We start from the raw sequence: 72,089 nt of genomic DNA, 5'->3' as shown, positions 1-72,089 counted from the left end.
GTCACATAGGCTTTTGAGGGGAGATCTCTGTCTTGCTTACTATTCCATTAGAGACATGAATGTCTTCAATCTCCTGTTTCGCTGAAAGTCCAATATCTCTGCCAGAACTAGAAGCAAGTACCTAAATCTTTCAACAGATAAAACAACATGGTAGAAGAGCAGGTTTATGGTTTATTACCTAATGCATCCAAAACCTCTGGAATAAACTTCTCCTGTATGTTAAATAGTATGACTATATTCCTTTAAACATAAACTAGATGAGTGGATATCCACAAATTAACCTCAGGATTGACTGGTATTTCCCTTCAGAAGAAGTGAGCCACAGAGGGAGGGTAATGGCAGGGCAAGAATGTTTATGAGACTTTTTGTAACCCCATCAAAGGAAGGCTATGGTGGCAGCACTGGCTCTGACAGAGAGGGGCCTAATCTGACCTGGGAAAGGTTTGCCATGGTACAAGTAACAGAAATGTATGAACCAACCATTTAGGTACAATCTGGTTGTTAACAAGTCTGTTTGATTTCCTTTTTTGGAAAAGAGACAAATAATTTATCAGAATTTCTGAATCCCTTGGTTCTAAGGAGAGCCACACTTGTCTATGCATATCAGGGAAATGCAGGGTTATTTCTCCTGAATTTTGTGGCTTTGGGAAAAAAATCTAGTAAGTGAATAGTGTGTTTCAAGGTCATTTCAGGTACCACCTTATGCATAAAAGTGGGGATGGCATGCAGGGATACTATGTCATGGTAAAATACCAGGAAAAGTTTTTTGCACATCAGAGCCTGAAGTTCAAAAATCCTTCTAGCAGAGGTAATAGTCACCAAAAACATTACCTTCCAAGATGAATAATAATATGGAGATGACATAACTGGTTCAAAAGGAGTCAGGGTCAGTTTTTATATCACTTAGTTAAGATCTCATGGTGGCCAATTTTCTTTCTTCGTGATCTAAAGTGAATGACCCCCTTGATTAACTGTTTTTAGGGTTTTGAGTACAATGTGGGTATAGGAAGGCAGGCTGAAATAGTTAAATCATGCAGTTCTTTAAATATATAAGCTAAACCTGATTTGTAATTGTTAGATATTCCGCAACCATAGCCACTTTAAGCTCCCTGTAGCTCAAGGTACCCAGACTGGCAGTAGCAGGAGAATATTTGCCACTTAGTTAGGTATTATTTTCTTGTGTTACACTTTTGAGCCTCCTTCATAGTACTTAACACATCCTCAGAATATGTGTGCCTAACCTGGACTCAGACTAAGGTCATCCAAACTTACAGTGTTATGGACAGGTCTTGGTGTAGCACAGAAACCCCTATTTAAGTCAAGAGGTCTGCATGTTGAGGGAACACTTGGCACTTTACTGTGGCCATGCTACTGAGTAGAGCAGAACTAGTGTTGCCATGGCCAAAAGGATGCTACTAGGATTACTTTTGGTCTTTCCTCCTTAAATTTGATCAGTACCTTGAGGATCAAGGAAACTGAAGGAAAAGCATAAAAGTACAGACCCTGTATAAGTCAGAGCTAAGGCATCATCATTTTCTGTGCCTCTGAGGTTGCTGTCCTGCTGTAGAACTTTCTCAGTTACTTTTTCATCCATTAGTTTGTGGGACAGTGTAACGATACCTGCTTTCAAAAATATATCCTAGTCTTGCATGGCCAGCCTACAAAGCAAGTATGAATGTATTCTTCCTCATATCACATCACATTTGCACAGCATGCCTTCATTTGGAGAAAGTACAGCTGAGTATCAGTTTACCACAAATGTACATGTTTGAGTGACTTCTCTGCTGTAGTAATGACCTTTGGGATTTCCTGTCTTGAAAGTCCAAGATTGTCCTGAGTATCAGAGACATCATCCCTTCCCCCCAGACCTAGTGGACACTCTACTATCTGACATCAGGATGTCGCAATACATAGGGTCATTGTCCAGTGCCTTATCCTCTCGTCCTTCCTACCACCAAGCCAGAGTCACACTCTTTCTTGCTGCTGTTGGTGGGCAGTATGACCTGCCTGGCATTGGTCCTTGGGAAGAAAGACAAGAAGCAAGGATAAACTAACTGGGGTTGGCAGAAAGGACATAAAAGCAAAGTAGGAAGGTTGTTGTTGTGCCTTTCGGCTTTTCCGGTTAGGGGTCGCCACAGTGGAACTCCGGTCTGCTAATGATTAGCAGTAGATTTCTATGTGCCGAGTTGCCGGCCCTGACGCACAACCTTCAATGAAGGTATGCCCATTCACGCATGTCTCCACACAGAAGACGCTTTAGCTGAGAATCGAACAGGACAACATCTTACTGTGAGGCGACAACGCTAACGCAGCACCACCACCGCAGTCAAAAGCAAGGTAGGAAGTTATTAACCCCAAACCAAAGAGAATAAGCATGCAGACAGGTGATGCAGGGAGGGAATAGTTGCTGTAAAAATGAAGACATTCTAACAACTGCATTTATGGTAAGTAGATACATAACTCTACAATGTCCCGTTGCAGTAATGACCTTTGCACAGATTGCAAGAGCTATAGGGAAATAGGTCATTGGATAGAAGACTGTGCGGGGGGGGGTATAACCCCCTGCAGAACTGCATTGTAAAATCCTGTCCTAGCCGTAGAAGCTGCACCTAAATCATAATGTTTGGAAAATGTGTACACTGAGGGCCAGGTGATTGCCTCTAGGATGGAGTGGGTAGTCAATCCTCTCAGGAAGGCAGTAGTTGGTGCTCTGACCCTGGTGGAATGTGTCCTAATGTTATCAGACACTTGTTTTGCATAATATTTGTGTCAGTGGGCACTACAATTTGAAATCAACAAATAATTACTCTATTTACTGACAGGTTTTCCTTCCTTATTATTAGCAAATTCCACAAACAGCTGCTTAGACTTTGTATGGTTCTTTGCTTTGTGCAAATAAAATCCAAGTTGTCTGTGTACATCCAGGGAATGCAAGGTTCATTTTTCCTTTGTTCTAGCAGTTGTGAAAGAACACAGGGAAGTGAAAGGCTTGATCTAGAGATATTTCAGAAACTACTTTTGACATAAAGGAAGGGTTCATGCATAAGAAAATTGTCGCTGTGGAAGATAAGAAAGGGTTCCCTTACACAAGAGGGCTTGGAATTCAGAAATTCTTTTAGCTGATGTGATGACCACTAGCAGGATAACTTTTTAGGTGCTGAACTTAAGGTAATCAGTCAGCAAGCTCAAAGGGGTGAGTATGTTTCTCTAGTACAAGGTTTAGATGCCAAGAGGGTACAGGGGTCCTCCTTTGGGGCCTCAGATGAATGATACTCTTGCTGAATTGTTTCATGGAAGAATTTGAAAACAATGGTGGGTGCACAGACAGAAAGAAAGGGTAGAGGCATATATCTTAGTGGAAGCAGGACAGCATTTTTTTATAGTTATGTATGGCAGAAGATCTCAGTTGCTTGTTCAGAAGGGAGGCAAACAGATTTATGTCTGGTACACCCCGACAACCTGCTCAGATCGAACATCCATTTGTTCACCACACACCAATGAGAGAACATTACTCATTCTGAGATGTATGATTTCCAGGTTCTGGGCATCCTTGCTTCCTTGAGGATTTGTAAGTTGTCCTTGTAAAGTTTCTTGGAGGGTAATAGAAACATATCATCCACCCTGCCAGTTTCAGGCAACCATGTGGAGGTATATGGGTGTTCCACTGTTCTGTTAGGAAGTCCACCTCTAGTGGCAGCACCCAGAATTTCTGCTTGGTCTTGTACATGGACAGTCAGTGCTGTCTGGGCCAAAATAGTGCTCTCAGGACCACCCTAGAGCTATCCTGCCTGATCTTCTAAAGTACCCTGAGGATAAGAGATAGTTGAGGGAAGGCATGCAGAAATAGACCCGTCCAAGGAAGGAGAAGGCATCTGTTCTACAGGCCTCTTCTACCAACCTGGGTTGTTGGGACCCTTGAGCAAAGTTTTCTGATTCCTTGGTTTCTTCTAGGGTAAACGGGTCTACCTCTGGCACATCCCACTGGTGTGTTGGCAGAATATTGACAAGTTTAGCATCCATTCATGTGGTCTATCATAGACCTGCTTAAAATATCTTCTAAGATGTTTTCAGCCTCTTCTATGTACTGAGGCAGGAGATATAGTGTCATTCCTTGTGCTGTCTCCCAAAGCTGCAAGATCATCCGGCACAGAAGGTAGGACTGAGTACTCCCCTGTTTGTAGATATGGCACAATATTGCAGTATTGTCATTCCTCAATTGCAGGGTTCCCAGGATCCATTTTCTTTGAACACCATAAGGACTATGTGCACTGCCATCATCTTCTTCAAAGTGATGTTTCTGTAAGAATGTGTTGTACCACCTGCCTTGCTCCGTCATCTCCCCTGAATAACAGCCTGAGGTGTGATCTGTGGCATCTAGAGTGAGTACCTGATGTCCACTCTGATCTCTGAGGGGGACTTCTGGGTTTAGGTCGCAGGTGTCTATCCACTGTAGGAGCTGCTTCTTGATACAGCGAAGGGGGACCTGGACCTATAAGGGCTGTTTTTATTGGCACCACACATTTTTTAGTTTTAGGTACGACTGGATTTTTCTCATATGCAGTTTGACCAAGAGAATCATTGGGATGTAGTACGGCATGTACCCGGGGTCCTGAGAAGCACTGTGGCTGGTACAGCTTTGTGTTGCAAGACAGTCTGATAAAACTGGATAACAAAGTGAATCTCTTCCTGTGGAATGAAGGCTTTCTGGATCCTGGAGTCTAACTCTTCCTCAGATGGGCTACTCTGGTGGAGGATTTGAGGCTGGATTGTTTTTTAGACTGAGTGTAAATCTTAGATTTGACAGACAATCCTGTTCATTTGGAATGAAGCAGCCAGTTCCCCACAGAGTTTGCCTGAATGGGTCAGTTGTCTATTACTGGTACATGTGGACACTCTTAGTCCTGAAAAAAAAGAACAAAAAGACAATTACTAGAGTAAGATATTTGATTAAAAAACTCTGTAGACAAGCCAAAAGACAAGACACAAAACTGTTAATGAGACCCCCTGCTTTGAAGCAAAAGTACATTCTGTGTTCCTTTGCTATAGGGATGTGGAGGTAGGCATCCTTCAGGTCTAGAGTGACCATGACTGCTTAGTGGAGAATTTTGGTAGTAATTTCTGTAAGGTGAGAATTTTGAATTTTTGGGACAATGAGAAACTTACTTAACTTTGAGAAGTCTGAGATGGGCAACCAGAATCCTTCTTTTCTTGGGACCAGAAGTAATGTAGACTAAAATCCTGTACCTATTTCCTTTGTAGAGACCAGTTCCATGGATCCCTGACATAAGAAATTTTTTTTTCTCGAACCTGAGTCTGTGCCTCCTGGAGTTGTCCTTTTGGGACTGTTGGGATACCTGTAAATATCTGAGGAGAATTGAATTTTCTATCCTGAGCTTATGAATTTCAGAACCCACTTTTCTTGTGTGGTCTACCAAGAGCTGAGGAAGAGGGAGAGTTTTCCCCAAGCCTTGTGGGTGGACGGCAGGGATCTTCAGTTGGGGTGAGATTATCTAAAGAGGAGGCAGGGAGGTGTTTCTCTGAGTCAAGCAACTCCCTGCTGAGTTCCTATGATAGAGACTCACCAGGTATCAAATTTTGGATTAGTTTGCCACCTGCTGGGGTGTTTACCTTTTCAGGTCATTCTGCTCTTGAATTTGGACTGAGGCAGGAAAGGACATTTTAGAAGGATAGTTTCTACTGAATCTAGGCAAGGGGACCTGCAGGACATCTTTGACCATCTCCATAGTCTTCACCTTCTATGCTAGTCTACTGAATACTCTTGGAGAGTGGGCTCCAAAGAGGCAATCCTTGTCCAAGATGGCATCAAGGACATTTGATTTGACATGGTAGGAAAGTGGCTACTCCCTAAGCTAGGTATGCCTGGATCAAGGTACTCAGGCATAAAAGGATTAGTTCTTAACAAACCCTTTCCCTATGGAAAATGAGATAAGGTTGACTTGCCATAAGAGCTTGCAACTCAGATACCCTTCTTGCAGAGGTCAGGGCAATCAGTAAAACTGTCTTCCATATTTAGAACCTCAAGCCAGCCAGGTTAGTTGGTTCAAATGGAATAAATGTTAGCTTCTGTAACACAAGATTAAGATCCCATGGACAGACCACCAGTTTTCTGGAGGCCTCTTGTGCAAAACCCATTTCAAAAACATTTTCATGCTAAAATGTCTGATAAATAAATCTTGATAGAGGAATAAGAAAGGCCATAGGATAATAACTCACACAAATATTGTAAAATCAGAGAACAACTAGCCAAGAATGGGTGCTGGTTATGTTGTTGACACCAACTAGAAAACCTTTTTATATTTGCTAATATTTGATTTTCTAGTAGCAGGCTTTCTTGCCTCCATTAGTACCTGCTGCATGCCCTCAGTAAACAGGAATTAATAGCCTATCATCCAGGCAGTCAACTGAAGTTGATTAATGTTGGAGCGTATCAAATACCCCTGTTCCTGTGTGAGTAGATCCAGTCTGTGAGGAAGCTTGTGGTAATTGCCCCAGGTCATTTCCAAAAGAAGGAAGAACCACGGTTGCCTGGGCCAGAAGGGAGTCTCCACAGTGATCTTGGCAGAATCCTTTTGAATCTTCAGAAGTACCCTGGATATTAGTGGAAAGGGTAGAAAAGCAGTTTTGTCCAAGGAAATGAAAAGGCATCTGTCTTCAAGGCCTTCTTGCATGGAGATCCTGAAATAGAATCTTACCAGTTCCAGTTGATTGTTCAGAGAGAGAAGGCAATGAGGTCTACTTGAGGAACTCCCTACAGATGGATCAAATCTTGGAAGACTCCTTGATCTAGTTTCCATTCATGAGGATCTACCTTAGTCCTGCTCATCTTTTCTGCCACACAGTTTGCTGTAATGGAATGTAGGATGGCTGTACAGTGAGTGCCCTGTGAAGCTATATCCCAATATAACATGGCATGTCTGCAAAGGTGATATGACCTTGTTCCCCACTGCTTGTTGATGTACATGACTGGTATTGTCTGTAACCACTTAAGGAGGTCCTGGGGACCAAAGATGGTTCAAAAAGATGAGTACCTTGATCAGGGCAAGCATCTGCTTGAAATTTATGTGCTTGCATATGTCCTTCGTGTCCAATTCCTCATGCACTTTTATCCTTCCTGAAACTGCTCCCCAAGCAAAGTCTGAGGAATCTGTGACGACTGACTGTTTTGGAGCAGGGAGGGTGAAGGCAAGCTGGGATTTAAGGATATTTGCTGTTTCCACTAAATAATTTCTCTTTTGACAAACTCCAGCACTGGGATTTGAAAAGATAAAGGGTGTCAGTGCTGGAACCAAAGAGATTTCAGATAATGCTGTATCTTTCTCATGTGGAATCTTGACAGGGTATCATGAGAATCACAGATATCATGAAGCCCAAATTCTGAAGGTATTTTCTTGCCCTAACTAAAGTCTGAGTAGAAAACCTTAGAGATAGCTCTAGATAAAGATTTTTTTTTTTTTGCTGTGGCAGGAAGAGCTCTTTCAACTTAGCTGCCTAGCTGCCATGGTAGGAACACAGTCCTGTGTGGAATCAAGAAAGACTTTTGAATGTTCTCTTGGAATGCCAGCCTGTGTAAGAGATCTCTCACCCAAGACAGTAATTCCTGACACTTTGAAAAAGACTCTGCAAAGATGACCAAGTCATCTAGATAAGGAAAGTTGTGGATACCCTGTAGCCTGCAATGAGCTATAAATGAAGCTAGACACTTTGTGAACACTCTTGGTGCAGTGGATAGTCCAAAGGGTAAGGCAGAGAACTGATAATGTGATCCAGACAAACAAAAGCTTAAGAAACACCTGAAGTCTGGATGAGTAGGGATGTGATGCTAAGCATCTTTTAAGTCTACTATCACCAGGAAACTTGAAAGAGGAAGAGGTAACAGGTTATGAAGTGATATCATTTTGAACGTTGGCACTATCACAAACAGGTTTAGGAAAGAAAGATTCAGAACTTGTCTCCAAGCATTTTCTTTCTTTGTCACTAGAGATTTGTGAGATGAGTACCAGTAAGAGTGAAAGGGAAGGTCTACAAGAGGGTAGTGAGACCAGCTATGTTGTATGGGTTGGAGACGATGGCATTGACAAAAAGGCGAGAGTCAGAGCTGGAAGTGGCAGAGTTAAAGATGTTAAGATTTGCACTGGGTGTGACAAGGCTGGACAGGATTAGGAATCAGTATATTAGAGGGTCAGCTCGGGTTGGACGATTTGGGGACAAAGTCAGAAAGGTGAGATTGCATTGGTTTGGACATGTGCTGAGGAGGGATGTTGGGTATATTGGGAAAAGGATGCTAAGTATGGAGCTGCCAGGTAAGAGGAAAAGAGGAAGGCCTAAGATAAGGTTTATGGATGTGGTGAGAGAGGACATGCAGGTGGTTGGTGTGACAGAGCAATACGCAGAGGACAGGAAGAAATTAAAACAGATGATCCGCTGTGGCAACCCCTAACGGGAACAGCCAAAAGAGAAGAAGAACATCCTTGAATAAAAACCCTTCCCCGCCTGGGAAGAAGGAACTGATTCTATCACTCTTTGGAACAGCATGTGATGAAGAACCAGTGGAAACAAAAATAGTCTGATCCAGAGGGTGAAGAATGACCCCCTGGAAAGGAGGAATTTCCTCCCACTGCCATCTGTAACCTTGATGAATGATTTTCAGAATTCACTTGTCTGAACCTATCTGTTGACAAACAAAAAAATGGAGGTTAAGATTTTCTGAAAAAAAGGGGACCAGGGTATGGGGGTTTACAAGGTCTTTTGAACAGTCATTCATGCTTGTTGGACTGTCTTTGTTTTTGGATGGTTCAAGACTTCTTTTTTGGAACACCCTTGCTATTTTTTTCTTAAACGTCTGTTAACCTGTAATTTGCTAAAACTATTTATCCTGCTTTTTACCAAAATTGGATGAGGAGATAGAAAATCCCTTGGAAAATTTGGAAGAGGAGGGCTGAAAAATCTTTGGATCAGCCTGCCCCTTTCATCACACTTTTTGATCACATCTGCAGCAGAAGGACTAAACACTATACTTGAATCCAAGGGTGAATTTAAAATCTCATTTTTAACATCATCTGGGAGATTCTGAGAGTGCAGCCTTGCAAACCTCCTAAAATAGTACCAGTGGCCATAGTCCCCGGAAATAGTATTAGCAGAGTAGTGGCTTGCGCAAAAGAAGAAACTAAGTTATTTAAAACAGATTTTTACTCAAAAGAGGAAACTGCAGATAAAACATTCCCCATCCTTTCACAATTATAACAAACTTTAACATATGATCCTGACAATTCAACATTTTGAAAATCAAAGTTGCAGAAGTACACTTCTTTCTATACTTATCAATTTTCCCATCCTTATAAGAAAGAATATGATTGGAAATGACTAGGTGTTTAGCAATAGTGGAATCAAGTAGAGCTATAGCTGCTGGGTTAGTTTTTGGGAATAGTATATATAATTTTAAAAGACTGAGGAACTTCATACACTCTACCTGGCTTTTTAGAGACAGCCACCTATCAGGAAAACTGCAGACAGTAATACACACGCATCCTATAAAGCAGACAGAACAGGAGGAAATGAGTGCAGGATCTGGAAAAGCCTACTGTAACAACTCATAGTATTTTTCTGAGGGACTGAGAAACCTCATTCTTCTCCCACCAAAAACACTGGTATATTCTAGTAATAGTCTCAGAGAAACAGAAGCCCTCACAGGAAGAATCAGAAACTGAGCTCTCTTCCAAGTCTGAATCAGAAATCTGAGGGGGGGGGGATACTGCATCCATCCCTACATTATCCTGTTCAGATTAAAAATCTTGAATTTCTTCAGGAAAGAGGTATCCCCCTTTCTTTTACCAGAAATTACTTGGAACAATAACCTGAATTAAACCCTGAGCCAGACCCAGTAAAACAAAAGGTATACTTACTGCAACAATAATAATGTTGTCTATTTTCATGAGATTCAACACCTTTTGGAGGAGAACTAAGACGCTCTCCTCCAAAAAAAGAAAGCCAATCTGTTGGTTCCCCACCATAAACAAACTCTACAACAGAAGTAAAAAAAATGTTGCAGAAAAGAGGGAAATCCCAAGAATGGAAAAACTTCTTTGTTAGCCTCAGCAAAAAACTGAGATCCATCATCAAATCCTCTAAAGCTAGCTATGAAAACAAAATTGCTGCAGATTCTAAAGACAACCACAAGGCACTCATGTCAAGAATCTACATGGCAATACTCAGATCTGCTCTGAGTTACAGCACAATGGCAATACATATACAGAATCAACTGATATTGCTAACATATTGGCTGACAGGTTCAGTGTGAACTTTACACCCTTTTCACCCCTGAAGCGCCTTTCACAATACCTGAGGAATGCTGAGTCCCTATTATCATGGCTACACAGGTAAAAACCGCACTGTCCAAAGCCAAGAATACAACTTCCATGGGACCTGATAATATCCTTGGCTGTGTTCTACATGAATTACAAAGTGAACTGGCACCACACCTGAGTACCCTGTTCAGTCATACCCTCATTTCAGGCTTTGTTCCTACCAAATGGCGCACTGCTATGGTCATCCCACTCCACAAAGGGTGAATGACTTCAGACCCTGGGAACTACCACCCCATTAGCCTGATGAGTCTGATATGTAAGGCTATGGAGCGCATCCTCATGAACCTCCAAACTCTGGACCCCACGCAGTATGGGTTTGTGAAAGGTAGATTATTCCTACTCAACCTGATAGACTTCTTCGAGTCTGTCACCAGAGCTGTGGATGAGGGCAAGGTAGTTCACCCAGCCTACCTAGATCTTGCCAAGGCCTTAGACACCATCCCTCACTCAGGAATCATAGATAGACTCACTAAACTAGGCATAAACCCCTATGTAATAAGATGGATTGCCAACTGTCTTACTGATAGAACCCACACTGTGAAATTAGCGGACTCCAAATCTGACTACCGACCAGTTACAACTGGTGTTTCACAGGGATCAGTCCTAGGTCCTCTCCTGTTTGGTATCTACTTCTCTGAAGTTCAAGCTAACACAAAGGGACTCTGGCTGATCAAGTTTGCAGATGATTGCAAACTGGGAGCCATTATTGATTCTCCAACTGATGTAAACATTCTACAAAAGGCCTCACTGACACCAGTGACTGGTGCCAGAACCATGGCCTTAAGCTCAATGCCAAAAAGTGCATTGTCATTCCCTTTGGGAAAAATTTGGTGCCCATGAACTACCACATAGGCAGTAGTCCACTAAACACTGAAGGTGTGATAAGAGACCTGGGGACAGAGGTTTGCAGCAACCTCTCCTTTGATAACCACATTGCCACTGTAGTCAGAAAGTCCTTCGATGTGGCACATCTCATTACAAAAGGTTTCTCATCCAGAAAGAAAGAGGTCATAATCCCTCTCTACTCATCCCTCATTAGACCTATTATAGAATACAATGTCCCATTTGGTATGTACCTCACTAGAAACCTACAACTGGAAAGGCCACAAAAATACCTCACTAAGAGGATCTTAGGCCTTAGACACATACCCTATACGGACAGACTCAAAAAAACTCCAGCTATACTCTTTCTCTCATTGCCTACTTAGAGGCGATCTCTGCTTGACCTACAAAGCCATGTCTGACACAGAGCTGCTAGATATGCTACACCTAAAGAAATTCCAATCCCTCCGTGCCACACGCTCCAGGGACCTTAACCTCATTACCACAATAAACAGAACATGCTGGAGGAATAGGTTCCTAACCCAGAAACTTCCCATACTCTGGAACAAACTTCCCATTCATGTCAAGCAGAGCACTTCACTGGCCTTCTTTAAGAGAAATCTTGACGAGTGAGTGGGCAATAGGAAGTTCACCCCAGGGATCACTTCAGTGGCCTTGCTTGACAGGGGAACTGGGAACTAACTTTGGGTAGCATGATGCCAGGGAATCTTCTTGGGCTAGACTTATATAGGCTCAAGGGCCATTAGCCTAGTACACGCCTATGAACCTATGAATAGATCTAGGTGGTCTAATTTCCATCTGGTTCAAAAAGTGGACTGTCGGCACTGATTTTGAAGTTTCTCAGAACCAGGGGTCTGACTCCTCTCCTACTCATAATTCCCTCCACTCCCTCATATTAACTTAGATTTGAGTTTGCCCCAGTAAAGATAATTTATAAAAATGATACTACATTTAAAGCTAAATGCTAGGAGACAGACAACAAGCCAGGGTACACTGGAAGGCAGTCTTTTAGGGCTGCTCACACACAGGTTGTAATTGAGAACTACTGTGTCAATTTGGAAGGGTACTAGAGGAAGGGAAATTGAACCTGATGAAAATCAGACAACATGGACCTATTATTATTTTATATCCAATGTTGTCTATTTTCATGAGATTCAACACCTGGGACAGACTCCCAAGCTGTTATACCTGGGTGGTATCAAGGAAGGACAATAACCAAAGGCGAATGTGATCTTGACTGTACATCCAGTTTTTAATGAGATGCTTGTGTGTGAACTGTTGACAAAGTTGGTGAAATAAAAATATCTTCAATAGGGGGTTTACTCATAAAAGCTGTTGATGTGGTTATTGCCCTTGTGGAGTGAGCTTTAAATTAATTTCATTACATTCATGGATGTTTTTGTTTGGTGAATGCACAACAGGACCTTGGATATTTGTTTATTCTGGTTTACGTATATTAGCTGATGTTTGATACATGAATAAATGAAAACATAAAAAAAATGACTGGACATCTGATGCACATATGGTGGAAGTTTTCTGCTATGTCTGTCATGTTTTCAGCATTTATTTTGAAAGTGAGTTATCGAGGATATGATTCAAAGTTCTGCACACATTTTATTTCAAACGTCCAGCATTATATTCGAGTTTCAAACCAGAAATTCAACTGTTTTTCGACATTTTGATAGTAAACCTGCTGAAGTATGGTGATGCCAGTGTCTGCCATCATAGCAGTGCTATCAGCTGCATTGGAAAGCAGTAGTATAACTACTTTGGAAGCAGACTGGTGGGTAGAACACTGGAAGCCCACTGTCTTCTGAACATCTGCCGACAGATTACCTGAGAGAGACTCAGAAAGCTCTTTGGTCAAGCCTCTCTGGACGCTAATAACATGGGCCAGATAATTCAGTGCTCTGAGTACAAAAGTCTTTGAGGCGTATGCCCTTTTCTCAAATCTTTCTATAGCACTAGATTCCCTGTTAGGGGATGGACTGAAGAACTTTCTTCAGACAATTGCTTTTTAGTGACTGCTGCCACCACCATAGCATCCACTGGTGATTCTTTGCTAAAATGCTTTTATTTTTTGGGGCTACCAATATCCTGCTGAGTTTTTTGGGAATTGGTTCCACCATGTCAGGGTCCTTCCATGCCCATTAAGCCATGAGGTCAATAAGGGGATCAATGGGTGGTGCTACCCAGGACAATATTGATCCAGACCCAAAGGCTTCCAAGAACACAGACTCATTAGGTGAAGGGTTCTCAGTGGACTACCCCCTCTCATTTTCATCACTTCAAGAATCTCACCAAAGGTGATGTCTTCTGAGGGAGATCTAGGGGAACCTTCACCTTCATCCAAATCCATGTTTTCAGTGAAAGACTCTTCAGATGAGTCTAGGTACTTCTGCTTGCATGTCTGTTTCTTATGAATTAGTTCTGGTTGGAGACAGGAAGGTTCTGAATCATACTGGGAGCTGATATAGCAAGCAGTCTTAGAAACTTCTGGTAGTGACTGCCCATGTCTAACAGATCATCATCATCTTTCGGCTTTTCCCATTAGGGGTCACCACAGCAGATCATCTCTTTCCATTTCTTCCTATCCTCTGCATCTTGCTCTGTCACACCAACCGCCTGCATGTCCTCTCTCACTACGTCCATAAACCTTATCTTAGGCCTTCCTCTTTTCCTCTTACCTGGCAGCTCTATCCTTAGCATCTTTTTCCCAATATACCCATCATCCCTCCTCATCACATGTCCAAACCAACGCAATCTCATCTCTCTTGCTTTGTCTCCAAACTGTCCAACATGAGCTGACCCTCTAATATACTGATTCCTAATCCTATCCATCCTAGTCGCACCGAGTGCAAATCTTAACATCTTTAACTCTGCCACATCCAGCTCTGACTCCTGCCTTTTTGTCAATGCCACTGTCTCCAACCCATATAACATAGCTGGTCTCACTACCCTCTTGTAGACCTTCCCTTTCACTCTTACTGGTACCCGTCTGTCACAAATCACTCCTGACACTCTTCTCCGCCCATTCCACCCTGCCTGTACTCTCTCCTTCACCTCTCTTCCACATTGACCATTACTCTGAACTGTTGATCCCAAGTACTTAAACTCGTCCACCTTAACCAACTCTACTCCCTGCATCCTCACCATTCCTCTACCCTCCCTCTCATTTACATACATATATTCTGTCTTAGCCCTGCTGACCTTCATTCCTCTGCTCTCTAGAGCATATCTCCACCTCTCCAGAGTCTCCTCAACTTGATTCCTACTCTCACTACAGATCAAATTGTCATCTGCAAACCTCATAGTCCACGGGGTCCCCTGCCTGATCTCATCTGTCAACCTGTCCATCACCACTGCAAATAAGAAAGGACTCAGAGCTGATCCTTGATGTAATCCCTCCTCCACCTTAAACGGATCTGTCACTCCCACTGCAGTCCTCACCACTGTCACACTACCCTCGTACATATCCTATACCACTCTTACATACTTCTCTGGCATTCCCGACTTCCTCATACAATACCACAACTCTTCTCTAGGCACCCTGTCATATGCTTTCTCCAAGTCTACAAAGACACAATGCAACTCCTTCTGACCTTCTCTGTACTTCTCCATCAACACTCTTAGAGCAAAAATCTCATCTGTAGTGCTCTTTCCTGGCATGAAACCATACTGCTGATCACTAATCATCACCTCCCTTCTTAACCTAGCTTCTACTACTCTTTCTCATAACTTCAAGCTGTGACTGATCAATTTTATCCCTCTGTAGTTACTGCAGCTCTGCACATCACCCTTATTCTTAAAGATAGGTACCAAAACACTTTTTCTCCACTCCTCAGGCATCCTCCGACTTTCCAAAATTTCATTAAACAATCTAGTTAAAAATTCCACTGCCATTTCTCCTAAGCACCTCCATGCTTCCACTGGTATGTCATCTGGGCCAACAGACTTTCCATTCTTCATCCTCTTCATAGCTGTCCTTACTTCCTCCTTGCTAATCTGTTTCACTTCCTGATTCACTATCCACACATCATCCAACCTTCTCTCTCTCTCATTCTCTTCATTCATCAGCCTCTTAAAATACTCTTTCCAGCTACTCAACACACTCTCCACTCTTGTGAGTACCTTTCCCTCACTATCCTTTATCACCCTTACTTGCTGCACATCTTTCCCAGCTCTGTCCCTCTGTCTAGCCAATCGTTACACGTCCTTTTCTCCCTCTTTAGTGTCCAATCTCTCATACAACTTTCCATATGCCTTATCCTTAGCTTTCACCACCTCTCTCTTTGCCATACGCCTTATCACCTTATACTCATGTCTACTTTCTTCATCTCTTTGACAATCCCACTTCTTCTTCGCCAGCCTCTTCCTCTGTATACTCTCTTGTACTTCCTCATTCCACCACCAGATCTCCTTGTCCTCCTTCCTCTGTTCAGATGTCACACCAAGCACCTTTCTAGCAGTCTACCTTACTAGTTCTGCTGTAGTTACCCAGCTATTCAGTAACTCTCCACTTCCTCCCAGTGCCTGTCTTAACTCTTCCCTAAACTCCACTTCACAATCACCCTTTTTTAACTTCCACCATTTAATCCTTGGCACTGCTTTCACACTCCTCCTCCTCTTCTTGATCACCAACGTCATCCTACAGACCACCATTCTATGCTGGTTAACTGCACTTTCCCCTGCCACCACTTTACAGTCTCCAGTCTCCTTCAGACTGGCCCTCCTACATAGGATATAATCCACCTGTGTGCATCTTCCTCCACTCTTGTACATCACCCTATGCTCCTCCCTCTTCTTAAAATACATATTCACCACAGCCATGTCCATCCTTTTTGCAAAATCCACAATCATCTGATTTTCTGCATTTCTCTCCTTAACGCCATACCTACCCATCACTTCCTCATCCCCTCTGTTCACTTCACCAACATGCCCATCGAAGTCCGCTCCAATCACTAGTCTCCCACCCTTGGGTGCACTCACCACAACTTCGTCCAACTCACTCCAAAATTTCTTTCTCATCCATCGCACACCCAACTTGTGAAGCATATGTACTAACAACATTCATCATTACACCATCAATTTCAAGCTTCATAAACATCACTCTATCAGACACTCTCTTCACGTCTAAAATACTCTAGGCATACTGTTCCTTTAGGATAACCCCAACCCAATTTCTCCGGCCATCCACACCATGATAGAACAATTTGAACCCATTTCCTAAACACCTGGCTATACTTCCCTTCCATCTGGTCTCTTGCACACACAATATATCAACCTTCCTTCTCTCCATCATATCAGCTAGCTCTCTCCCTATACCAGTCATACTGCCAACATTCAAAGTTCCTATCCTCAGTACTACACTCCTAACCTTCCTCCTCTCTTCCTGCCTTTGGGCATGCCTTTGCCCTCCTCTTCTCCTTCAGCCAACAGTAGCCCAGTTTCCATGTCTGACAGAACGATAGGAAGAAGAAGCAGAATCCCATTGGGGTTTGGATGGAACTGATGTGGATGTAAGGCCCTTGTCCTTTTACATCACCAACACCCTCTCGAAAACTCAAGCCACAATAGGCTCTGGAGGCCTCTTCCTATCTAAAGTTGAAAGAGATACTTTGGTGCTGATGGGCCTCAACCCCTAAGCTGATCTTGGATCCAGGCTATTGAGTGCAGAGGCCCTGGGGGGGGGGTTACTCCAAGAATTTTGTCAACCCATCCCCTCAAACCCAGAAACGAGGCTTCAACTCTTGATTCTTTTCTGGGTTTGAATGTATCGTAATCAAAAGAGAAAGTGATGCTGTCAGAGTTGAAGTAGCTTGGACTGTCAGCTCTGACAAAGGTATCCCAGAGCAGGTCAGATCCAGGGTAGTCAGGTCAAAGGATGGACTGGGACTAGAAAAATGAGAGGAGGAGGAGTTAGACCAATATTCATTACTTATCCAGAGAATAGCACCAGGAGAACCCCAAGTTGGATTTGCATTCTGAGCAACTTTGGCATCATCCTGTAGATGTCTTATTCAGTTAGGCTTCTGGATGACCAAGCAGAAGAAGGCAAAGAGGCCACCAAAGGTGGTCTCGAATATCTCCACCATTGAAGTATACAGGAATGCAACCTCGGACTCACCAGATCCAGACAGAAATAGCACTGAGGAAAAGAGGGATGGATCCAGGAAACTATTGTCTATGTCCTTCTACGAGTTTATGGATCTGGCCCAATTGACAGTCAGATCTGGAGAATGTTTCCTGGACCTTTCTGTTTTGTCTGTCTTTTCTGACATAGGGCTGGATTCACGAAGGCTTACACGGAGTTTAAGAGTAGTGTAAGCCTCTGTGTAAGCCTCCCGATCCAGGAACAGCCCAAACCTCTGTGTAAGAGACAGCTAAAACGTCTCTTACACGGACTGGGCGTGGAAATGCTCAATACCTCATTTGCAGCTCAAATATATGCAAATTAGGTATTTGAGCGATCCAGGAAGCCCAAACCAGTCCGTGTAATGGACGTTTTATAGGTTCATAGGTTCGTACTAGGCTATCTGCCCAAGGGCATTTATAAGCCTAGCCCATAGTTATTTGGCTTTCGCCACCCCTTTAGTTTGAATAAAACTATGCCTATTATTTTGCTGTGCCTCTGTCAAGCAGTGACACTGAAGTAATCCCTGGGGTATATCTGCGATCTCCCATCCATTGGTCAAGATTCCTCTTGAACAAGGCCAGCGAGGTGCTCTGCCTCACATGTACCGGGATTTTGTTCCACAGCATAGGGAGTCTCTGGGTGATGAATCTGTCCCTCCAGCACGTTCTATTAATAACCATGTCAAGGTTTAAGTCTCCCGCCCTTGTGGTTCTGAGGGATCTAGATTTTTTGAGGTGAAGCATATTCATCAAATCAGGGTTTGACATGGCCTTATATGTCAGGCACAGGTCTCCTCTGAGCAAGCGGTATGAGACTGAATAGAGTTGCTGCAGAAATGTACTCAGCTGACAACTGAGTACATTTCTGCAAAATTGCCAACGGAGCTATGTCAGCTCCAAATAAAGGGTGCATATGTGTCATCTAGCATGCCAATGGCCAAATATGTAGCCACTGGCATTAAAAAGTGATGCAAAATTATTTAAAATAACTTTTCTTTTTTTCGTGGGATTTTGATGTTTAACTGCAGCCCACACCCGTGCAAACGGGGTGCGCTGCTCAAAAGTAAAAAATAAAGCTTATAAGCTCACAATTGTGGGTTTTATGTATGACATGGAATGACAATGCAGGAACTAGCAGACCAAAAACAATATGGCCACCGTGTAGTGGTTGCCAAGGGGGGGAAGCTCAGTGTAAGAGATGTAACTAAACATTACTAGGCAATCCTATGTAAATGTGGGTTTCAATACTGAATCACACTGCCACATAGGTAATGAGCACTTTCCGAGTAGTGTAAGAGTTACAGAAGGGGGAGGAATAGAGTAAGAGGTAGGTGACATCACGGGGGGGAATGACAGAAATAAATGTATCACATTGGAGGGCAGTGCAACGTGACAGATGACAGACAGCCATCAGGGAGAGAGGTGTGTCCCAACAGAACACCAGGAAAGTCAAGAAATAGAGGGTGCACACTATCCCTACACTCAAACTTTCTTGATATACGTGCATGCGTGCGTGTGCGCGCGTGTAAGGCAGGTTCAACATGTGGGAGCGTGTTGCAAACCATTTACAACGGTTTGCGCGGGCGTGCACGTGTGTAAGGCAATGTGCGCACGTTTTACCATGAATCAGCCAAGTTCAAACCGTGTAAGGATGTGTGCGCGCGTTTAAGTTACTGTGAGCGTGCTTATGCTGGTGTGCACATTGCTCCCCCTGAGGAAACAGAGAGGAAAAAGGAAACAACCAGATTACAAGGAAGCTGCCAGAGGGTACTGCTGGAGTTAATTGATGATAACAATTAGAAGCAGGCAATTACACAGGGAGACTAGAAGCCCAACCCAGCACTTAAAACACTGCAAACAGCAGTGCAGGGTGTTTCTCTCAAGAGATACTGCAAGAAAGGAGTAAGCTATCAGAATTGAAAACTGAAAAAGCTGAACTCAGAGCAGAAATGCTAGGGGCTGCCATAGCTGTTATAATCAGGCATAGGCGAATTGCTGAGGGTGGTGACAATGCAGATGCTGACAGACAACCCAGAGTGAGGAGAAGGAGAAGAGTATACAGGCCCAGGGTCACCTACCATGGGTTACATGAGCTGGAGATAGTAGAGCGCTACAGAATGGACAGAGACCTTCTGCAGCAAATTGTTGAGCTGTGCATGTCACGTCTCACACACAGAACTAACAGAGGGGAACCCATCCCAGTGGAAACCAAGGTATGTGTTGGCCTAAGAATACTAGCAACAGGTACCTTCCAGAGACCAACTGGTGATATGATGGGGATATCACAGGCATCAGCCTCCAGGGTACTGCACCAGTTCCTGGATGCCATGTCAGCACATGTCAGTGATCATGTATATTTCCCGAATGCCCGTGAGGTATTGGCCAGCAATATGCGTCTCTTCCAGCAAATAGCGGGATACCCTGAGGTACTGGGTGCAATAGACTGCACACACATACGCATCAAAGCACCAGCCGGTGAGCGGGGTAGAGCCTATATTAACAGCAAGGGATTCCCCTCCATCAACTGCCAGGTCGTGTGTGATGCCCAGGGCATAATAATGAACTTGTGTGCTGGCTGCCCTGGGAGCTACCACGATTCCCACATCTGGCATCTGACGCAGCTGTACCAATCATTTGCCAGTGGGGACTTCCCACACAGACACCTAGTGGGGGATGCAGGTTATGCACTTGAGCCGTGGCTGATGACACCCATCAGAAATGCATACACACCTGAACAGGAACACCATAATGAGGCACACGCACAAACACGTAATGTCATAGAGCGTGTGTTTGGGCTGCTCAAGTCACGGTTCCGGTGTCTGGACACATCTGGTGGAGCCTTGCAGTACACACCAACTACATGTACCCAAATGATCATGATATGTGCTATGGTACATAATATGATCCTGCGGAAACAGCTGCAGCAGGACCAGCATAGGGTTGGGCCAAACATACCCCCACCATTGCCAAGGCCACCACAGGCAGTGGCTGACTTGGAGGAGGAACAACCTGACCTTGCCCCAGTAGGCAGAAGGAGGCGTGCCCAGTATGCCCTGGCCTTGGCAAAGAGACAACGTATAGCACATACACTGGCTCAGTAGGAACACTGGGACTGATACCCCCTCCGACTCACTCATATAGTAACAGGGACGCCTAACATGACACAACCTGCTTCCAAACATGTACAGGGAGTGTAATATGTGCATCCGACAGAGGCAGTCCTGCAGCACCACCTGAGGCATGAATGCCATGTGTTAAGTAATGTAACACCATGTACCATATGCACACCTGAGGACCCTGACTAACATCCACCCTCACCAATCATGAACCACAAAAACACAAACCCACCTTCATAGGTACCACAAGGGATAGGAACCTAGATGTAATGCTACCCAATGCCAGAAGTATAAACAGCAAGATGCATGCAGTGTAAATGCACACAGTATAGAGAATGTAGATATCAGTGCTGTAATAGAAAACTGGGTCAAAGCCCACATCAGCACCCTAACACTACCAGGTCACACCTCATACAGTGATGTACAGCTGCAAAACATGGAACAAGCTACAAAACGAGGGTGACTAGCAATAAATGTCATGGATAGCCACACCCCCATGTTGGTACCACAACAAGAAGCAGCATGGATTAGCCATGGTCAAATACCAATGGCTAAAACTGTCTACTACTATATAGCTTGCTGCAGACCACTGTCCTAATAGCAGGAACTGCACCAGGCCTATGTTGGAATACATGAAGATATCAAGCCCCCCAAACCACATTATATTGCTTGACTGAAAATACCTACACATACACCATAGTTTCATAGTTTCATAGTTTACTAGGCTATCTGCCCTAGTGCATTTATAAGCCTAGCCATAGTGATGTGGCTATTGCCACCCCTTATAGTGGTAATAAGTGTACAGAATAGATTCTGAATATTGTGCCTCTGACTTAGTAGTGACACATTATGACCCCCTTACTTAATCGAATAAGTTGACTGTCCCTCTGTCTAGTAGTGACACAGGGAGGACCCCTGGGGTAAACCTACGATCTCACATCCACTTGTCCAGATTTCTCTTGAAGAGAGTCAGTGAGGGACTCTGTCTAACATGAACTGGGATTCTGTGCTAGAGTGTGAGAAGCCTCTGAGTTATGACTCTGTCCCTCCAGCATGTCCTATACATGTATGTGCTGAGGTTCAAATCTTTAGCTCTCATGGTTCTGGTGGATTTGGATTGCTTGCAGTGGAGCATGTCCACCAAATCCTGATTGGACATGGTCTTGTATGTCAGGCATAGGTCACCTGTAAGTAGGCGGTATGCTACTGAATAAAGCTGGATTTTCTTTAGTCTGGAAGCATATGACGTGTTGTAGACCCTTGATCCTCTTGGTAAGGTACTTTTGGGGTCTCTCCAGCTGTTGCAAGTGCTGGGTGAGGTACATACCAAATGGGGCTTTGTATTCAATCATGGGCCTGATAAGGGAGAAGTATAGGGGTACAATGACCTCCTTTGATCTGGATGGAAAACCCTTCATGATAAGGTGGGCAAGATAGAAAGTCTTTCTAACCACTTTGGCAACATGGGTGTCAAATGAGAGGTCATTATCTACATGGGTCCCCAGGTGTCTGATTTGTTTTCTGTGCTCAGTGGGTTGCTGTCTATGTGTTAATTTGTGGGTACTTTGTTCCTCCCAAAGGGGATGACTACACATCAGTTGCATTCAGTTTCAGGCCATGATTCTGGCACCAGCTATCTGTTTTTGTGAGGGCATTCTGTAGGATGTGTGTGCCGGCTGATGTATTCACTATGGTGCCTAGGTTGCAGTCATCTGCAAACTTTGTCAGCCACAACCCTCCTATGTTTGCTTTCACATCTGAAAAGTAAATGCCAAATAAGAGGGGTCCCAGGACAGATCCTTGTGGGACACCACTTGTGACTGGCTTTGAATCTGACAAGGCACCTGCAATGTCGACTTTATGGGTTCTGTTTCTTAGCCATTTTGCAACCTATCCTGTGACATATGGTTTTATATTTCAGCTGTTGAGCTTGTCTATGATGCCTGAGTGGGGTATTGTGTCAAAGGCCTTAGCCAAGTGCAGGTAGGCTGTGTGGACCGCTTAGCCCTCATCAATGGCCCTACTGACAGTTTCAAAATAGTCAACTAGGTGCAAAAGGCAGGATCTGCCCTGTACAAAGCTGAACTGGGTGGGATCAAGGGTCTGTAGGTCACCAATGTCTCTGTTTAAGAGCTCCATAATGACTCTTTCCATAGCTTTGCAGACAAGGCTGGTTAAGCTTGTGTGGTGGTAGTTCCCAGGGTCTGTGGAGGCATCTCCTTTGTGGAGTGGGACCACTGTTGCTGTACGCCAGTGTTCAGGAACATATCCTGTAGCAAGGCTAAGGTTAAATAGCATTTGTATATACGGGTTTAGCTCCTTCTGGAGTTCACACAACTGGGGATACCATCAGGTCCCATCGATGCTGTGTTTTTGTCTTTGCTGAGTGCGGCTCTCACATGGACATCTGAGATGACAGTGAGGTTACATTCAGATGTGATAACTATCTTCTTTTGGGGGTGAGGGAGGGGGAAAATTGCACTGAACCTGTCTGCCAGAATGTTGCCAATATCTGTCAGGTCACTGAAATTTATGTTGTTGTGTACCAACTCTGAGCATATCTGAGGGTTCCCACCCAGGTTTCTGACATAACTGAAGAAGGCATTGTGGTTACCTTTATTGTCTTTGGTGATTTTTGTCTCAAAGTTGACCTTGGATGTCTTTATGAGAGAATGTAGCTTTTTACTAGTGCTGATCACAGCTGCCTTCCCTTTAGGAGATTTAGCTCTGTCTTGCATTAGTATCCTTCATTTGTTATACAGTTTGTTTATGGCTGGGGTCCACCAGACAGGCCACTTTCCTTGGTGGAGAGGGTCTTGGTTTTATTTGTGATTGCATGGTCCATGCTTTCTTGGAGATGTCCGTAGAAAGCGTCTGTGAAGGAGTCACCATTGTGTGTTGTGGTTTCCACTGGCCCAGTGGGCTTAAAGGATACCATCTCAGTCTGAAGAAGTGTGAAGTCAGCTTTTGAGATGTTTGTCACTATACTCTTTGTATTATACTAGCACCGACACATTTGTAGACAATTTCCCAGAATCCATCAAACAAAATGGACATGCAAAATGTAACACTTCCACAAGAGGGGTAAGCATACTGGATGTGATAATCAGAAATATGTGTACTGGATGTCAAGATGAGAAGTGTATCCCTCACTGGTAAGACCAGACCATAGAGTAATCACACTGTAGTTACACATCCCGACCCCAGTCCCTGGCCAGAATACCACAGTGAAACACATGTATAAAGCATAGCTTGCACCCCTACAAACCAATGTGGAATCCATGAAAGGCCCTGTGCAAGTCCAGAATATGGGACACACTGCAGAACATGTTATACAGGCATACCATGAACACAGCCAAGAGTGCTTGGAGTCTGCAATCACAAATAACAACAAGACACAATGCCATACACCCAGGCATCTGGCATGCTGGACTCCAGCAATTACTAAACCATTGAAGAGAATGAGGAAGCTACCACATGATAGATCAAACATAAAAGTGAAGTAATCAGTGATCACTAGTATGGCAATAAAATGTGTCCACACATACAATCCACTAAGGCCAGGCAAAACAAGTAGAATCTGTGAATCCAGAGGCAATGTGACACCTGTCCCAAGTACACACACAATAACAACTCACCCCAATAAATACAAATATATGTGATAGACGTAACCAGGTAGCCAAACCGGAGCCTGAGCACCCCCAAATCAGTACTGTCAAAACTAGTCAGGAGGACAAGGTAACCACATACACCACAAACCCAGTCCCACATAGACCTACAACGACTGTAAACCAAACACATAAACAGAGGCCCTAATTACAAACACACAACACCAACACAAGCCTCCAAAGCAGACACCCAATAAAACAACCTCCAGACATAGCACATGTAACACATAGTACACAAAGCTGGTGTGCCAAACAGTCACAGGACAGAAGGAGAAACAACATGCCTGATACAGTTGTAATAGGTGACTCCATAGTGAGACATGCTGCTGTTCCAGGGATGGCTTGCACCTGTTACCCATGGGCATCTGGATATTGCCTAAGGCTTTTGCAACCTACAGAGATCCTTTTGTAGGCAAGGCCATAAAGACTAACCCACCACCATAGAAAACAAAACTGGAAAGAAACAGAAGGGTAATGCTGATCAATGCCAGACGTGTAAACCTCAATATGCATGCTCCTGAGGCCCTCCCCAGTATGGAGAACATCGATGTCTGTCCAGTGATAGAAACCTGCTGCAAGCCTCGTGACAGCACACCAGCACTACCAGGTAATACCACATATCATGTGTTATGGCCACAAAACCTGGAACAAAACATAAAAGGAGGGTGAGTATCCATATTCAGCACAGACACCTATATGTCCAGTTAACTGACAATGCTTACGTCATTGCAGTCCACCCATGTGCAACTAACCATAGGCAAGACTGCTGTACAGTCTGTAGCATGCTACAGACCACACTCTCACACACAGGAACCCCACCTCGCTGACCTGAAGACAGTGGACAGTATGAATGTACCACCAAATACAAAACAAGGTACACACAAATTACCACATAGGTAGTAAACCATTATGTATGGAAGGAGTAATCAGGGACCTAGTGACACAAGTGGACAGTAACCTGTTATGTGACAGTCACATTGCCAATTTGGCTAGGAAGACTGTCTATATTGGACACTGTATCATGAAAGGATTCACATCTACGTCAACAAAGGTCATTGTGCCCCTATACTGTTCCCTTATCAGACCCATAATGTAGTACAATGCCTCATTTGGGATGTACATTACCTGGCACCTGCAGCAGTTAGAAAGACCTCAAAGGTACCTCACCAAGAGTTAGAAAGGGTCTCAAATATATGTCATATGCTGCCTGGCTGTAGACACCACAGCTGAATGCAGTCACATACTGCCTACACAGAGGCATTGTATGTCTGTTGTACAAGTCCATGTCCAACACAGAAGTAATGGACATGCTCCACCCCAGAAAACTCAAAGCCATCAGAGCTGTGTGAGTCAGAGATGTCAACCTCAACACATAATCAAATAGGATGTGCTGGAGGGACAGATACCTAACCCTGAGGCTCTCCACACCCTGGAACAGAATACCACTACATGTTAGGCAGAGCCCCTCACTGACACTCTTCAACAGGACGTTGGCAAAATGGATGGATGATTGTAGATTGTAGATGTACACTGGGGATCTTTACTGTGTCATGTCCAGACAGAGGCACAGCTAAGTAAATCATAAATGGCCATAATATTCAGATAGCAATGGGTGGCAAAAGCCACACACACTGTGGCTAGGCTTACAAATGCCCTAGAGTGGATAGCCTAGTATGAACCTATGAACCTATTATGATACAAATTGTGCAGGACACTAAGGATAATCCCAAGGCTGCTGCAACTGATGGTAGGAAGCGTGTTGTGAATTCCCAGATATGCTCTGGATCACACAAATATTACAAACAACATACCAAACACACACACGTATTGGCAACATACATCCTGACAGGTGCAGTGCAACCCCCCCCACCATAATGCAAAATATCTTTCCCAGCAGACTGCTGCCTCCCTGACATTATGTCAGCCTTACCACAGGATATGTACCCAAAGAGCAGTGTACAACAACAGTGGTCGTTCTCAAGAAAGGTGTCACCTGAATGGATACTAAAACAACCACCACAGAATCCTGAGAAGCTTGGTCTGCACAGCTATGGAAAGGATCAGCATGTACCGCAGACATAAAGATATTGGGGATCTATTGACACCCGACCCTACCCAGTGTGGGTTTATTAAGTGCAGACCCTGCCCCTAAACATGTGTGACTCAGTTGAAACAGTAATTGAGGTCACTGATGAGGGCAATGTGGTCCACATAGCGTAGCTGGACCTTGCAAAGCCTTCCATACAATACCCTACGTGTTCAATATAGATATGCTCACCAGCTTATATATACACCCATATGTCACTAGAGGGGTTGCAAACCAGACCAATGACAGAACTGACATGGTCAGACATGCTGCAGCCATGTCAGACTACAAACCACATATAACAGGTATCCCACAAAGCTTGGTCCTGGGACCTTCCCGTCTGGTATATATGCCCCATAGGTACAGGCCAACATGTAAGGACTGTGCCTGAACATGTTTGCAGAGGACTACAAACTGCCCAACATATCTGACACTCCAGCTGACACAAGCATCCCACAAAAGGGCCACATAGAAACAGACAACTGGTGCCATAGCCATGTCAGCAAGTTAAATGGAGAAAACTGTATAGTCAACCTCTGTGGATATACAGTAAGTGACCACCAATTACCACATAGGTGTTAACCCATTACATACTTAACATGTAATGACAGACCTGGGTACACAAGGTGATAGATATCCTGCATTGGACAAACATGTGGCTGTAGTGTTAACAGAAACAATCCATATACCAACCTAATCATGAAGGTTATGACATCTAGATAAGGGAGGTCATTGTGGTTCTGCAGTTATCCTTCATCAGCATTACAATTGACTACAACAGCCCCTGTGGGGTGTACCTCAGCAGACACCTCCATCAACTGTAAAGTCCACAACAGTACCCCACCAGGAGTATCACAGAGCTTGAACAGATGTAATGTGTTGCCTGATTAAACAAGAGTGCAACTCCACACACTGCCATGCTGGCCACCCAGACGCAAGCTGTGCCTGATGTAGAAAGCCATGTCCAAGCTGGAATCAAGGAACATGCTGCACCTTGTACAATCTGAATGGCAGTGAGCTATGCACATGAGGGACCTGAACCCCAGCACTGACATACATAGAACAAGCTGTACTGCATTATCCATAACACAGAAGCCACCCCACGCATGAGTAAACTACCAGTACAGGTTATCCATAGAGTCACTCGTTGATTCTCCTCAACAGGAATCTTAATGAGTGGATGGGAGATGGTAGGTCTACCCTGGGTATCACTGTTATGTCACGGTAGACAGAGGCACAGTATACTAAACATGACATATGTCATGGCAAACTACACTTACAATGTGTTGAAGGACAAACACACTCTCTGACTAGCATTAGAAATGGCCTAGGGCACATCGGTAGTGTTTGCCAATGTACACCTATGTTGTGGAATACACTACTGATGTTGGACGAGGCTGTTGTAAGTAGTTAATATCTGAACATAATGCAACATGGTCAGATGTGCACAACTGGACCCTAACCAGGCTGTTGTGCTCACTATGGAAATGTAAAGCAGTGATAGGACTAAAGCCCAGGATACTGTCCACCACAGTGAAAGTACTGAACCACTACACTATACAGTACTACCGTGTTAGGTCAGTATGAACGGATGTTGACAATTGTATGCAAAGTATCCCATGCAAACCCTGCAGGCACAGTATAATCCCTGTTGTGTTCACACAAAAGCATTTGTACAGTAACTACACAACATGACACAGAACACACAACCATAAACAGGAGATATTTGTTGAAGTTCACACTCATCCACAAATGTGATGGGCTGCAGAGTTCAACATATGGAAAGCTCACACTGGGCATGCTCACACACTTTGATAAATGAGACATCTTTTACACAACATGCCATGGGAAGGCTGAACTGGGCATGCTCACACACTTAGTCCAAATATCAGTTTAGCATTTTGCCACATATATCTGGTATATGTACGTGTTATTCCAGTAACCAACAACATTATAGCAATCTGAACAGTGCTCACACTTAAATGACTACAGAGACATACATGATATAGTGGATTTCCCCCATATGCAAACATCTTCCACAGATACACAAGTTGTTCATACAAACAGGAAATGTTATGGCAATAAAGACCTGCAAACACTGCTATCAGCACCAAATAATGTGCATCTGACAGTTAAACATATGGGTGTAGAGGCCAACACTAGGCTGTTTGCCCTAGGGAATGACAGCTTATCCAGAGTGTGTGTGTGTGGGTGATTGTGGTTGGTCTGTGTGCAAGTCTGTGTGAGGGAAATGTTCCTTTTAGCAACTGGGAAAACACACCACAGGATGCTCATTCCCCTTTCTAAACACTGATGATGTGAGCACCCTATAAGTATATCAGGAGAAAGGAAATCTCCCAGTAATCCGAATAGCGCTCTGCTAATGCGTCCGTCTCCAGTGTCATAACATAGTTAGGTAGGGGTTTGAATCCAGCAAGTGTGTGTGAAGGGGGGTTAGTGTGTGTGTAAGCTTGTATGAAAGTAACATCCCTTTTGGCAACTGTGAAAACACACCACAGGATGCCCATTCCCCTTTCTAAACACCGATGATGTCAGCACCCTATAAGTATATCAGGAGAAAAGAAATCTCCCAGTAATGCGAATAGCGCACTCTGCTAATGCATCTGTCTCTAGTGTCATAACATAGTTAGGTAGGGGTTTGAATCCAGCAAGTGTGTGTGAAGGGGGGTTAGTGTGTGTGTAAGTTTGTATGAAAGGAACATCCCTTTTGGCAACTGGGAAAACACACTACAGGATGCACATACCCCTTTCTAAACAATAGCACAATTATATATGGCTTTTGATTCCAGACATGTCACGTGTGTTTTGCTCACACAGAATGCCCATGTGTGCGGTTTGTTTCTCACAATAATGCATGACATCGATTAAACCAGTTATGGCAATGCACACATGATGTATGTGTGTGCCAAATACACAGATGTACCTGTGACCTTCAATAGTTACCATGTGTGATGCCTGCCACATGTGAATACATGGTATTTGCACTGGGTAACATTATGACTGTGGTCTTCTGTGCAGGTGCTGCATGTGGGATGTGTATATACAGTGTGAGATGTAGATGCTATCAACCTAGTAGTGAGGGATACACACCTGGTCTGGGGCATATAGTCTACATGTTGTTGATGAACAGGTGCTGCATGTTTTCACCTGTTGTGGGAGTGGTAAGAAGTTGTTCCATAGCAATGCAGTGACTGCATGCTAAGAACCTTTCAGCTAGGGTGTTGTAGCTACAGTAATTCATTAGCATTCAGTAATATGTCAGCATTCCTGGTGAGGGTATGATGCCAACCAAGGTCAGGGTTCTACCAGCCTGTGCCACTTGCTCAGTGAGCCCTTCCATGTTCCCTATCATGTATTCCAGTGAGGGACATCACACGTCAGCTGTAGTGGCATGGACAATGACTGAGTCATATGTGTCCATGCATCTGACTGACCTGTATGCTTGTGTTATGTGGTGGACCATAGTGCCCCATGAGCATATCACTGTGACCTTCACCTTGTCCAGCCTGGTGAGCATGACCTCACTGTACCGGACAATAAATTACCTAACACAACTGCAGCAGGAGTGTTGTATAGCTGTACAGATTGTGCTTGTTTGGCACACAGGATTTGTGTGCTATGTGTTATGCGTGCTGTGTTCAGGCCTAACGTATGCCTGTGTGCCAGCTGCAGAGGTGTCTGCCACTCAGGCAGGATGCCATTCTTAGGCTCCACGAATGGCCCGGTGTGTTCTGTGCTTGTATTGCTGTCAGTGTAGGTCTACATCAGACTGGTATTGCAGTCACTGTAGTATTTCATGCCACCTGACAGGTTATGCCAGTACTGGGTTCAGAGTGCTTAGTCCACAGTTTGGCTATGTGTTTCCATCTCATACATGTGTTGTACATCCATGGGTAGGGGATAGGGTTGACTGTGTACATGTGGCAGCTGTGACATTACTACATGACTCACATATTCCACAACTGTACCATAGAGGTGACTGACAACTGACCTTTGCACATGCTACCATAGTATTGAGATTGCATTGGTGATTAACAGCACATAGGGCCAATGGTGAACAAGATACATAGGTTCATAGGTTCATACTAGGCTATCTGCCCTAGGGCATTTATAAACCTAGCCAGAATGTGTGTGGCTTTCACCATGCATTGTAAATCTATCTTGCTATGCCCTTTTCCAAGGTTAGTATACTGTGCCTCTGTCTAACAGTGACACATAAGTGATACCCAGGGTAAACCTACAATGTCCCATCCAGTCATTAATATTCCTCTTGAAGACAGTCACTGAGTGACTCTGCCTAACCTGTATTGGGATACTATTCCAGAGTGAAGGGAGCCTCTGAGTTATGAATGTGTCCCTCCAGCATGTCCTATGTATATCACTCCTGAGGTTCAAGTCTGTCCAGTGTGTAGCTTGATGGGATTTGGATATTCTGAGGTGCAGCATGACCATTAAGTCAGGGTTTGACATGGCTTTATATGTCAGGCACAGATTGCCTATGAAGAGGCAGTATGCCACTGAGTAGAGCTGCTGTTTCTTTAACCAGTCAGTATGTGGCATATGTTTGAGCCCTTTGATCCTCTTGTTGAGGTACTTTTGTGGTCTTTCCAGTTACTGCAGGTGTCTGGTAAGGTGCATGCCAACAGGGGCATTGTAGTCAATCATGGGCATGATGAGGGATGAGTAAAGAGGTACAATGTTCCCCCCTGATCTACATGTGAATCCCTCCATGATGAGGTGGCCTATATAAACTGTTTTTCTAACCACTTTGGCCATGTGGTTGTCAAATGAGAGAATGGTATCAACTTGTGTGCCCCAAGGTCCATAATTCCTTCTTCTGTACTTAATGGATTAACACATATGTGGTACTTTGTGGTCACTTTGTTTTTGCTAAAGGGGATGACTATACACTTTTTGGCATTCAGCTTGAGGCCATGGCTGTGGCACAAGTCATCTGTTTCTAAGAGGCCCTTTTGGAGGATGCGTGTGTTGGCTGGAGAGTTGATTATGGCATCCAGTTTGCAGTCATCTGCGACTTGCTCAGCCACAGTCCTTCCATGTTGGCCTGTACCTCTGATAAATATATACTGAACAAGACAGATCCCAGGGCTGAGCCTTGTGGGACACCACTTGTAACTGGTTTTGAGGCTGACATGGCTCCAGCAATTCTAACCATGTGTGTTCTGCCCTTGAGCCACTGTGCAATATCTGTAGTGACATAGGGGTTAATATGTACACTGGTGAGCTTCCTAGAATGCACAAGTGGGGTATTGTATCAAGGGCTTATGCTAGGTCCAGGTAGGCTGTGTAGACCACCTTCCCTTGACAGTGGCCTTGGTGACTGTTTCAAAGAAATCAAACAGGTTTGAGAGGCAGGATCTGCCATTGACAAAGCCAAACTGTGTATGATGCAGTGTCTGTAGGTCCCCAATATCTATATTTATGAGGTTCATGATGATCCTTGCCATAGCTTTGCAGACCAAGCTATTCAGACTTATGGGGCGATAGTGTCCTGGATCCGTTAAGGCACCACCTAAATGTAGAGGGACCACTGTTGCTGTACGCCACTCTTTGGCCACATATCATGTAGTAAGGCTGGGATTGAACAGTAGTGTTATGTCTGGGTGTAGCTCTTCTTGGAGTTCATGTAGGACACAGCCTGGGACACTGTCTGGTCCCATTGATGCAGTGTTTATTGCTTTGGAGAGGGCAGCTCTTACCTGAGCATCTGAGATGTCAGGGGGCAGCACTCTGCTGGGAGAAATATTTGCCCTTTTGGTGTGGGGGGGAGAAGTTAGCAGTGAACCTGTCCACTAGGATGTTGGCAATGTCTGTGTGTTTGGTGTTTCTTTTGACATCTTGGACTACCTCTGAGCATATCTGGGAATTACCACCCAGGTTCCTAACATAACTAAAGAAAGCCTTGTGATTATCCTCAGTGTCTTGTGGAATCTTCTCTCAAAGATGGCCTTAGACAATCTTATGAGTGCCTGTAGTTTTCTTCTAATACTCATCACTGATGCCTTCACATTTTGGGAGTTTGTTGTATCATTTAGTAGCTTCATCCTTCTATTGTATAGTTTGTTTATGGCTGGTGTCCACCACACAGGACGTCTGCCTTTGGAGGATTGGGTCTTGCTTTTATTTGGGATTGCATGATCCATGCATTCCTGAAGGTGTCCATAGAATGCCTTTATACAGGTATCTGCAGTCTGGTCCATATTTTCAACAGGCCTGGGGGCTTTGAAGGTTTCCACATCATTTATGAGGAGTGTGAACATGCTTTACATGAGTTGTTGACTGTATTCTTCTGTGCAGGGGTGGCCTTGGGATGTGAATATCCAGTGAGATTAGTTTATGGTCTGATCTTACCAGTGAGGGATACACTTCTGGTCTGGAGCATAGAGTCCCCATGTTGGTGATGATCAGGTTCAGTATGTTTTCCCCTCTTGTGTGAGTGGTAACAAGTTGTTCCATAGCATTTTGGTATATAAATTCCAGTAATCTTTGGGCTAGGGTGTTGGAGCTACAGTCATGCTCCCAGTCTATGTTTGGGTAGTTTAACTCACCCAATATAATGGTGTATGGACAGACCTACATATTTCCAACTGTTTTCAGGAAGGCCAAGTGTGGTTCTTGTGTTTGTGAGGGTGGTCTGTAGCAGGCTATAACCTGGAAGGCAGTTTTACCCATTGTTACTTGCATATGGATAGTCTCTGATGTTTGGTGCTTTGCCACCAACCTGGAGGTGTGGGTATCTTGGATGAATATCAATACACCCTCCTTTTGTGGTTTTCTGCAAGTTTTGGGCCTGAAAAGCATGGTATGAGGTATAACTTGGTAGTGCTGGGGTGCTGTTGGTAGCCCTGAATCCGGTATCTGTTACTGCACAGATAGCGATGTTCTCCATGCTGAGGAATGTTTGAGTGTGTGCATCATCAGGTTTAGAGTCCTGCAGTGGCATATATGACTGCTCACGTGGACAGATGCCAGGTAAGTCATATGCAAAGTGTCACAGGCAACATACATGTGCACAGGAGAAACAGTGACATTCTGTCAAGTGAGACATGAACATACATATAGTAAGCTATGCAGATGTCACTAGGAGTCCACAGAAGCTGTGTAACTCTGCATGGCAGGTCGGATCAGTATTCCAGGGTAACTGCAAGGAAACATGCATGCAAACATAGCTACTGTAAGCAGGGCTGCATGTAGTCCATTGTACAACAAACAAGCTGTACCACTTTCAGTAGGTAACACTGCAAATGCTCACCAGCTGACATATGAATACCTATGTCACCAAAGGTGATACTTACCAGACCACGGACAGAAATGACATGGCCAGACATGCTGCATCCCACATGAACACATATCTCAAGCAACACAGACCTCACAAAGTCAGTGTTCTTAACAGGCACAGCCCATAAGGCCAAACACAATGTGTGACACACCTATAATAGGTGATGCCATAGTCAGACACACTGACGTCCCGCTCTCCAGACTGAGCAAGGTGAGGGTCACATTTAGCTACCTGTCGGGTGATAGAATGTGCCACATAACACAAGCACTCAGGTCACTCCACAGCAAGTACAAGTATGAGGCAGTCATTGTCCATGCTGGTGTGAACAACCTGAGACATACCTCCCTGGACCACATGGAAAGAGACACAGAGGAGCTCTTACATCACCCTCTCAAACTCAGGAATCCCACACAGCCTGCATGACGACACAGGAGAGTATAGATTTCTCTGCAAACACCATCATACTGGGTGACTTCAACTACCCAAACATAGACTGTGAACATTACTCAAGCCACAATACCCAAGCTCTAGGGTTCCCATAGTTCAGAAACTCTTTAGCTATGGAACAAGTAGTCAACATTCCTATAAGAGGGGAAAATATACTAGACCTGATCATCACAAACATGAGTACAAAATGCTCACCACTTGAAGTATATCCCTCATTGTTGCAATCGAACCATATACTAATCACACTGGAGTACTGGATCCCCCTCATATGCAAACCTCAAACACATCTATGTGTGTGTGGGAAATGCCCCTATTAGCAACTGTGACAGTACACTACAGGATGCAGATTCCCCTTTTGAAACACTGATGATGTCAGCACTCTATAACTATATTACCTGAATTAAAGCTCCCCAGTAATTCATATAGCACGCTCTGCTAATGCGTCTGTCTCTAGTGTCATAACATAGTTAGATAGGGGTTTGAATCCTGCAAAGGGAATGTATGTGAGTTAGTGTGAGTGGGATTTGTGTGTGTGCATAATGCTGTGAGGAAAAAGTGCCTTTTGCCAACTGGGAGAACACACTACAGGGTGCACATCCCTCTTCCTAAACACAGATGATGTCAGCACCCTCTAAGTACAGCATTAGAAAGAATTTCTCCCACTAATGCAAATAGCGCACTCTGCTAATGTGTCTGTCTCTAGTGTCATGGGGCTACGCACTGCAGGGTGCACATTTCCCTTAACAAACAGTGATGTTGACAGCACCCTATACAAACAACATGACAACAGACAACTGCCAGTACTCAGTATAGTGCTACATGCTACTGTAACATGCACATGTACCAGAACATACCTAGATAGTGTTTTGAAACCTGAATGTGGCAAGTGTGTGGATGTGGGATGTTTCTGTGTGTGCATTTCCATATGGAAAACATGTTGGATGTGGCAATCAGGGAACCACAGTACCTGATGCACATTACACTTTTAAACTAATGAGGTTGCCTGCACCCTGTGAGTACAGGTAGAGAGGAGGAAATCGGTAGTAATCCAAATAGTGCACTTTTCAAATGTGTACCTGTCATGTGTTGACAGCTACTCATGTAGGGTAATAAATAATGGAAATGGCAGGTGAGCGTGTGCATGTGTGGGGTAGCAGGGTGTGTGTAAATGCATGTGTGACAGAACAGATACATATAGCTGAATCTACAATACAGCACATGATGCACATTCCCATAGTCAATGGTAGCATGTGATGGTGTGCAGCTGGTACACTTTGGTAAGTAGTATGGGTGCAGATAACAATTCAGGACATTCATACAGTTACTGCAGCAGGAATGCTGGGATATACACACAATCATAGTGGAACAGTGAACAGTTACCAACATGTTACTACTTATACACATCTATGTAGTCACCCTGTGCATCAGCAACGTGTTTACCTTTTCCTGCACTGATGTTGTAGTATGCAGGAGGTGGCACAGTGTCATCATATGCACAGGGTGTGGGTTAGGTATGCCCAAGCCAGCCACTGCTACCACCAATTGACATGTGTGTGTATGTGTGTTTGTGAGGGGCAGCAGTACAGGGTGGACCAGTGTTGGTGCAGTGTGTGTGTGTATGTGTTTGCCCTAGGTGTTAAATTTCTGCATGTGTGTAAGCACGCACACAGTCCCACATAATGGCTGCCATGTACAGGGTTTTGTGGCCAGCCACAGACTGCACCTGTCAGGTCATCCAGATCAGTGTCTGTGGGCACGGACACGGTACCTGTGCCTGGCAGGGGTGCTATGGACCATATCTAGTACTAACCCAGACTAGGTACTGTCATCGGAAGTGGGTGTGTGTTGACTGGACACAGTTCCCTGTTGGGACTGTCCAGAGCCACGTGCACGTGGTCTCCTGGGGCGTCCTGATGACAGCACTAACCCAGCATTGCTGGGGCTGCTGCTGGCACTTGAGGTGCATGAGTGGGCCTGTTGTCATCGGTGGTGACTGCCAGCTGGTGCTGTTGCCGGCATACGGCCAAGTTGACGCCGCAAACGCACACCATCGCTTTGGCCCATTGACATCTGGTTGTGGAGCAGCTGTTGTATGTCCCCACAACGTCTGTCAACGACATCTGTGAAATTACGAATAGCATTCGCAATGTCACACATGCCATCTGTCATGGCTGTGCAACATGCTGTCAGCTCCCTCAGACCCTGTCTGGTGTACCTTTCCATACGCACCTGTGCCTGCATAACAGTCCAAAACATAGTGGAGGTTGACATACCTCCTTGGGCACGTCGGCCAGAGGCAGTACGGCCACGGATGCCCCCACGAGAACCCATGGGCGACTGTCTGCATAACCAGACACCTACAGCAACTGGAAAAACCCCAACAGTACCTCATCAAGAGGATCAAAGGGCTCAAACAGATGCCATATGCTGCCCGGTTAAAGAAAATCCAGCTGGACTCAGTGGCATACTGCCTGTTCAGAGGCAATCTGTGCCTGACGTATACAGCCATGTCCAACCCAGAAGTAATGGACATGCTGCACCTCAGGAAATCAAAATCCCATACGGCCACACGCTCAAGAGACCTGAACCTTAGCACTGAAATAAATAGGACATGCTGGAGGGACAGATTCATAACCCAGAGGCTCCCTTCACTCTGTAATGAACTCACAGTACAGGTTAGGCAGAGTCCCTCATTGACTCTCTTCCATAGGAATCTGGATGAGTGGATGGGAGATCATAGTTGTACACCGGGTATCACTTCTATGTCACTGTTAGACAGAGGCACAGTATACTAACCTCGGAAAAGGGCATAGCAAAATAAATTTTAATTGGGTGGCAAAAGACAAACACATTCTGGCTAGGCTTATCAATGCCCTAGGGCAAATAGCCTAGTATGAACCTATGAACCTATGTGTACTGCTATACTACTTCTGCCATATGTTGCATGTGTGTGTGTTGTGGGGGATGTGCAGGTAATGGCCAGATATTTCTGCACAGGCAACACTTCTGGAACACTCTGGGTGTTCATCCCAACATACTGTATGTGTGTTGCCATCCAACACTGTGATGTGGACACACATTACTCAGCCTGGATATACATATCCCAACAACACCACAAGCACAGTACACTACCTTGCTATGTATGTATGTAATTACACAGTTATTCACTAGTTAGGACTGTGATGCTATCCATGCAGCCCACTGGGCCAGTGGAAGCCACAACACACACTGCTGGCCCCTTTGCAAAAGCTTACCACAGACATCCCACATAGTGCATGTAATGTGCACACACATATCTAACCCAGACCATATGCACACCACTTATTTATCCTGTCCAGTGGACTACAGATACAGGCACATTGTATAACAATAGCAGGAGGCTACTGCAGCACAGAGCAGATTCACATGAAGGCAAGGCATCTGTGGTCAGCAGTGGTAAGATGCTTCACATTCACCAAATGCACAGATATTGGCAACATTGTTGCAGACAGTTTAGGTGCAGGTATAAACCCCAATTCTCCTACACAAGTGGAATTAGTTATCACAGATGAATGTAACCTCCCTATCATCTCACATGTCCAGGTGAGGGCCACCCTCAACATTGCAGAACACACAGCATCACTGTTACAAAATGGTATCCCTGGATGTGTGATACGTTCACCCTAGAGGACATAGCACCACATTACAGACTGATATTAAACCCTGGCCATACTACAGGATATGTACCTGAACAGTGCCATACATACACAGTGGTCCCACACCAATGAGGAGGAACCTCTACTGACCCTGGGAACTACTGCATCATATGCATAACTGGCCTTGTGTTCTAAGCTATGGAAGTTTTAAGTATGGAAGACATGTATAGCAATATTACATATGTATATATATCAGGACTATGTACACACAACCTATCTCATGGACATACCTATAGATAGTGAACTATGATACATTTGGAGGTTTCACAGTAAACACAGTATTAACCTGCTACTTTGCATTACCTGTGTTTGTGTCAGCTGTTGCTGTGTCACTGGTGCTAATTGCTGTTTGCTGCTGCTGCTGCTGGTTTTGTTGCTGTGATGATGCAGTTTTTTTATCACTGCCTTTATTGCTTTATTTATTTCTTTCTTTCTTTTTCTCTCTCTCTCTCTTTCTCCGTCAGTTTGGTGCAATGAATGTATTGCATGTGTGGAGTGTTAGTACTGGATGCTTTTGTAGGTATCTGCATAGGTCCATGTGATGGCCTCTGCACCAATTGTAAGGCAGCATTTGCTAATTGCATGCAGCCAGTTGTGTACTGATTGCATGTCTCACTGTGATTTCAGGACAGTGCTATAAAAGGGTATGTGAGATAGGCATTGCCCTTTCAGATTGTAAGGGCGTGGACCATGCTGGTATGCTGTCGACAGTGTTCTGTGAGTGTGAAGGTTAGTAAGTCTCTCATGATTCATGCTCTGTTGTAAATTCAGGTTGCTGCATTTCTCTCACCTGTTCCCTGTAGTGAGTGTGTATGCATACTGACACCTACAACTATATTTCCATATGTATTAATATATATATATATATATATATATATATATATATATATATATGTGTGTGTGTGTGTGTACATATACATACTTTCATATATGTACATTAGCTTACATTATTAAGTACAAGCTAACAATTAGCAGGGCTGTTTCTGTTAACACTAAACTAGTATGGGAATCCAGTAATTAGGACAGTAAAAGTCTACCTGACCTGCTTTGGGTAGTACACATCCTATATTGCCTTTATCTTCATTCCTACTATTACATGTTCTACTTATTTTAGCACTATATTCCTGTATGAGAGTCATGGCTTAGTGGTAGGTCATACAGACTAGTGTTACAATGGTCTTGTGGTAGGGCCTAATAGTATGCTTTTATTTTGCTTTCAAATTGAGTACAGGGCCTGTCAATCAAAGTGCTGAAGGCACCTTTAAGCAGTTAAAAGGGTTAGTAAGTCTCACAGGAGTCAGGCTGTGTTGTAGATTCTGGTTGCTGCATTTATCTTCACTGTTTCCTGTAGTGAGTGTGTATGAATACTGACACCTACCACTATATTTCATATGTATTAATATATATATATATATATATATATATATATATATATATATATATATGTGTACATATAATACTTTCATATATGTACATTACCTTACATTATTATGTACAAGCTAACAATTAGCAGGGCTGTTTCTGTTAACACTAAACTAGTATGGGAATCCAGTAATTCGGGCATTAAAAATCTACCTGACATGCTTTGGGTAGTACACATCCTATATTGCCTTTATATTGATTCCTACTATTACATGTTATATTTATTTTAGCACTATGTTCTTGTGTGAGAGTCATGGCTTAGTGGTAGGTTATATAGACTAGTGTTACCAAGATCCTGGGTTCGAGACTAGCAGTGGGAATTTATTTTTCTTTCAAAATGAGTACAGGACCTGTCAACTTTTAAGCACGTAAAACCAGGTCTGTGCTCGTTTGTGCGGAGCTCACGCATGCACACTAGCGGTGAGCTCCGCGCACACAAGCGCACACCCACGCTATTTTCTTTGAAAGAAAAGAAAAAGGGGTGACAGGAAAGTGGTGAAAAAGGGGTCACAAAGAGGGTAAGACAGTAGGGAAACAAGCTTGGGATTTGCAGGAAGGATGTAGGTGAGGCCCATAGCTGCCCATGTCTTTCTCAGCAACAGCTGTGCATTTGTATGTAATTTGGTGTGACATTTGAAACCTTCCACCCCTGAGAGAGGTGTCAGGACATCATTAATACCTGTTGTACAGCCAATTGTAATTAACAGTTTCAATGTCCAGCGGACATGTGTGCAACATGGACAGCTATGTATGGGGCATAATTTTTTGTGGGTACAGAGTGCCCTTTTTTTCAGGTGAGAGTGGTATGTCAGGTGAAGGTAGTCGGTATAGCTGGGGAGGTAGGTTGGGTAGGTTAACAGACAAGACAGACAAGACGCATACAGGGGCGGTGTATGACACATGTGGGGGGGGGGGTTACACAATTGACGGGGACGGAGGTTGGGATATCCAGGGCACATGAGCCCACAGATGGCAACAGTGGAACTGATATTCCCACCCATAGGCAGTTGCCACTGTTCCTTCACAGCCCAGGACAGGGCTGTGCTGGGGGCTGTGCAGGTGGGACAACGGGCATGCCCGTAAGCTGTGCCACCCGGGACTCAAGCTGGCGTAGGGGCCCAAGAACAGAGTCTTGAATCTCCCTTCGCACCACAGACTGGACACCTTGGAGGGTGAGTGGACGGGCTCCTCCGGCCACGCTTGCAGAGGGGGGACAGGCCCCATCCCCTGCAGCATTTCCACCCGAAGGTGGCACAGGGCCACCGGAGGAGGGTCCGGCCTGGGCACTAGTGCCAGGTGCAGTCGCCAGATGAGGTAGGAGAGGTGGGTCCGCTGGGACCCGCCTTCCCAAGCGTTCTAGGTTTGTGAGTATGTTATGTTAGTTTGGGTTAGTAGCATATTATTCCATTCAAATTAGTTGTAACAGCATGCATTGGTATTCCCATTAAACAAACACCCAGACAGTAACACCATTGAACAACAGGCATATCAATATCACATGCATTATTTGAACAGAAATACACAATCAAACAACATGCAGGGTTGATTAATGGCAACAGGCCATCAGGTTTGCAGGTATGAACAGGGCACATGCAACAACGGACATGCATATATTTTTGAAACGACAGGACAAATGTCCATGGTTAATGAAATGTTCACATACCAATATTTAGTGAGTTTTTTAATTTGCAATTATAGGGTGGGGTGGAGAAAGAAAATGATGACACATTCATAAATTATACATTAATATACATTTGTAATAGAAACACAATTAACTTGTGGGTGATAGTTTCCAAATGATTTTTAATTGACTGTCATGCTAGACCTGTTACAGATACATCACTATCCTAGTTATTTTGAATTTGATCAAATACATCATCCTGCTACACTTTGATGACAGGGCAGGGGACAACTATGGATGTTTAGTATGTCAGACAATCATTCATTCTATCTGAAAATTGTTGACTGTCATCACCATATACAGATTTTGGCTTAAACATTCAAGATTCAGACACACTGAAATCAGTTTGGGATGTTAATTTTTAATTCCCACATGCATTTAGTTCTGTAGAACCACACTGAGGCTTATATATTCAGGAGTTATTACTACTTTATTTATTGATACATGACCCTTTCTGTCACTCTCACACATCCTGCTATTTCACAGTTCAGGTTGGTACTTCTAGGCTTTGTTCACATATTAGACCTGTGGTGATTCAAACACTTTCCAGCAGCCTCACTTCTGTCATGATTCAGCATTTCAACAGGGGATATATCTCACATGTGATTAACTCAGCTTCTGAAGCTGTACTCTTGAGACTACTGCAGGTTATACTACATTTAATTAATGGTGGGACATCTGTATTACAGAACTATTTATTTCTATCAATTATATTTCCAGTTTCACTTGCATACTGATGAACTTGTTGCAGCCATACCTGCAGACTTTCACTTGTTGCTTGCACATTCTATTACTTTTAATCAATACACTGCAGTGTTCTGCTACGTGCCACAATATAATATTTATTTACAAGTACTAGGTGGGGTTACTAACCTGCATGGTGGCGCAGCCGCACCAGCCTGCAGTCATGTGCCCTGCGATTCACAGAGCGGACACCTGCAGCTGTAATACAAAACAAGTAATATTGGAATACACATCTCCATGGTATCAGCTAGTTGAATTCCTTACATACATAAGTAAAATGTAACTTACTCAGTAGTGAGGCATTGGGCATATCCCGGGCCTCCTGGATCCATTGGGTCAACTGGTCTTCTTTACGTCGCTTCAGGTCCGCATGGTGGTGACGGACCTGCTCACCAGTACGTGGAATCCCAGTAGCACTAGTGAGATCATGAGCCAACTGGTCCCATGCCTCCGCACTGTATGCTCCCCATGAGACCTGGCCCTGCATGAGTTGGGCCTCATGATGGTGAACTAGGAGCCAGACCATGTATCTGGACTCCTCAATGCCCCACTGCTGTGCTCGAAAGCAACATCCCTCCCCTACTCCACTCATTCTGCCTGCAGGTCTATTCTACAATCGTTTATGCTGTGTATTCCCGCCTATGGGGCTTATATATGCCGATTTTCCCGCACATTTCTATGATTGGCCATTTTGGAATTGTATCTACTTCACAGAAACTGCTTTATCATGCTCCATTTTGGATTACATCCTATATATATGCTATTTCTGCATTTCTAAGTACTGCTGTCATGGCTTAGTGGTTTAGTACCTTGACTCTAGTGCATGGTATCCTGGGTTTGAATCTGAACACTGATTTTTAATTTTTATGACTGTCTAGAAATGAGTTCAGGACCTGTCAATCAAACATGCCAAAGGCACTTTTAAGCACTTAAAACCAGGTCTGCGCTCGTTTGCGCAGAGCTAACGCACCGGCCGGGTTAGCTTGTGGGCACGGCGCGCACCTCCGCGCAAACGGTGTGCACTGGGTTAAACCTTAATTGGCTAGTAACACGCATGTTAAGCTAAGCACAGCTAGTTGCACACAGTTTGAGCCTGTTAAACCAGTGCTTAGCTACGGGCAAGAAATTTGCAGCCTTTGAAACACTACTCAGCTATGGGCACTCTGTCTCACAGCAGCTTAGCTATCAGTACATTTCTAAATATTTTTATTATTGTATTACTTGAAAATATATGCTCCATTTCATTCCATTTTACAAAAGGAAATACTTTTACATTTGTACAATACTGTCAGGGGCCTTTTTAGTGCTTATTTACAAAAAAAAAAAAGGTTGTTGTGTGGGCTCGAACCTTGCCTGCCTGCTCTTAAGCCGACAACTCTACCGCTATGCTATTACTGCTTGGCTTACTTTGCATATTTAGTTCTTATATCCTTTTCCACTGATTGCTAACTGCAGTTGCACTAGTAGCACACCCGCGCACATGAGCGCACGCAGTAGCAAACATTTACAGGGTTTTAAAAAAAATAAAACAGTTTTCATTTTCATTTTATAACATCTGTTCACTTTTTACATTGCTGGTCTGTGGGGGCATGTGTTGTGTAGTGTGTTTATTCACATTTCCATGGCCTCTCTCGTGGCTGTTTACTTTCTGCCATTCTAGACTTCCGGGGGCATGTCTGCTTGCAGGGCTTAGCCTACGGACACGCCCCCTACTGTCTTACACGGACCGTGTAAGAGTTACAGTGTGATTCAGCATGCCTCATGCACCTCATGCATATGCATGACATGCTGACATCACACTGTTTAACTGCAGCCTCCGTGTAAGAGTTATAACTCTTACACGGAGGCTTCCTGAATTTGGCCCATACTCTTTTCTTTCTCTTTCTCTTTTTCCTTTGGTTTGTTTTTGTCCTGCTTCCTAGCTGGAGAGGAAGATCAAGTAGAAATTGAAGATCAGTCTGGGGAAGGAAGAGGCCCTTGACTCTGAGCGCTCTCCTAGTCTGAAGTGCCCTACAACTAAGAGAGGTACAGACTTGGCATTCAGTGTCAAGATAGGCAGCACACAAACAATACAGACACAATGAATAGGGATCTTGAGAAGGACATTTATGCCCAGTCAGTACACTTTTTGAATCTCTGACTATCAAACATGATTAAGTTAACTAACTTAACAATAACCAACCACGAGAAAACAACGGATAAAGGAATTACAAAACACCCTACAAAAATCGCATTCTCTATAAGAAAAAAACAACTCAAGTCATCTACAACAACAACTATAAACAACACACTAAGATTTAAATGCTATTCTACTATAACTAGTACTACCCTAATAACTACCTAAGATTATCTTAAATACTAATCTTATAAATCTACACACAACAAAATTATTGTTATTTCTGTTAACTAAAGCTAGAGAGGCAAATATCTCAGTAGGGAGGATGAGAAAAGGAGTTATAATTCAAAAGATATAAACTGTTTGTTGAGCCCTTGTGTAACACATACAAAGTATTCAGGCAGCAAACAAGATCTGAAGTATAGGGAATTATAGGTAGGGGAGGAGTCAGACCCCTTGATCTGAGAAGCTTCAAGAATCGGTGTCAAGGTCAGATCCACTGAGCAAGAATAACAAACCAAACAAACAAAATAATGGCTCCGATGCACGAATAAATATACCACAAAGATTTATTCCAAATAGAAGTGAAGTGCTTTTTGTCTATCTTGACAAATGGGCCAAAGTAGTTTCAGGACGCTCCTCACTCTAAATACCCTAACAATTAATTAAAATTTACATATTAAACAAAGGGATGTATAAAATTAATAATAAAATTCATCTATAACACTATACAAATGCTTAACTGTTATTCAACATATTTTTTCAACGGTAAAGGCTTTTCAGTTTTAAAATACATGACAGTGAAGTATGTTGAATAACAGTTAAGCATTTGTATAGTGTTATAGATGAATTTTATTATTAATTTTATACATCCCTTTACTTAATATGTAAATTTTAATTAATTGTTAGGGTATTTAGAGTGAGGAGCGTCCTGAAACTACTTTGGCCAGTAAGCTTATTTGTTTAGTTATGTATCTTGATGCTACCATAGGCTGGTTGGTACGTCAATCTGTTTTTAAAAAAGTATTTAACACACTTGTATTGCACAGCTGATTTGTCTGATGAAGTCTACCCATTTGTCAAGGTACACAAAAAGCGCTTCACTTCTATTTGGAATAAATCTTTGTGGTATATTTATTCATGCATCAAAGCCTTTATTTCAAGGTCAGATCCAGTCAGATCAGACAGTCAACATGCTGAATCAGAAGTAAATAGACAATATTGGATCTACTTTTATCCAAAGACATTTGAGAAGGATCTGATGCATGCTTGTTTTTTTGTTTTTTTTTACAGGAAAAATAGGGCCAACTGGGTTACTAATGGCAACAAAAGCTTACCAGGGATGGATACAGCATTCTGACACAAGATGGAAACATCCCCTGCTCCCTCTCCCAGGACCAACAAGAGTGGCTCTCCCTTGTCCACTTAGGGTACTCCAACAGCTGCAGAGTGTGTGTCTAACTCCAGACCATAGTGGCTATAGGTGCTACACCAGAGGGCTCTCGGGTAAAAGACGAGTGGTGTGAGGTACAACAAATGGCAACAGCAGTCACCCACCTGCGGCTAAGGCAAGTTTCTAGCCTACTGTGGTGTTAAAAGCTCTTAGCTCATTTTTTTCTTTTTCTTTTTGTGGCTGAAAGGAAGACAGACAGTGGGACCAGTAGTCTGTTTCATGTTGAAGCTGAAACTGATGCCTCTTTCTTGGGAAAGACAATCAACAAACACTACCAGTCTACAAAAGTTACTTTTTTGACAGAAAAAACAGTAAAAAGAAGTTTAAAACACTATGCCAACCCCATAAAAGTAAAACAATCTATGGGATTCAATAACACCTACACTAAGTGTACACCATTCTGAGTGAACAGACTACACAGGCATAGCTCCCAGCTTCTTCATTCTAATTTTAGTTTTCCTACTGATTTTCTTGCAGCTTTAAATATTGACAGGGATTCATAAGGGTTACCACAAAGTGTAGACTACATGTACACTTAGCATACTCTTTCTGAGTGACTAGAAAGCACAAAAAATGTAGTAGGGATGTTTTTGAATACATATTGTGTACACTTAGTTTAGGCATTATTGAATCTGGCCCATGATCTCCACAGAAAATGATTTCAGTTACTTTACACCACTTTTAAACTGACAGGAAAAAACAGCGCTCCTTTTAAAAGTATATTACAGTCTTGTGACATTTCATTAAAACTCAACACTCCTAGCTTTAAAATTACTTTCCTGAAGAGGAAAGTGATAAAACAGCAACACAAATGAGAAAATGGAAGGATTTTCTCCAGAGGGAACTGCCCAGCAAAGGAACAGCACAAGTCGACCACTGATCCTTGAAAACCCCAGAGGTGTACTTTTCAACAGCAGTAAAGCTCTAAGGGCTTTGTGCACAAACTTGTCTTTTAGTTAGCTCAGCTTAAGATGCTTGACAGTTTGGGCATGTGGGAAGTGCTCTGAAGCTTTGGAAGCTGGCTGGCTACCCATATAATGAAGGTTACTGCAACAGTGATCAATATGATGAACATTAGTGGGGGATGTCACCTTCCCCTTCTGATATCACAATGTGAGCCCCTGACACCAAAGAAACTTTGACTTCAGGAGGTATGTCAGTCTGGGAGGATGGGCAAAAGTGATGATGGGGTGAGTCCCTGCAAAGTATTTGCATCAGAAGCTTTAGTTGAAAAAGACTTTGCTGGTGGAGGCTGTGAAAGAGCCTCATCTTGCACAAGACCCTAGACCAAGGAAAATGCAAGTCATCTGACATGACCATGGTTTCCTGTTGTTTTTCTCTCTTATTACTATGCTGTCGGCTTTGGTGGACACCATGGTTAACTCCTCTTTTCTTTGACTGCAACTTCCTGGAGTGACAGTTCCTGCAGATTACCTTCAGAGTGAAGCACAGTAAGAACAAGAGTCCATGTTATACTGACAACACTTGCACTTGGAATGGAAATTCTTGAATATGATTTGTTTGCCAGACATCACACACCGTTTAACCTATACTACTAATACCTCAGAACTACAGTCACTATCAGACACCTGGCTAACAAATCCAACAGTAAGATAAGATTTAAAAAAAAAAAACACTATGGGGTAACTTATCTGGCTGTTGGAAGTAGGCTGACTGACAGACTGCCATGAGTAATATATTGCTACTCAATGTATAGCAAGAAATATCTGAAGAGGCTACTGATGGACACATCCTTTACACCTGACGTACTGACATCATTGGTGGGAGGGCATCAACCAAAACCCAGGAGGAGAGTAAAGCTTTGGAAGTTGGGACAGCCAAGATTATCCTACAAGCAGGTTATCCCAAATGTGAGCTCTGCAACAGTAAATACTATACTAAATATAGTACAGCTGTATTAAGAACTTATCATACGCATAGATGTTTGACTAGCCTCACTGTTGCTCAGGTGAGGACTGTAACTGTGAATATAATGAAGATGTGGAGTAGATAAAAATTTGAATGCAGCAGTAATCACAGTATAGCAACTCCTATCTTGGAAAGTCACATAAACTACTATGTTCCTTGGGTGTAGGGTGTATCAATTGCAGTCATCACATTAAGGAAGATTCCCGCACCTACCTTCCTATCTTATCTCCAAGAAGGGAAGTGGTTGGCTAATCAGCGAGGGGGGGGGGGACTGGAGTAACACTCTAAGAACAGTAGAGGCAAATCAAGCCACCACATCCAAATGATAGTGCCTTCAGAATGTGTGCCCTGAAGAACTAAGTGTATGCTTCTAGCATGTTCTGGGTATTCAAACCCTCCAGAAATGTTGTGGTAGTCCCAAGTAAAATAAGATCATAACATAACCTATAAAAGTTTACCATGAGTTTTGTAACACAATGCAGTTCAGTGAGCTTGCCATTTGGAAAATCCCTGCTTGGGTACTGGTTTTCTTTGTCCTTTTCCAGTATTACATCAATTGCCTGTGTGCATCCAAACAAAGCAGATATTCTTTTCCTATTGTTCTGTGGATTATGAAAGAAAGCAGGGAACTGAATGACTGGTTCAAGGATACTGCTGTCACCACACTATGACCCAAAAGGATTAGTGAGCAGAGTAACATTATCTTTATGGGAATTTCAGAAAGACTGCATGAGTGCTTGGGGTTCTGAAATTTTCCAAGGCAAGTTAACTGAAACCAGAAAAGCAGACTGCTAGGTTATAAACCTGAGGGCCAGCACTGCTGCTAGCTCAAAGATTGGTAGAGTCATGTTTTCAAGAAAAAAAAGGATTTAGGTCCCAGGCCAGAGCCAACTGCATCCTAAATGTCTATGGTGTTGGATGCCCTTCAGAAACTGTCTGACAGTCTGGATGCTAAATGGAGGTGCATAGGCAGGTTGGCAGAAAGAGTTGACAGATGTACCTGCAGAGAGGCAAACTAGACCTGCAGGGAAAAAAAACTCACTGCAGCCTCCAGTTCACTTGGCTACTAGTCACCGCAGGAAGAACTTCTTCCATTTAGCCAGGTAGGGCTTTCTAATGTTTGGCCTCCTAGATTCTTTCATAATCTTGAACATAGCCAATGACTAAGGGGAATTCAGGTGGTCAAATGGCAATAGGCTCACATCCTCCAAGCCGTAAGTCTCATTGTGGGCAGGCTGTGATATAACACTGAACCCATAAGCTGTGCTGAGAGATTCACATACTGAGGCAGGACTAGGAGCTTCTTATTTACCATCTCCAGGAGGAGGGAAAAATAGAACTATTCTGGCCAGAAGGGTACTGTTAATGTCATTTCTGACCTCTCCTTTCTTAACTCTTGGACAATCAAGGAGTAGCGGTAATGGAGGGAAAGCATACAGAAACAGACTTGGCTAATTCAGAGAGAAGGCATCCACTTCCCAAAGCCTGCTTGCATGGGTCTCTTGAATAGATGTTTCTCAGTTGTCTACTTCTTGGAGAAGCAGTCTCTTCTCTGGTACACATCATATATTTTTAGGTCTAAAAGTGCCACACTCTAGCATCCACTTGCAGAGATCTACTGAAATCCTGTTTAACTCTTCTACCAACATCTACTGTTATGGCAAGTTTATACAACTGAACTAGATTCTTTATTATGATCACTGCTGTAACAACCTTAGCTGTTTAGGTAAATTACTATAGCTTTGACTGAGAAGAAGAAGGTCAAGGGTCTAAGCAGCACCTGGAAAATGGTCTTAGCAAAGCCTTTCTTAGACTTGGAGAATGTATCTAGATTGCAGTCCTTTGCATACAGGACCAAGTTGCTGCTTTTGGAATCCAATATTTTCCAAAAAGCCAAATATGAAGCCAAGGCTATGGTAGCATGATTCTTTACCTTCACTGGAATTGCTTGGTTCTGATATGTGAGACAAGCACTTGGAAATAATCTGCTTTGACAAAGGTTTTCCTTTTTTCTTACCTTCAAAAGAAACAAACTGATCAGCGTTCCTATATGACTTTTTCTATCAAGAACAATACTCAAGTTGTCTGTGGACATCCAAAGTGTGGAGTATCATTTTCCCTTTATTTTTCGGTTCTGGAAAGAAGACAGGGAGATGGATAGCTTGGCTTAAAGTAAAGTTAGATACCGCTTTAGGCATAAATGAAGAATTAGTTCTGAAGGAAACCATATCTTTGTGGGAAATGAGATAAAGCTGACCCACTAAAAGGACTTCCAAGATGGCTGCACATTGAGTAACAGCTTATTTCTAGCTCTCCCAGTATGAAAACAGAAACTCAGCAGAGAAGGTCAGTAGACTTGTGTTTATGGGTAAATTTCTGTAACTGGCTAATAAGTGCATTGCTTGGATGCCAGAAATAAAGAAATAGAGAAGACCTGGAAAAAATCAGCTACAAAAAGTGAAGAAATATTGACTGGAAAAGTTCTGAAGCTGTTCAGCAAAAAGCAATGCAATCTTCAGACATGACTTCCAATAACCTATGTGAAAATAATAAGACAAGTGCATACACACCTGGTTAAAATAAACAAAACACTGATGGAGTATATCAACACAAACAGCAAAAGGCTAGAAAAAATGGAAGAAGCTTTAAACAAATACTCAGATGAGATGATAAAGCTGCAAAAAATCAGAGGTCAAAATGAAGAAAAGGCTGAATGAATATAAGACTGCTAATGAATAGATGTTTCGAAAATAATAGAATTAGAGGACAAAGCATGCAGGGAAAACTTGAGTTTTTCAGCTATACCAGAGAAGCTGAAAGGGACAGACTGTATTAATTTTATGAAAGCACAAATAAGCAACTGGACTGGTATTCCACAGCAGGACTTGTTAGTTGAAAGGGCACATTGTGTGTATGCTCCAAACCAGGCTATAACAAAGCAACCTAGACCTTTAATAGCAAAGATGCAATCCTCCCAGCAGAAGGAGTTAATGCTGACAAAACTGGCAAAATACTAAAAGTGAGAGACAGCAGAGTGTTTGTGGACCATAGGATCATAGGAGTTTACTAGGCTATCGACCCAAAGGTAATTTCAAGCCTAGCTGTTTCATCCCAATGTAATACCATGGACACTCTAGTCGATATCCAGGACTATATTTAGTACTGGCTGCCCATGTCCAAAAGGGTTATGGGCGCTATCCCTGGTAAGTTGCTTGTTCAGAGATTCCAGTATAATTTGAAGGATATGATAGTTTGCAAGTCATTTCTACTTATGTTGATGTTGCTTTAGTGAACTGAAAGCACAGATGTGCATAAGTACCAGTTTCATGCACTAATATATTGAATAAATCCCTAACTTTAGAGTCAGGATTGGGAAATAAACATTGAAACATCTCCCTAATACTGGCACCATTGAAAAGGATACAACAAGTAGTTTCAGCACATTAGCACAGTATTATTTATTTAAAAAAAATACTTCATAAAAAAAAAAAAAAAAAAAAAAAACAAGTTTCACTCCAATGCTGTGTTGCACCTTGCTAACTCCAAATCACATTTTCTTTGATTTTTGATTCTAAGTCTGTCAGGCTCTACCCATCTGAAGTGGCCTGAGTGAGCAGGAAATGGCTGCTCACTGCTTCCACCAGTCACTGAGCAGAACTGATTAACAGACCACCTCTGAAGCTTCCCTACTCCTCCATTCTGCATGCTGATGTCATCCTGCTGTAGAATGATTACTCATTGTACACCAGACAGAAGAGAAGCAAATTTATTCCACTATTCAGGGAATGTCAAGATGCAGGTGTGAGATTCAAACTGCTGTACCCAGCTGTCTTCAAGGTATTCTTCCCTGGAGGGACAAAATCACTTTTTGATGAAGTACATGCTAAGGAGGAAATACAAAAGTTTGTCCAACAAAACATAAGCTGTGAAACAGAAGGATATTCTGCTTCTTGTTCTTCTGGTAATAAAGACCACAGAGGGACTGTACCTGTAAAATCTTTTCAAAATTTTCAACGGAAAGTGTTGGAGAGAAGGAAGGGAGGATGACAGTAGACTAGAAGAATCAATAGTACATTGGAAATGAAGCAGAGACAGGATTTCAGAGATGAACAGTAATAAAACCAATAACTTAATATGGGATTACAATGCAATATTTTCATTTGTGAAATATGACAGAACAAGACAATCTGGAAATATTGGGCTTTTTCAGAATTTGTTGGACTTGTGGGGGGACTCTAAAGCATATGCCTTACTTCATGTTGTTAATGTTCAGAAAAGTGCTTTGGGGAGGGGAAGAGGAGGGAGAAAGTTAAATGTAAGTAAAGATTTTTTTTCTTAAATAGTACCAATTTTGTGGCATGTCTTTTTCTTTACAAGCTATAAAGTTTTTTCAGCTATCTGGAAGTATAATGGGGACTGTAAACATGTGCTGCTGTTTCTCCCTTCTTCTTGCTCAGTTTAAGAAATGTAGGCACTGTAATATAAAAAAAGCCTAGTTAAAAACCATGATAAAATAAAAATGTGTTTTTTCTCATTCTTGCATGGGGGAATGACTGGATTAAAGCCTTTTGATTGATTTAGTAACAAGTTTTAAGAGAGAGTAAGTAAATGGAAAAATAACATTGAATATTAGGAGGCTTTTTTCTAGCAAATACATGTATGCTCAGTAACAATTTTGCAGCTGAGCTGGTCTTCATGTTTCCATGGAAACAATCTGATAAAAGAGAAACTGGCTGCCTGGTTCTCATGTCTCCATGGAAACAATCTGTTAAAGAGAAACTGGCTATAGTCTGGTGGAAAGTGACTGGTTGAGGTGGGGTGGGGGGGATTGGCAAGGAGATAATGTTCTCTGAAAGCATTCAGGGTTTCCCAGGGTAGATAATGCTCTCTGAAAGCAGTCAGGCTTTCCCAGGGTAGATAATGTTTTCTGAAAACATTCAGGGGTTTTCCCAGCTGGGAAGCTATAAAGATAAGACAAAACCAATCATCACTGAGTAGACTCACAGGCTGCACCATGTGTCTTAGCATGGATAACCTTTCTTTTAAGTTAACTCAAGTCTATAAGTGTAGCTATCAATTTAGAACTTTTGTTCCTATTAGGAGTGCAAAACTTTAATATTTGAAGGTGTACATAATTTTGTGTGTTAGGATTAAGTAAATAGGTTTTAGGGGGCATTGGAGATGTGTTTTTTTTGAATGCTTTCATTAAAACAAAATGTTTTATAAGATGTGACATAGGCTCAAATGGATATGAAAAGAAACAACTGTATAAAAGTTCAACCTGCCATGCAGTGTATGTATGTAACAAAAAAGCTAGAACTAGACATTTAACTAAAAAGGTGTTATACATAAAAGGTGGGAATGATAACTTTTTAATACTATGATGCTTTCATTAATGTCTTTAAATGTAAATGGCCGCACAGATAAATACAAACAAGAAAGAGTAGTGAACTATATTAAAATATAGAATGCAAATAGCTATGTTACAGGAGACACTCACAGAAAGAACTAAACACGTGAATTTGATAAAGTAAGGTTTTCAGGAAGGTTACTCAGTGGAATACCTGGGACAAAGAAAAATATGAGTACTTATATTAATTGCAAGAGGAGCTCCAACAGTGATAGAAGAAGATAAAAAGATAATAACGGTAGAATTGTAGTACAAAAGGGCTACTGGCAAGGGAGGAGGATTACACTGGCATGTATTTATATTCCACCTAAGACTGCTATAATGGAGCTTAAGAAAATTCTGGGTTAAATTATTAGTTTTAAGCAAGGAATATAGGCAGGGACTGAAATTTGATTTGCAGCAGTGAATATGTGGCTGGGGGACTCAGAAGGGATAATGTAACAAAAGAGGGCAGATTTTTGAAGAACTTTATGAATCTATTTGGCATGGAAGATGTGAATTCAGTAACAGTAGTTTGGAGTGAATTTACGTATCCCCCAAAATATAAAAACTGGGCTAGGCAAGATACAATTTACATTTCACAGGAACATGTGCATTTAGCTGAAGGTCTTGATACTCACCCAATAACTATTTCAGATCATGCGTCAAGAATAGCTAAAAGAAAAACACCAGGTAATGAAATAAAAATGAGACTTGTGCTTTCCCACCTATCTGTTGAAAAGAGAGGAATTAAGACATGGGTAGTGGAGATTATTCAGGAGCTCTTAGAGAGGATAGAAATTTCTTCAGAAAATATAGCTAGGGAGTGGAATAAAATTAATGTGGAGTTTAAAAATAGGGTGGAAATACAAGAAAGGAAGCTATGGTTAAGAAATAAGAATTATTTAGAGTGACTCACAAATGTTAAAGTATTGCAGAATAGGGGGGAATCTCACAGATCAAGAAGAGGATCAATTGCAGAATGCTAGGCAGAAAATAAGGAATTGCCATGATAATATGCACACGCTTAGAAAGATTGCTATAAAGCAACTGTTTTTGATGATAACACTACAGCACAAAAACTTTTAGCACAACAACTCAGACAACAGAAAGTAGAAAGGGTTGTTGTCAAACTTAGGGAGCCTATAACAAGTAAGATAGCAAGTGATCCTGTAGAGGTTATTGAATTATTTCGGAAATATGAGAGTCTGTATAAAACAGAGAAATATGAAAATCAAGAAAAGATAGAACTGGAAATGTTTATAGAAGAATTAAATATGCCAAGGTTAGAGGTAGATGAGGCTCAATTACTAACGGTTAGGCTAGGAATAGATGAGGTAAAATTTGTGATGTATAACCAATCTACATGAAAGTCCCCAGGAAAAGATGGTATTCCTGTGGAAGTCTGGAAGCTAGGAGGAGAAAACTGATAAAGCTCTGGAAGGTTTTAACATGATCTTAAGAGGAGGAGAAGTACCACTGTCCTTGAAGAAAGCAGTGGTAGCTGTAATAGCTAAAGAGGGTAAGGATCCATTGGACCCAGCTTCATACAGACCCTTTTCAATACTAAACTATGACTATAAAGTATGTACATCCATAATGGTTAAATGAATGTCAAAACTAATGTCAGAACTGATAAATATGGATCATTGTGGTTTTGTGGAGGGGAGGCAAACATATAACAACATTAACAGAACATTGATGATTCAGAGGGAAGCAGAATGTAAGAAAATATCATTGTTGTTGGTGGGTCTTGATGCAGAGAAAGCATTTGACAGAGTAAGCTGGGGCTTTATGAGCTGGGCAATGGAAGCATTTACATTTTCTGAAAAAAGTATGAGGTTGATTAGGAGGATGTATGAGGGATCAGAGGCAAAAATTAAAGTGGGTGGGGTCCTCTCTGATAATTTCTGCTTGAGCAGAGGAACCAGGTAGGGGTATCCTCTTTCCCATTTATTATTTGCATTATATTAGGAACCATTGGGAAAGAAAATAAGGGACTCAGTAATTCAATGATATAATTGGTATGGTAATAAAGAAAAGCTGGCTTTATTTGCAGATGATATTATTTTATACCTGACAAAGCCAGAAAAAGACATTATAGTGTTGTGGGACATTTTGAGACAGTTCCATATCTCTTTCAGGACACAAAGTTAATGAAGCTAAAACAAAGGCAATAGTGGTAAATTAAGTACCCAGACATGAACTGGTTCAGAAATACCCATATTTATGGGGACATGATAAAATTACGTATTTAGGAGTATGGATTAAAAATGATTCCGGTGTGGCAACTAAGGATATGTGGGGGAAGACTAAATAAAAGATAAAAAAATGAGAAAATTTAAGCTTTGTTGTATGGATATGGAAAGTAAGATACAAGCAATTAAAATGTTTTAGTCACTTTAGTCTTATATACAGGTCATGCATATTTTTATCAACCAGAGGAGTTGTGTGTAGCAATTATAAAAGAAATGAAGGACTTTATCTGGGAGGGGAAGACAGCAAAAGTCAAGTGGGATAAACTGATTCTTCCAGTAGAACAGGGCACATTGGGATTAGCCAATGTGAAGGGGTATTTCAGAGCTACACAGTTAAGACTCCTATACAGAACACAAGCAAAAAACTATAATTCAAAGTGGAAAGGGATGATGATGAAACAGGGGAGAAGCTCAAGAAACAAGGAGAGACTGGGATTTTGGATGCAAGCGTTTAAGGAGAATAACAATAATCATATAGAATATTATATCCATAAAGTAGTAGAAAGTATTCTAAGAACTAAACCAACATGGGACTGGAGAAAGGAGACTCTGCCGATAGGTATGACTGCAATTAGGGATACAGACAATAGGCAAGAGGGGACTGGAACTTATTGGAGAAAACTGGCAAATGAACCAAGGTATTGGGAGCAAATAACTAGAGAGGGAAAGGTGACAGAATGGGAAGACAATTTACTGGGACTGCAGGTTAGAGACTGTCTTCCCTATCAGGGATTGATATTAGAATATAGGTAAAGTGAAAGAAATAGGGGTGTTCTAAATGAAAGACCAGCACTGGCAGAGTTTTTAATAGAATCTAGAACAGAAGCTGCCATTACAAAAGGAATAATTAGTAGACCATATAACATATTGCACGATAACTATTAGAATCAATTAGAGGATATTAAAAAGGATTGGGAAGACAGATTGGACAAGCAATTCACAAAAAAAAACCAAACAAACAAAAAAAAAACAGTGGAACGATATATGTATGTTTCCCAAATATGCAACAAAATATAGAATATTTAAGATTTTTGCCTGGAAATGTTTACATAGATATTTTATACCCTAAGAAGACTCCAGAGAAGTTTTCCTCAGGAAGACAGCAAATGCTGGAGGTGTGAAGGGGAAGAAAGAGGTAACTGGGAATATATTTTCTGGGAGTGAGGTGAGTTGGCAGACTTTAAGGACTACCTGTGAGATACACTGTAGGAGATGCTGGGTGGACAGATTGGTCTGATGAGGGAGATGATTTTTCTGAGCTATGATACAGAATCGGAATTGCCTAGACATGGTAAGGCCTTGCTGTATCTAATAATGGTGGCTGCCAAAAAAGCAATTACTAGAAAATGAAAGTCAAAATCTAAACCAGCTATACTGGAAGTAGTGAATACAGTAACAGAGATAAAACAACTGGCATTGAGAATGTTTGCAACTGGGAGTGTGTCAGTATGGTTTGTGATGTAAAATGCTTGCAACTAGCATTGTTTAGGTGTGGTTTGTTTTCATTTATATAAATGTATGCTTGTCTATGTAGCAAGTGATGGTTTAATAAAGATGTTCTTGATTAAAAAAAGTCAAGAATTGAATAATTTATGTAATATTGCTTAGGTTATATGATATATAGCAATATATGTGAAGTATAATGTTTAAGTTAATATAGTTTAATTACTTTTATATGAATATAAATTTGCCTATGTCACAAGTGATAATTCAATAAAGGTGTTTGGAAAAAAAAAAGTTGACCCACTAAAGAGTTTGCAACTTGGATAGCCTTTTTGTGGAGGACAGAGCAATTGGTAACAATGTTTTTTTATGGGATGAGCTAGAAACTAGTCTAGTGAGCTGGTTTAAATAAAGGAAAACTAAGATCCCAAAGATAAGCCACCTATTTTTAGGTGCTTTCAAAGACATTTTACATGAAACTGCACTGAAAGGGGGTGGAGTGTCCACGGGCAAATATTTACAAGGATGACAAATGAACCTAGATGGATAAGACAAGCCAGAGGATAGTAACTTGCACAAATAATGTACAGCCAAAGAAACAGTGGCCCAGAACGGGTGCTGGTTCCTGTCTTGGCACCAAATTGAAAATCATTTTCATTTGCTAATATATGATATTCCAGAAGCAGATTTTCTTCCCTCCTTTAATACTTTCTGCACTTCCTCAGAAAATAGGTGCCTAAAAGGTATTAAGATACTATCACCCCTCACCCAGACAGTTAGTTGCAGTTGTTTGGGGTTTAAATACGTCAGACACCTTTTATCCTATTCAAATAGGCCCAGTCTATAAGGGAGCTTGTGGTAATTGCCGTTGACCATTTCCAAAAGAAGGGAAAAGGTACAGTTGTGTAAGAACTTACCATAACAGTAGATATACTACTGATAACTGTTGCAATATTCCTTTCATTTGGTTGCAACCACTGACCTCCGGCCAGGGCACCAAAGCTTTACCTTCCCTTGGACAAACGCCTGATGCATATCCTCACTTGTATGTGTTGGGGTATAAAGACAGACATACTAGTGTGGATCCTCAGACCATCTCCAAGACAGCGGCCTGAAGATTACTGAGAGAGGAGACTGGTCAGTTAGGAGACGTGCAGATCGAATTGGTAAGAAAACTTTGTACATAAGTAATAGAAGCAAGGCTGGAGAAGAGGGGGAGAGACTACCGAAGAAAGAGCAGAGTAAGAGAAGACGGGATGGAGGGTGGGATGAAATCCTGTAACCATGATCGCGAGATATCTGCTGTTATGGTAAGTTCTTACACAACTGTACTATGTCCTGACTGAGATCACGGTTGCAGGATTTCTGACATATGGGTGACTCCCAGAGTGGAAGGATGAAGGAAGGGTGATTGGCTATTGAGAAGAATCATCCAGCAGTTTGGACAGGATTGATCTAGCAAAGGTTTTCCTGGACCTGGAGAAAGCATCAATTTTGTAGTGTTTGGTAAAGGTGTGTACACAGGACAAAGTAGCTGCCTCAAAGACAGACCTGGAGTTTGTCCATTTGTGAAAAGCTCCTAAAAAAGTGACTGTCCTAGTGGAATGTGTCTTGGGGCAGGAGAGTAAGGCCTTACTGTGGTGTGAGTAGCAGAAAGTAATAGCCTTTGAAATCCAGGCTGCAATTGTTTGTTTTGAGACTGGCTGTTCCAGCTTAGAAGTCATAAAGAATACAAACAGCTGATCAGTCTTTCTGAAGGACTTAATTTTGTCCAGGTAAAATTTGAGTTTTCTGTGAATATTCAGAAATGTAATATCCTTTCCCCCCTGTTTTGAGGATCGGAAAAGAAGGTGGGAAGATGAATGGCCTGATTGAGAGACAGCTTTTTCACTACTTTAGGCATGAACCATGGTTAGCCCTAAGAGTCACCCTGTCTCTGTAAAAAACAAAAGGTGGAATGGTCATGAGAGCATGTAGCTCAGAAACCCTCCTGGATGAGGTGAGGCACAACAGGAGGATGGTCTACAAAGTATAGAATTTCAGAGAAGCAGAAGCAGCTAGTTCAAAGGGAGGCAAGGGAAGCTTTTCCAGCACAAAATTAAGATTCCAAGGAAAAGACATGGGTTTTGTTGGGAAGTTAAGATGCAGAACTCCCCTGCAGAAAAACTTGACCTCTGGCCTAGTCATAAGTGGTGGGCTAAGAGAGAGGCAGGCATTAATAGTAGAATGAGCTTTTATGGACAAGTAGGCTAAGCCTGATCTAAGTTTGCAGAAATATTGCAGAACCATAGGCACCTGTGCTAAGAGTGGGTCCTGACTATGTTTGCAGGACCAGAAGGAAAATCTTTCACTTAGCCATTTAAGATTTTCTGGTAGTAGATATCCTAGCCTGTTGTAGGACTTGTACAACTTATTCAGAGAAGAGATGTCTTTACTGGATTAAAATCCTATCATCCATAGGGTTAGGTTGGGGGATGTTAGACTTGGGTGGAGCAGCAATCCTTTTTGTTGGGTGGAGTCACAATCCTTTTTGTTGATTAATCAGGTTCAGCTGTAGAGGTATCATCCTGTAATTTCCTTTTATTAGGTGAAATAGCAGGGAGAACCAATGCTGCCTCGGCCAGAATGGAGTCAGTAAAATGAGATTTGGTATCTCCTTCTGTGCTTTGAGAAGAATTCTTTGAAGGAGAGACAGAAGAGGGAAGGCATAGAGGAACTTCCCTGCCCACTAGAATGAGAAGGAATCTGTCCTCCAGGCTATGGGACAAGGGTCCCTGGTGCAGAATTGAAGGATGATGGTTGCTTGGAGAAGCAAAGCTGTCTATTTGAGGAGTGCCACACTGAAGTGTGATGTTGTGGATGACCACACTGTTCAAGGTCTACTCATGGGGGTCTTCCATGGAGTGACTTAAGCAGTCTGCTAGGACATTACCCCGAGACAGGATGTATATGGCTGTGAGCATAATGTTCAGTTGTGTTGATGCATTACAAGCTTCCTGTGCTAACCTGCACAGCTGGTAAGACCTGGTACCCCCCCCCCCATTTGTTTATGCAACGCATGACTGTGGTGTCTGTGTACACGTGGAAAGGTCTAGGTCTCTAAAAGTGGGCAAAAATATGAACAGCCTCCAGAAGAGCCCTCATCTTTTTCAGGTTGTTATGCCATTCCAGGAACTGGGGTTACCATTTCCCCTGTACTCGGTGTGATTCTGTACAAGTGCCCCATGACACGTCCAAGGCATCCATGTGAACATGTTGAAGAGGAGGGTGAGTGTGTGTGTGTGTGTGTGTGTGTGTGTGTGTGTGTGTGTGTGTGTGTGTGTGTGTGTGTGTGTGTGTGTGTGTGAAAGGTAATCCTGGGTTGAGTATGACCTGTCCTTTCTACCACATAAGTTCCTTCTTGAGACAAGGGAGGAGGGTTATTACGATGTCTAAGGGATGACAGTGCTCTAACCACACAGACTTTAGGTACCACTGAATTTTGCTCATGTGGACTTTGGCCATGGGGAGCATAGGGATGATGGCTGTCATAAATCCCAACGTCCTTGGCATCTACGTTACAGAGTAATGGATTTCAGAGGAGTTGTCATGTCCTTACTTGTCATGGAAGTAAATGGATAGGCTGAAAACCTTCTCCTAAGGCAGGAATGCATGTATTTTCTTTGTGTTCAACTTGCATCCCAGAAGCAGGTCCTATGTACTGACCATGTGTGATGTTGGTGGTTTATAGTGAATCCCAGATCTGTCAGAAGATGGATGGTGAATTGAAGATGCCGTAGAAGAAACTCTGGGGAGAGTGCTTGGATTAAAAAGTCATCCAAATAGGGTACATTTGAATCCCTTGACTGTGGCAGAAAGCTACTACAGATGCTAGGCACTTTGTGAACACTCTTGGAGCTGTGGAAAGACAAAAAGGCAGAGCAGTAAACTGAAAATGTGAGGTGCCAGAAGAAAACCTGAGGAATCTCCTGCAAGATGGACAATGTGTAAGTAGGCATCCTTGAGATCTAATGACACTAAGAAAGCCTTTGGGAGGATCAAAAGTAGAAGAGTCTGAAGAGAGAGCATTTTGAAAGATGGTACCTTCAGGTAAGTGCTCAGGATGATGTTTCTCCACCGCCCTTCTTTTCTCCAGACTAGGGAAATCCTGAAATAAAACCATTTTCCCATGAATTATTTTGTTACTAGCTTGATAGTACCCTGATTCAAGAGGCTTTGAATAATGGGAGTCAGAAGGGATATTTGATTTGGAGGAGTCAGTGGGGTACCTCTTAGAGGGGGAATTTCTTCTCAAGACATGGCACAACCTTCTCTGATGATGGCGAGGACCCACTTGTCTGTGGTAATAGCTTCCCATCTGGCCAGGGACAGTATTAATCTTTGAGAAAGGGGGGTAAAGGGTTGGGGACAACGGGAGGGATTCTGCAGGGGTAGTCACAGTTTTTTGCCTCCAAAGGGTACCCTTCCAGCTGGAGATTCTCTTTGGGATTTTTTAGAGTATCCTTTCCTGAGTATTTTTCTTTGTTTCTGGACTGCCCTTGGATACCGTCTAATGTAGAAGGAAGATTTACCGGGTAATTCCTATGGCATCTAGAGACTGAGAAGAGTAGGCTCTGTCTGCAGTCTTTCATGGTTTAAACTTAGTCTAAGAGTGTTTTGAAATGACTGTCTGTCTGAGGGCCAATCAGTAAATCTTTGTCCAAGGACAAATCTAGAATCTTTGATTTAAAATCTTTAGGCATAGGCTGACTGCAAAGCCATGCATAGCTATAGATAACAGATCCTGTGACAGATGTCCTAGAAGAATCATCGACAGCATCATAAGTGCATTTAATGCTGCATCTGGCACCCTGGCCTGTAAAAGTAAGCTCTGCATCAGTTACTTAAGAGTCAGCTGTAGAAAGATCCAAGGCAACTTTGTTTAAAGAGTTAAAAACAGAAATCAAATACTCTGTCATTTGAGTCTGGTGATTAATTGCCTTAAAGGCATGGGTAGCAGAGGTATAAACCTTCCCCATCTATCTACAGCCCTACTGTCTTAATCAGTGGGTAAGGCATTAGCACTGGGCAACAGCTTGGAGAGCTTATCTGAAAAGAGAGAGATACTGCAGAAGGGTTTGCAGGAATCTTATACAAATATTTCAGGTCATCAGGGAGCTTGTAAAACCTGTCTAGTCTCTCAAAAGCTGATGGTTAAGAATCAGGTGCAGAAGAGATGGACTGAAAGGTGTCCTGGAAATACTCAAGCACAGGAGGGACTGGGGAAGGGGCAGTGGTACCCATCTCCATGACATTGTAGTACCTCTTCTGAATATCAGAAATCTGAATGGATTGCCAAAGTGTTTCATCATGTTTTGTATAGTTCCCCTAAAAGAAGCCTCCTCTATAGTGGAATCTGGTGAAAGGGAATCCCCTTCATCACAAGAGATTTGTCCTGGAGAGTGCAGGTGAGAGGAATGATCAAGAGAATGGTCAGAGTCATAATCTGCTCCTCATCAGAGGAAGAGCCTGTGGTTGTGGACACCCAAAGGATCAGGGCTTCAAAGACATAATAGCTTTCAATAGCCCTTGTAAAAAATCCAACCACTTCTTCCTTCAGGGTGTTCAGGATGAGGCCACATGGTTAGTCTTGTGCTTTTTCTTTTTAGGCATGATTTGCACCTGGATGAGACACAGAGGATCAGAACCATGTCTGACCTCTATTGGACTGCCTGGGATTTCTTCTCTAACTAGAATTTGAGGGATGCCATGCAATCCTTCTGCAATAAGATGCAGTTCCTCGGACAAATCAACAGTCTGCAATGTCACAGGAGCCATACTGGCCTCCAATGCGGTCTTGGTAGCAGGCAACTGAGAATTAGCCCGATGCACTGTGGGTTCTGAAACCTCAATGGGTATGATGGAGTCAGAAAGATTGGACTCCGCTCAACGCCTCTTAAGTTTTTTTTTTTTTCCGGCAGTAAACAGACATCTGATGAAAAGTACAGTTGTGTACACTTACCATAAATGTAGATGTTCGAGTGTATTCACTGTTGCAGTCATCACATTTGGGTTATCTGCTTGAAGTAGCCCTCAGTCAGCCTGATTAACAAAGTCTTGGGTACTGTGTCGATTGCTGTCCCTTCTTCCGTAATGTCAGGTCGTCAGGGGTATAAAACATGCAGCCGACGCCATTACATCAGTTTTTCTTGCCGCAGATGTCAGGTGCCCCCCTAATGGGAAGCCATAAAATCTATAAATATACAAGGTTGTAACTCCAACAAAAAAGCAAATACACCAAAAAGCTTTTGAGCATAGTAAAGGAGAGTAGAGGTATAGTCAAAAAAAGGTAAGGGGGCTGGAGGGAGGGTAACCAGGACTGCAACAGTGAATACACTCAAACATCTACATTTATGGTAAGTGTACACAACTGCAGTATGTTCTTCGTGTTTCACTGTTGCAGTCATCACATTTGGGTAGATTCCAAAAGCTAAGGATGGGAGGAGGAATTTAGATAGCCTTAGGACCAGCTATAAGGCCCTGCAGCAATGCAGTGGCAAAGCCAGCTTTGAATTTAGAGAAAATTGGCAGATGGTAATGCTTGGTGAAAGTATGTACAGAACTCCAGGTAGCAGCTTCTAGGATGTCCCTGGTAGGGACACCTCTGAGAAAGGCTGTAGAGGTAGATGCAGCCCTGGTTGAGTGGGATCTGATCCCCTGTGGGATAGGTTTTCCATGGTGCTTGTAGCAGAAATGAATGCAATGGCCCATCCATTTGGAAATGGTTTGCTTTGAAACAGCCTTTCTCTCTGCCCCTGCAGCAAATGCCACCAGCAGTTGTTCAGATTTCCTTTGAGGTTTAGTCCTGTCCAGGTAGAATCTAAATTGTCTGTGCACATCTAATGAGTGCAGTATCTGTTCCCCTTTGTTCTGTGGATTAGGAAAGAAGGTTGGCAAATGAATGGACTGATTAAGGGCCGCAATTGGATACCACCTTGGGCATGAAGGAGGGATTGGTCCTGATGGACACCCTATCCGCATGAAAGATGATGAAAGGCTCCACTGCCATAAGGGCCTGTAATTCAGATACCCTTCTTGCTGAAGTAATTGCTAAAAGGAAAGCTGTTTTACAAGAAAGGAATTTTAAGTCTGCAGTAGCAGCTGGCTCGAGAGGGGGAAGAGTGAGTTTCTCCAATACAAAGTTAAGGTCCCAGGCTGGAGTTGGAGCTCTCCTAGGTGGTCGTAAGGTTTTGGCCCCTCTGAGGAACTGCTTGAGCAGTGGATGAGGGAAGGTTCTGTGTTATAATGGGATGAAATGGCTGAGGTGTGAATTCCGATGGAGGAGAAGGACAGGCCCTTGTGAATCATCTCAGTTAAATATTGTAAAATCTGAGGTAAATTGGGCACTGCTGTGCTCATCCCTTGAGATTGGTTCCAGGCACATTTTTCAGCATAAGATTTTCTAGTACTAGGCCTCCTTGCCTCTAAAATGATATCCATCACTGGTTTACTGAGGAATGGTAAAGGAGAGATTAGGTAATTAGCCAGGCTGCTAGGTTCAGTGTTTGAAAATGGGGGTGCAGAATCTGGTTTTCCTGCTGAGACAATAAGGAAGGAGTCTGAGGCAGGTGCCATGGGGCCAACAGTGACACACTGCGTAAGAGGGGGTACCAGTGTTGGCATGGCCAGTCTGGTGCAGTCAAAATCGCCTTTGGTTTGTCTTGTTTGATCTTTACTTTGGAGAGCAGAGGCAGAGGAGGAAAGGCATAAATTGATAGGTTTTTCCAGCTGAAGGACAGAGCATCGACTTTCCAAGCTTGTTTGTGGGGAGTCCTTGTTCAAAATTTGCCCAATTGATAGTTCTGGGGGGAGGAAAACAGGTCTTTATCTGGGCTCCCCCATTTGCTTGTCAACATGTTGAAAATCCTTGGTTCCAGTTTCCACTTGTGTGGGTCCATGAGGTTTCTGCTTAGTTCATCTGCCAGTGTATTTAGTTTTCCTGGCAGGAATTGAGCTTGTAGATGCACTTGGTAGATAAGGGTTGTGTTCCACAATGCCATGGCTAATCTGCAGAGGGGGTAAGAATGTGTACCCCCCTGCTTGTTTATGTGCCACATAACATTGGTGTTGTCCATCTTTACCATTAATTGTCCTGGAAGAATATGGTCCTTGAAGGCTGTCATAGCATTCTGTACAGCTAACATTTCTTTTTGATTGATATGCAGTTGTATTTGACTTGGGTTCCATTTGCCCTGAATGCACTTCCCTGCTAGATCAGCACCCCATGAATAGTCTGATGCGTGTGTTGTTAGGGTTTGGGCGGCAGGGGGTAGTGTGAATGGTAATCCCTTGTTATGGTGGCAGGGCCAAGGTATGATAGGAATCATTGCTTCTAGATCCTGAGAATGTTGACACCATAGGCTTTTTAGATACCATTGTAGTTTCCTCACATGCAGTCTTGCATATGGAATTAGAAGAATGCAGGAGGCCATGAACCCCAAGGCTTGTAGAATTTGCCTTGCAGATAGCAGGGTTTTTGTGGCCACTTGTTTGAAGTAGGTTGTCAAATGAATTTGTTTCTCTGGTGTAAGGAAAGCCATCTGGGAAGTTGTATTCAAGCTTGCTCCCAGGAATATATTTTGTTGACAGGGTACCAGGTGTGATTTCTTTTCATTTATGATGTACCCCAGACAAGTTAGCACCCTTTGTACAAATGCCAGATGATTCAAAAGTATGCCCTGGCTTTCTGCCTGAATTAGACAATCATCCAGGTATGGGTATATTTGAATATTTCTTTGCTGCAAAATGCAATGACTGGAGCTAGGCACTTTGTGAATACCCTGGGTGCAGTAGATAAGCCAAAGGGCAGTGCAGATAACTAATAGTGTGTGTAGCCTGCTTTGAAGTGTAGGTATCTTCTGCAAGATTCCCTGATTGGGATGTGCAGGCATGCTTCCTTTAAATCTAGTGTTGCCAACCAGGCATATTTGCCTAGCATAGGGAGCAACTGGTGAAGAGTCAGCATCTTGAATTTTGGAATCACCAAAAAGGTGTTTAGAGTAGACAGGTCCAGGATAGGATGCCATGAATTGTCTTTTCTGGGTATCAGGAAATGCCTCGAGTAGAAACCTTGTCCCTTTTCCTCTTCTGGTACCAAATGAATAATCCCCATGCTTAAGACAGAAAGTACTTGCTTTTGGGCCTCTGCCCACTGATTTGGGGGTAGATCTGGCCACCCACTTGTTGTTGGTAACATGTGGAAGTGAAATTTGTATCCCTGGGACACTATATTTAAAAAACATTTGTCCTGGGTAATGAGTTCCCAGTTCTTTTCATGAAGAGCAATCTTTCCCCCCAAAGGGGGCAGTCAGTTGAGAAGTGCTTGGCAGTTTTAAAAAGAAGTCATTGAGACAGTTTACAATAGGGGGGGAAGTTTTACTACCCTCAGATTTGGAAGTGGAGGCCCCCCACTGCTTAGTCCTGTGCGTACCCTGGGACTGAAGCCTGGGAGCTCTGCTGGATCTGGGTTTGGACTGGGAAGGTCTGGAAGAGGCAGGAAAGGACCAGTTCTTGGAAGGCCAATGCCTACTAAACCTTGGAGGTTGTACTTGTAAAAAATCTTTAGCAGTTTGCATAGATTTAGCTTTTTCCTCCATCTTTTTAATAACTTCTTCTGCCTTGTTGTCAAACAGGCGGTCCTGGTTTATGGGAGCATCCAGTAATTTCGCTTTAACATGATCTGGCAAGGATTGCTCCTTAAGCCAAGCATGCCTTCTAAGTACAGACCCAGTTACAGCAGCCCTGCATGATGCCTCTAGTGAATCAAAACCACATTGCAAAGTATGTTTTCCAACTTGTTCAGCTGAATGCAGTAAAACCTGTAAATCCTTATTTTCAGCACAATCAGGAATCAACACCATTTTCTGTTTAAGTAATGCAATAATATGCTGCTGATACTTTAACATATGAAACTGGCAGTTTAAGGCCCTAATGGGCAAAGTTGCAGAAGTGTACACCTTCTTACCCCATCTATCCAGTACCCTGGAGTCTCTATCAGAGGGGGTAGGGTTTTTGGCAGTAGTAGCTTTAATGCCCTTAGATCCCTGTAAAATGGTCTCAGGATCCACAGTAGGATTTTTAAAAAGGAACTTATGAGAGTCAGGGACCCTGTAATATGTATCAGGTTTTCTGGGAGCAGGAGGTAAAGAATCAGGAGCCAAGCTAGATTCCGAAAAGGCATCATCAACAATGTCTAGTACAGGAGGTATGGCTAAAGGCCTGTGCTGGGGCAGGAGAAGAAGTCCCTAAGCATCTTTTTAGAATCAGAGACATCCTGACTTTCCCAACGAAAATGCTCCTTGAGGGTATGCAAGGTTTCACCAAAAGAAAAATCCTCCGGGGGGGATGCAGAGGGAATAAAGTCCTCAGCATCAGAATCCTCATGGGCAGATAAGGGTAAATCCTGGTCATCAGAGGAAACAGAAAATTCAGAATCCTGGTCAAAAGTATCATAAGCAAACTCAGTCCTAGGTCTCTTAGAGGGGGGAAGGTTGGCTTCCCCTCATTTAAGTAATAAAGTCTTCAGCCATTCTTATCATTTGTTTTTAGGCATAGAGGCCTAGCCATGAGGTCTGGGCATCAGTTTTCGAGGCATGGTTCAAGTTTTAGGCCTTGAAGAAGAAGATGGCATTGGTTTAATATGCAAGTCAGTAGTCCTGAATACACCCTCAGAAGCCGGTGCCTGCACAGCAGCTCTGGACCCATCCAGGGTAGAAACATCCGCAGGTTCCACAGTTGAAGCATCTTGTGGGATACTGGACTCCGAATGGGTCTCAGTATAGGCCTGTGAATCTGAAGTAGTGGGTATCAGGGGCTGTAAAGCACCTCACTTAGTACCGGTGAACTGGCGACTGGCTTAGGAGAAGCGTCATCAGCAGCTTTGGACCTCGGTGGCCTGTCTCTGTCTCTGTCTTTGTGTTTTTCGGAATGTCGATAGTCGGATGGCTTACCGAAGACATATCGGGATAACTGAACTGAACACCAAAATATTTAGAAGTGTAAATATACTGATGACAGATAGTTCGTGGTTTAAATAAGGCACAGAACCGACATTGAGGTACGTAGTGGTCAGGGCCTAGGCAAGGAATACAGTACGAATGAAAATCTTTATGAGGTATTAGCATTCCACAAGTAATGCAATTATTTACTTTTACTGACATCGGTTTAGAGCAAGAAAAAGTTTCCCCAACTGGGTACTTAGCTTTTAGTTGAAGACTTCGGTTTTGAAACTCGAAAATGAAAATTTCAGGAGTCAGCCAACTGGCACTTGCGAACTGCTTCTGCTTCGGGCACTGCACGGCAAGAAAGACTGATGTAATGGCGGCGGCTGCAGGTTTTATACCCCTGATGACCTGACATCATGGAAGAAGGGACAGCAACCGACGCAGGACCCAAGACTTTGTTAATCAGGCTGACTGAGGGCAAATGCAAGCAGATAACCCAAATGTGATGACTGCAACAGTGAAACACAAAGAACATCTGAGTCAGCCATCTTGGACTGGGCCAAGTGTTTTAAGATGCTGGGTTTCAAGGAAAGTGTTGCAAGTAGAAAGCCTAGACCAATGAGTTGTTAGTAGGAAATAACTGACAGCTAGAGTAAGATTTGTGATAGTTTTCCTGGCCTAGGCAAAAAAAGACACTTGGTATGCAAGTCCTGGTGCTGAATCTGCCTACACACTCAGGCTTACCCCTCCTAATTGACATCTACAAATTCAACAAAAATTCAAAGACAAAAAGGAAGGTTCCCCAAAGGGGCACTTATCTGGATAGATGAATGGAGTAAAGGTACAAATGACCAAACTACGAACAGCCCTATGCATGCACAACTTGCATTTGGGCTGGCAGTGAGATAGTCTAATGAACCACACTAGTACAAACATCTTTATACCCCAATGTACATGAGCTGAATTCATGTGTCAAGATGTATAACATAGGGAAGGTAATGCTTTGGTACCCCAGCCAGAGATCAGCAGTGATGACCTATATGTCAGGAACACTGCAACAGCTATCTCAGTCAGGATATCCCATTGCCAAGGCCAGAATGGAGTTACCACAATGATTTTTGGAGAGTCCTTCTGAATCTTCAGAATGACTCTGGATATTACTGGAAAGGGTTGTAAAGAATAGAGGAACATTCCTGTCCAAGGAAAAGAAAAAGTATTTGTCTTCCAGGCTTCTTGTATGGATTTGTGGAGCAGATCTTTGCCAAATGACTACTGTGAGTGGACGCTAGAAGATCTAATTGAGGTGTTCCTCACAGGTGTATCAATTTATGGTCCTGCTCATATTATCTGCCATGCAATTTTTGGTCTGACTGTATGTAAGACTCCTGTAGAATGACATTGTGCTGAAAAGCACTATCCCAGGCTGCCATGGCTAGTCTGCACAAAATGGTAAGACCTGGTCCGCATGGTTTATGTACTAGATCACTGTGCTATCGGTGTATACCTGTGATGATCCTGTGGCCATAGATTGAGAGATGAGAACATTTATAAGTGCCAATATTTCTTCTACATTTGTATGTTTTAGTCTATTTTGTGTTTCCCAGAGTCTGCACGTTTATCCTCACAAACCTGACTCCTCAAGCAAAGTCTGAGGAGTCTGTTGTGACAAACTATGCTGAAGCTGGAAGGGAAAATAAGAGACCTGGATTTGTACAGATTTAGACTCTCCAACACAGAATCTTCTTTTCAGAAACTCCAAAACAGGAATCCAAAATATCAGTAGATGTTGATATAACCATAGAGATTGTAGGTACCACGGCATTTTTCTCACTTGGAATCTTGCTAGAAGAATCATGAGAATCATAGAAGTCATGAAATTTGCAATCCTGAGAAATTCCCTTGCAGAGACTCTCAAAGGTACATACAATCTTTTTCCTGTGGAAGAAAAGCTCTTTGAACTGAAGTATATGGGAGACACCTCAGGAAAACCATCTTATGATGACGTGCCAAACATGGCTTTTGCATGTTCTCTAGAATGTCTGTGTAGGATTATCCCTCACCCAACTGAGAGACTTCTGACACTTTGAAAAAGACTGCAAAGATAAGGGATTCATCTAAATAGGGAAAATGTGAATACCTTGCAGTTTACAATAGGCTGTCACTGGAGATAGACCACTTTGTGAATACTCAAGGAGCTCTGGATAGACAAAAGGTTAATACACAGAACTGATATTTAAAAATGTCGCAAATCTGGATGTATAAGAATATGATGCTGAATGCTACACAAATGCACTCTACAAGCACCTACATGAGTGCATGTATCATGCTATCCCTAACAGAACCAAGACCCTATCCCCCAAAAAAAGGAAACCCATTTGGTGGTCCCCTGCCATAAACAAACTCTACAACAAAAGGAAGAAACTATTACAAAAAAGAGTAAAATCCCATGAATGGAGGAGCTCCCTGACCAGCTTCAGTAAGAAGCTAAGATCCCTCATAAAATCCTCCAAAGCGAGTTTCGAAAGCAAAATTGTCACGGATTCCAAAGACAACCACAAATCATTCTTTAGCTATGTCAAGAATCTCAATGGCAACACTCAGATCTGTGCTGAGCTACAGCAAAATGTCACAAAATATACAGAGCCAACTGATATTGTCAACATCTTGGCAGACAGGTTCAGTGCAAACTTTATCCCCCCTCTCACCACCTAAAGGGCCCATAACTATACCAGAAGAATGTAAAGCCACATTAATCTCAAGCATGCAGGTAAAAATGTCACTCTCTAAAGCTAAAAACACAGCGTCCATGGGACTGGACAATATCCCTGCATCTTACACGAACTCCAAAATGAACTAGTCCCCCACCTAAACTCCACATTCCGTCACAGCCTCACCACAGGTTATGTGCTCACTGAATGGCACACAGCAACGGTTATCCTACTCCACCAAGGAGTTGCCACCACAGACCCCAGGAACTATCGCCCTATTAGTCTGACAAGCCTGGTCTGCAAGGCCATGGAGCGTATCATCATGGAACTCATAAACAAAGACACTGGAAACCTCTAGACTTTGGACTCTACCCAGTTTGGATTTGTAAAGGGCAGATCATGTCTCCTAAACTTGGTAGACTTCTTTGAAACAGTTATCAAAGCCATAGACAAGGGTAAGATGGTCCACACAGCCTATCTAGACCTTGCTAAGGCCTTTGATACTATCCCCCATTCAGGAATTATAGATAAACTCACTAACCTAAACATAAACCCTTACATCATGAGATGGGTTGCCAGCTGGCTCATGGACAGAACCCACACAGTGAGTTGCAAACTCCAAATCCGGCTCCAAACCAGTGACAAGTGGAGTGCCCCAGGGTTCAATCTTGGGACCTCTCCTGTTTGGTATCTACTTCTCTGAAGTGCAAGTGAACACTGAGGATCTATGGCTAACCAAGTTCGCAGATGACTGCAAACTGGGTGCCATAATCAATTCCCCTGCTGAAATAGACATCCTGCAAAAGGGCCTCACCGAGACAGATACCTGGTGCCAAAACCATGGCCTCAAGCTAAATGCCAAAAAATGCATTGTCATCCCCTTTGGTAAAAACACAGTACCCATGAACTACCAAATAGGTGGCAGTTCACTTGACACAGAGAATGTGATAAGAGACCTTGGGACCCAAGAGGATAGTAACTTCTCCTTTGATAATCACATCACCACAGTGGTCAGAAAATCCTTCTACATGGCCCACCTAATCACAAAAGGGTGCGCATCTAGAAAAAAGGAGTTCATTGTCCCCCTCTATTCATCACTTATCAGACCCATCATTGAGTACAATGCCCCTTTTGGAATGTACCTCAAAAGACACCTACAACAACTGGAGAGGCCACAGAAGTACCTCACCAAGATGATTACTGGCATCAAACAGTTGCCCTATGCCGACCAGCTCAAGAAACTCCAACTTTACTCAGTCGCATATCGCCTACTCCGAGGTGATCTCTCTCTCTCTCTGACATACAAAGCTATGTCAAACCCAGAATTGATGGACATGCTCCACGTAAAGAAATCCCAATCTCTCCGAGCTACACACTCTAGGGACCTAAACCTCACCACAACAATAAACAGGACATGCTGGAGGGATAGATTCTTGTTCCAGAGACTTCCCATGCTCTCGAACAAAATTCCCATCTACATCAAGCAGCACTCCTCATTAGCATTCTTCAAGAAAAACCTTGATGAATGGAAGGGTAATAGGAAATTCACCCCTGGGATAACTTCTGTGGCTCTACTCGACACAGGAATTTAATCTGCATGGGTGGAGAAAGCCAAGACACTTTTTGGCTAGGCTTACTTATGCCCTCGGGCTGATAGCCTAGTACCTACCTATGAATCTATGATGATATGCTGCTTTTAAATCTAATTCCACCAGAACACTGAAATGGGGAATGAGAGATAACAGGTTGCAAAGGGACACTATCACAAACAGGCTTAGAAAGGAAATATCCCAAAGTGGTCTCCATGAGTTATTTTTTAATTTGGTGCCAGAAACATTTCCTGAATAAACCCCTTCTCCTAGGTGAGGAAGGCAGACTGCTTCTATCAACCTATTGATAAAGCTTACACTGAAGGACAGGAGAGAAAAAGAGGAGTTAGGTCTGGTGAATGAGGGGAAAACCCTCTCCCATCTGTAATCTTAATGGATTACTTTAAAAATGAAAGTTATTTACTCACCATAACAATAGAACTGTGTTGTCTGTTTCTGTCTGGTTCAACTTGTGGGTTATTGGATTTGACATGAATCTGATGCTTGCCAACTTCTAAGACTTTAGCTTGATAAATGCTGCCTCCTCTACACATTTACCCCCACTGCACTAGAGCTATCTCAGATCTAGTTTGCCCCCTCCTTCTGTTTAAACTTTCAGACCTAGCCCTCAAAGGGAGAAAAGCCAAAAAGCGAAGGACTCAAGAAAAGAAGAGGAAATACT

This window comes from Protopterus annectens, chromosome 2.part1 (genome assembly GCF_019279795.1).
Source record: "Protopterus annectens isolate FY-2018-M chromosome 2.part1, PAN1.0, whole genome shotgun sequence".
Lineage (NCBI taxonomy): Eukaryota > Metazoa > Chordata > Ceratodontiformes > Protopteridae > Protopterus > Protopterus annectens.
The sequence above is the reverse complement of the archived record's forward strand: the minus strand, read 5'-3'. Positions refer to the sequence as shown.